A 67,637-nucleotide genomic window follows, 5' to 3' on the forward strand; every position below is an offset into this window, starting at 1 on the left:
AGCCCGCGGCCTCCAGCCGCCGCCGCAGCCCGGGCGCGATCCGCGGGACCCCCGCCCGCCCGCCCGCCGCGCCCCCGCCCCGCGCCCCCAGCCCCCCGCCCCGCGCCCCGCCGCACCCCGCACCCCGCACCCCCGCCGGGCCCGCGCGCCCCGCCCGCGCCGCCGCGGGGGCCGAGCCCGGGTCCTCGGGCGGGGGCGGGGCGGGGCGGGGCGGGGCGGGGCGCGCGGGCCCGGCGGGGGTGCGGGGTGCGGCGGGCGGGCGGGCGGCGGGGCGGGCCGGGGCGCCGCGGCGCGGGCGGCGCGCGGAGGGGGCGGCGGGGGGCGGGCGGGCGGGCGGGCGGGAGGAGGGGCTCCCCGCGCGGGGCAGGGGCGGAGCGAGCGGCCGCGCCGCGGAACCCGGCGAGTTCGCTCCCAGCCCGCCCGCCGCCGGCCCGCGCCTCGCGCCCGCCCCCGCCGCCGCCGCCCGCGCGGGGTGCAGGATGCCGGGGGGCGCCGGGCTCCCGCGGCGGCGGCGGCCCGCGCAGCAGCCCCGGCGGCGGCCTCTCGCCTGGCCGGGGAGCGCGGCGCCGCCGCCCGGGCTCTGGCTGCTGCCCGGCTCGGCCGCGCTGCTCGGGCCGGGCGCGGGGGTCGGGGTCGCGCCCCCGCCGGTGCTGCTCGCCGCGGCGCAGCCCCCCAGCGCCGCGCTGCTCCCCGCGCTGCCCGCGCTGCCCGCCTGCTGGCCGGCCCCGGGCGGGCCCCTCCTGCCGCTGCCGCTGCCGCTGCCGCTGCCGCTGCCCGCCGCGCCGGACCTCGCCGCGGCCGCCGCGCCCCCGCACCCCGCGCCCGGCGCGCAGGTAACGCGCCCCCGCCGCCGGCCCCCCCCCGCCCCCCCCCGCCGGCCGGCTCGCGCCCCCCGCCCGGCCCGCGCCCCCCGCCCGGCCCGCGCCCCCCCCCGCCCGGCCCGCGCGCGCCCTGCGGCGCCGCGAAGTTCACGCTCCGGCGTCCCCGCCGCCCCCCGCCCGGCGCCCCCGGACCCCCGCCGGCGCTCCGGACCCTCGCCCGGCGGCCCCAGCTGCCCAGGACCCCCGCCCGGCATCCCCGGCCCCCGACCCAGCGCCCCCCAGCGCCCCCCAGCCCCGAGTCGCCGGCGCCCGCCCGCCGGCCGGCGCTGTCCAGGGCGCGGTGCTGAAGCGGCCGCGGACCTGCCCCTCCGAGCGCAGCACTTTCCCCGCGCCCCGACTTGACGCGCCAGCCGGGACCCGCGGCCCCCCTGGTTCTCAGCCCGTCGCTTCTCCCGTTTGAAAAGACTCAGGACAAGCTCGGGCGAGTCCAAACCAGGGGCGCCGGCGGGGAAGCCCGGCCTCCCCTCCCCCGGCCCCGCGGGGACTCCCCCCCAGCGGGGACTGCCCCCCGCAGGCCCCCCCCCAGCGGGGACTGCCCCCCGCCGTCCCGGCCTCCCGCTTAGCTAATGCCGCGGTGCTCCAGGGCGAGCTTAGCGTTGAAACCTGGACTTAGCACCAAAAAGTGACCCCGCGTGGCTGACCAGGGCGCCGGGAAGGCGCTGCTGAGGGGGCAGCGGCCCCTGTGTGCTCGCAGCGCCGCGTCTGCGTGGGGCCCGCGGGGCTGCTCCCCAGAATCGTCCCCAGCAGCACGTTCACGTCAAGGGCATGTTCGGTCCCACCTTCAGGTCATGCAAGTCCCGCGTAACCCTGGGGGCTTCTCTGGAGGGGGCTGGCCGCCCTGCCGGGGTCTGGGGGCGCGCGGGCCAGTGGTCCGGGGTGTCGTGTTCAGTACTGCCGGGGCTGGGGCCCGGCGGCCGGTGGAGCTGGCGGGTGGAGCTCCGGGCAGCTGCAGCCCGCGGCCGCCAGAGGGGTCAGCGCGAGGCTCCGCAGAGCTCTGCTTCCTCCCGTGCGGGTTTCAAAGGGAAAAATCTGAAAACTTCGGTGGCTCTTTCAGGCGTGTTGTGCTGCGTCTGTCCTGCGAAATGGCGACAGATCGTGTTCACATGACAGGGAAATTAAAAAAGCTTTTGTGATTTTTTTAAACACACGGTGTCAAGCTTCTCCTGTGTGGAGTCGGGTGGGACCGGCTGTCTGACGGGGTGGGGGGTGCGGCGCCCCGTCCCCTCAGGGCGCGGCCTGGGCCTCGGGGGCCCAGTTGGGTCCCCGCTCGGGTCCCCGCTCACGCGCTTCCCGCGCCTTGGCAACATTCTGCTTTGTGAACCTGGAGAAACTTTGAAGCTTACCCCCTTCACTGGCTTTTATTGCAAATGCTAGCTGTGCTTGTTTCAAAATATTAAGTGTAACACAAGAGGGTCCTCCAGAGGCGCGGCGTCAGCACAGCTGTCTCCGGGGGACCCCAGCGCCCCAGCGCAGGGCTCCCCACGCCCGCCTCGCAGGCGGGGCCCTGGACGTCTCACGGCCAGCCCAGCTCGGCCGCCTTCCCTGGGCTCCACGTTCCCCCTCAGCGTTGCCACGCGGCCCTGGGGGCGCTTCGTGATGAGGTCGGCGGTGCTTCGAGTGTGAAAGTGCTCATGATTTTTAAGCAATTACGAAATTAATGAATATGCATGATCTTGTGACTAGAGAGAGGGGCTTTCTCCCACCCTCGAACGCGCACCATTTTAGCACTCCTCCAGGGAACAGCTGCCCATGCCCCTTGCTGCGGGGCGGGCGTGCTGGCGCCGGCTGGTAAGCGCCCCCTTCTCTCTCTTGGGTCCTAGTGGCTGCTGGGCGGCCATTCTCCGCCCATCGGACTGTCCCCCTCTTCTGCAGTGGAGCTGGTGCCCATTTTCCCACACGTCTGCCCGTCGGCTCTTCCTCCTCCCGCGGGGAAGACTTGGCTGGACAAGAGGATGCCCGGCGGCAAGAGCTTCCGCGGAGAGGTGGGTCTTGGCTCGGGCGGCGCGTGTTCCGCCGGGGCTGCGGGTGCCACGGGCGCTTGTTTCTAAGCACAGGGAGGCTGCCAGGGAGGCAGCCGTTCAGAATACGGTGGGTTCCCCCAGTATCCCGGGGGTCACTTTATTTCAGCTCACAGTGGTTAAGTCCCTTAGAGCAGCGACAGCTTCTGATTCTGCATCAGAACTTTCTTTTTAAGATTTTGATTGTTAAATTTCTAGCCGTCCACCAAAACCAAACACGAGTTTCAAAGTCTGTTTGTCTTGCCTTTCTTGCTTTCGGCATTTTGTGGGTCCGCTAGGGTGAGGGGCTGCTTCAGCCGCCATTCTGGCCATGCAGTTCGGCCCTTGCAGCCCAGAGTCCATCTGGCCCAGTCAGTCATCAATGACCTAAGCTTAGCGCATCAAGCCAGCGGCCCTGCGGAGGCGCCTCTCGGGCCGGGCCACCGCATGGGGCAGCGCTGGGTCCCCTGGGGCGCGGAGTAAGGTGGGGAGGCGGGACTGGGCCGCCGGGGAGCGTTCCGGGACATGGAAGCGCGTGCTGGAGGCTGGTCAGCGGACGCCTTGTTGATAAGATGGGGCCGCGCGGGGTGGGGGGCGGGCGCTCGGTTCCGATCTTCGCACACGGGTCATAAAACTAACCCGGGTCCGCAGCCCCGTCTCCCCCAGCCTGAGAACCTCGGCAGACACTCACCTCCCTCCAGCTTCTCTCCTCTGCCCTCCTGCCTGAGCGGCCGACTCAGCAAAGTCGTCCAATGCCTAAGGCCGGGCGTTGCCCCCTCGGCGGCCTCCCGCCGGGACAGCCTGCCCCTCGGCTCCCGCTCTGGGCCCGCGCGGGTTGCCCGTCACAACAGGATTTGTCTTGCTGATGGGTTGTCTTGGCTTTTGAAACCAGACTCGCGGCTGCGCTGCGTTTGCTGCAGGACGTAAAGACACAGCGCAGGACCCTGCTTGCCAGCAGGCTGCGCAACCCGCCGGGCGCCCTTTAGGGGTACACCGGCTGCGGGGCTGGGGGGCGAGCCAGTGGCACAGCCCGGCCCAGGAGCCCGGCACAGCGCGGCTGGACTCAGCGGGTCTGTAACTTCTAGACAGCTGCCCCGTCGCGCCCCCGGCGGCATCTGACCGCGGGGCCAGGTAAAGGCTCGCGCAACCTTGGGTGTTGCCACGTGCCGCGCCTCCAGTGACGCTTGCTTTTACCCCGAGCAGATCTTTCTCAACAATTCCTTTGCCCTGGACTCGACGTGGATCTATCCCGAGGACTCGAGATTGTTCCATGGACACGACAAGCCTCTCCTGCTGGCGAGTCAGGTGGCTGTGGCGCTGTCCCGGCCGGCGCCCGCCTCCAGGCCTCTGCCCGCAGCGCTGGCCCTGCAGCCCGTCCCAGGTTGGTGCCAGCCGCGCCCCCTCGCGTTGGTGTGGGTGTCTCTCCTCACTGGCAGCTTTAGGGGTGAAGACCATGTTGTCATTTTAAGGAGCTGTCATTCCAGCTTCTTTCAGGAAAGGAGACTTTCTTCTCACAGACATGGCTGCTCCGTGTGGAGGAAGTGTTTGGGGGGCTCGCGCCGTGCCTCAGAGTGGGGGTCTGCTTTTCGACGGCAGGGCCGAGGGGCTGAGAGTCCCTGCCTGGAGCTGCGCCTGAGCCCTTGGGGCGCCCGGGGCCAGCAGCAGCGTGGCTGAGGGGAGGCACCTCTCAGGTCGCGAGCCCCAGGCGCGTGTCTGGCTTCTGGAAACTCTGCTTTCACGTCGGGGGTGCTGCTGGGAACGGGCACAAACCACACCGTTCGGAGCTGGATTTTGCTCTATCTTGGGAGGCTTCGTGGCCTGAAGGCGCCCGAGGCGTGGACCTGGGGTGGAGGATTGTGTAACAAACCACGCAGGAGCAGGAGAATAAAACCTGCTTAGGAATTTTTAAATTGACTTTAAAATCACCTTAACATACGATCGCGTGGTGGAAGCAAGCGGTGCCGCCGCCAGCCCCTCGCCGCACCCGCCGCGGCGCCCCCACCCTGGCATCGTCTGCCTCTGATTTCCCACCTACCCCGCGCGGCCGGCGCGCGGCTCCGCGTGCAGTGATGGGGCGGCCTCCGCGCGGGTAGCCAGCGCTGCTCTCCAGTATGTTCGTTGTCTTCTCCGCCTGCCGGCCTGATGTGTCTGGCTTGTCACGCATCTTGTTTAGTCAGAAATCAGGAAGGAAAATTCAGCTGTTGATGGTTCTCAGGCTTTAGCGATTCCTGAATGACGCGTGTCTGGCCTGGCGCCTGGGCGCTGCCGAGGGCCGGGAGGGGCGCCGCAGGCTCGCCCGCCCACCCACATCTCACGCTCCGATGGCCGTGCCTCCTGATTCATTTCATGATGCTAGAAGGTGATTCACCAGCAAAGAGTGGCGAGGATTCCCTGCCTCTAGACGGCTCTTTTGGTGCGTGAAAATACGTGCGTTTCCTAGTGCACTGGCAGTAACTATCACCAAAATAATCACAAATTTAGCATGAAAAATAGTGGAATCAGTTCAACTGTCCACAAAATCTTTGCATGAACGCCCCGCTCAGCTCATTCTCGGCCAGCGCAGAGATGTTTTGTGACAGAACTTCACCCTCTTGCTCGAAAGCCAGTGATCTGGACGCGCGGGAGGGTTACTGACGAGAGGAAGCCGATGGCGTTTCTCTGCACGCCCGGGCATTGTCACACCGTGTGGCGAACAGATTTGTGTCAGTTTTACCTCCCGACTGTGTGTTTTTGATGAATCTACTTGAAAGGACAAAGTAACACAGTTGATTACAGGTAATGTTAATTCTCACCTGCTTTACCATCTGTCGAATCTCTGCTTTTATTCTTCCCCAGCTTTTTTTTGGACCGTGATAAGACAACACCCACAGCCACGAACCCTGACAACACGGTCTCCACGCCATGAGCCACTGCACCGCAATAGCCACATGACGTGGCTTTGGTGCTGTCCTTCTTCTCCCAGAGGTGATTTAATAGCAGGTGCAGTTGCTTCAAGACGCGAGTTTCTCAAATGCTTCGTGAAAATGTTGCTTTTTTGATAAGTTTAAGAATTCTTAGAAGTTACTATTCTAGAAACCATGAGTGAGCGGCCCCTTCGTCCAAAGAACACATGCAGGGCTCCAAGCGTTGCTAACTGCTCACGGCGCGCAGGGCCTCGAGCAAGGAGCAGGGTGGGGAAAATGCCACGCCGTGGAAGGGAGGTCCGTGGTCCCGAGTTGTATCATTAACGAGGAAATAGAACTTTACAAAACCATTTTACACGCAAATTTTCAGATAGATTGTTAAAGGTTATTGAAGATTGCTTTTCAAATTATATGTCCTATAAATTGATAAACTTAAATAGTCTAATTATATTATGTAAGTTACAAGTTTATAAATAATAGCCGATGAAAAATAATAATGTGTAGATATACAATCGCTATTTTCACTTGGTCACTCTCTTGTTATAAATTGTTGTATCAGAACAAGAGGCCTGAGAGCTCGCAGCTCTGAGGCCCTGACGGGAGGGTGTGGTCAGGCCCCAGCCGGGGCAGCCCCTCATACAGGCCGGCAGCCGGCTCCCTGTGCTCAGCCCGGGCGGCCGCCCTGGTGTGACGTTGTCGTGAAGTGACTTTGCGGGCACTGCTGTTTCTGGAATGTGGCAGTTTGTACCAGAGCTCAGACGTGTGAGGCGGAGCTATTCTGCGTGCACGAGCGTGTGGCTTGTTGAGCTGAGCCACGCTGCAGGGGCGGCGGGCGGCTGCTGAGCCGGGCGGAGGTGCCCGGCCTGGGTGTTGGGTGGGTGATGCACCGTGACGTCATGTGTCCCTGATCTTCTCTTGATTGAGAAGACGCTTCAGCAGCGGGTCTCAGGTGACATGAGCACGGCTTGGCTGTGTCTGCGTGACCCACCGATGGCTGAGAGGTGCTGGCGGGACTGGACTTATTGGATAGACCCACTTGCAGGGATGAGGGGGCTGGCCGGCTGTGGACTCTCACCTGAAATAAGCCTGTTTGGGCCCTCTCTGGGATACCTGTTTCATGTTCTCACCCTGGTCCTCACCCGTGGGGCGGGCCCCCCCCCAAGCACCTCCTCTGAAGGTTCTAGGAGGCCCAGGCTGCGGGGACCACACACGTTCAGAGACGGTCGCATGGCTGCTGCCTCCCTGAGTGCTCTCTGCAGTCACTGAGGCGTGTCCCAGGAAGGTCAGCAGGAAAGGTCCAGGGTGGGCATTACTGCCTGCAACCCGAGCAAGACTGGGCAGAAAGCAGCCAGGGCGGCCAGAGGGGACAGGGTTCTGAGGAAAGGAGGAGACTGTTCAAAGACAAGTCACGTGGGAAGTGTTACTCCTCGGCAGGTTACAGGCAGCCGAGTGGAGGGGAGGGCAGGGGTGTGAGGGCTCGTCAGTGGCCCTGGCTCTGGGCCTCGTCACCAGATAGACTCTGTTATCCCACCTGCATCATGAGCGTGTCTTCTGTAAAGAGAGTGGCTGCATTTCCCATCAGTCCCAGCTCAGAGTCCACAGCCCCTTGAGAAGGTGGGGACCCACTGGGGTGCAGAGCAGAGCCCTCTCCCTGCAGAGTGAACCCAGCACTCTCCAGTGCCAGGTGTAGCTCTGCTAGAGGGCAGGTCCCCAAGGTGCACTTCTGGGACTTCTAAGGTGTGTGAATGGGTTGACATGAGGCTCGATTGTTCCTGGACACTGACTCAGACCTGTCAGCAGGGGAGGTGGCTCTGGGAAAGGCCCTTTCACAGGACCGTGTTGACATTTTGCACAACTCAACCTTAGTAGGAAAGCAAGAGCTTCATAGAAAAGCAGTCACAGACAAGATCCGAAGGGGCCAGGCTGAGACCAAAGTCACACAGAAAGAAGAGTTTGAAGAAATGAGGGGAGAAAGCAAGGCGACTTTGAGCACTGGTGACCCCAGTCACTGGAGGGGACTGACTCTGGCGGGAACCAAGAGGGCTCTGCACAGCCCTCCTTCCACACTCACAGCTGGGGCAGCAACGTGAGAGGGAAAAATTGAGAGGGGAGATGCCTAAAATGGGAAGCAAACAAGTCTCTCGCCACTTCTATTCAACACAATCCTGTAAAGAGAGTGGCTTCTATTCAATAGAGAGCCACTTCTATTCAACACAATCCTGGGAGTCCCAGCAAAAGTAATTTGCAGATTGCTTCTAAATAAAGCTGAATTTGTGGATGATATGATCGTCTGTGCAGAAAATCCTAAAGACTCAACCAAAAAAAGTCCATTGGAACTAATCCATGAGTTCAGTAAATTTACAGGATAAAAGTCAGAAATCAGTTGTGTTTCTATACACTAACAAAGAAATATATGAAAAATAACCAAATAAAATGAACACATTCATATTAGCATCAAAAACAATAAAATACCCAGGAATCCATTTAACCAAGAAGTAAAAAAATCTGTACAATGAAAACTATAGAACTTTGATGACAGAAACTGAAGAAGACTAATAAATTGAAAGATAGTTTATGTTCATGGTTTGGAAGAATTAATATTGTTAAAATGTCCACACTACCAAGTCATTAATGGAGCCAGTGCAATCCCTATCAAAATTTCAATGGCATTTTCTCTTGAAATAGAAAAATAACTTCCTAAAATATTTATGGCACTGCAAAGGACCCCAAGTAGTCAAAGGAATCTAGAGAAAGAAGGACAAAGCCAGAGGCACCAGATGTTCCTATTTCAAACTATACTGCAAAGCTATAGTAATCAAAACAGTATGACAGTGACATAAAAATAGACACACGGCTCAACAAACAGAACAGAGAGCCCCCAAACACTCAGGAATGTACAGTGACCTTGTGTTTGACAAAGGAGCCAAGAAAAGCTAATGGAGAAAGGATAATCTCTTCAATAAGCAGTATTGGGAAAACTGCATACATAGCCACAGGGAGAAAAATGAAATTAGATCTCTTATCTTACAAAATTCACAAAAGTGACTCAAAATTAACATGAGACCTGAAACTACAAAACTCCTAGAAGAAAATATAAAGAAAAAACTCCTTGACATTGGTATTAGAAACAATTTTTTGGGGATATGACACCAAAATTTTGCATGAGAAACAAAAGCAAGAATCAAGAAGTGGGGCTCTAGATAACTGAAAACCTTCTGCAAGCGAAAATAAACAATCAAGAAAATGAAAAGGTGACCTACAGAATCAGAAGATATTTGCAGATCATATCTCTGAGAAGAGGTGACTATCCCAAACCTATCACTACCTCATATACTCAGTAACATAACAAAACAAAACAAAATCCCAGTCTCATTTGGGCAGAGAAACCAAACAGACTTTTTCCACAGAAGACATACAAACGACCGGCGGACCCATGAGAAGAGCTCAGTGCTGCTAATCGTTGGGGAAGCTGAAATCCAAACCACAGTGAGGTATCACCTCACGCCTGCTAGAAAGCTGTCATCAAAGAGATGAGAGACAACCAGCTGGGGTGATGTGGAGGAAGGTGAGCTCTTGTTCACCGGGGGTGATGGTGGGGGGCAGGCGGGCAGCTCAGTCACCATGGAAGCAGCATGGAGGCTCCTCAAAGAACTGAAATGAGAACTTTCTATGGCCCGGCAATGCCACTGCTCGGTACAGATTCAGAGGAAATGAAAATGGGGTGTGTGTGTGTGTGTGTGTGTGTGCTGAGAATGTGCACACACAACCTCCTCTCCCACAGGAGCTGGAGTGAACACCCCCCACCCCCAGTCAGATCATCTCCTCATAAAAGGAGGATTCCCACCCTTCGTGGCAGCTGAGCACAGCCGTGAGCTCAGTCGGAGGAACAAGGCCTCCTGCCCGCAGGCACACGGAGTGGGGCAGTGGAGCGGGGCCCAGGGTGTGGGCGTCGGGGCCGGGGGTGTGGGCGGCGGGGCCTGGGGTCACAGGGGCCACACTTGCTGGTGGACACTGACTGGGCCTGGGGTCACGAGCCACATGGGGCCAGGCTCCGAGATCCTGGGCTACGCGGTCAGCGCGGTGGGACGGGGCTCTCCGTGTCCTCTGCAGGGGCAGGAGGAAGAGAGGCCTCGCTCAGCGACTGGAGCTGCAGAACAGCAGGAGGAAGGACATGGCAACGGCGTGAGAGCAGAGGCCCCGCGCGTCAGGAGGGCCAGCGGAACCCGCCCGTGTCGTGGCTGCTGTGCAACGGCCCGAGGGAGCAGGTGGCTCCTGTGCGGCGAGGACGGGCGTCGCGTGGATCTCGACACTGAGCCCTGGACGGGACACGGCACGATAGCACAGCTCGGCTGCCCGCGCCCTGACGCGCAGGGGCCCGAGCAGCCCTGCCCCAGCCCTGGCCCTGCACTGGCCCGGCCACTCAGGGCTCGATGGTCAGCCCTCCAGGCCCGGCGGCTTCACCGCGGTCAGCGAACATTTAAGGAAGAGCCAACCAAGGGCTCGTAAACTTTTCAGAAAAGAAGCGCAGGAGTCACGCTGCCCCAGTTGTTGCCTCAGACCAGCCCCTGTGATCCAGACGCCGCGGCCCCAGGGAAAGCTCACGCAGACCACGGCGCAGAGTCACGCGGCCACGCAGGGCGGCGACGAGGCCACGCAGCCTTTTCTGGGTGTGCGGCGCTGGCCTGACCTGAGGAGCCACGGCGTTTACTTCATCGAAAGAATCAGGAAGAGAAACAAGGCGAAGTTCCCAGCAGCGGAGGTGGCTCTCGCCGCGTCAGCCTGTCCAGGGTGAGGAAGCAGCACCGAGCCAGCTCCTGCAAGGCGGACCCCTCGCCCGAGAGATGTCGCACGAGGTCGGGGCGCGTGGGGGGCCCGAACCTGTGCTCGCTGGGGAGCAAGGCCAGGACGTGCCTTCAGCCCGGGCAGGGCCCCGCAGGGGTCCCGCCTTGGCCGCTGGGGCATGAAAATGAAAGACCAAAGAGCTCCCGGGGGCATGGAAGGAAGGAAGTTGTCGCTACGGGGACAGCACGATTCACGGCTACACAGGCCATCCCAGAGGGTCTGGGCTCGGGTGACCAGTGCCTGAGCGAGGCTGCACAGGCCAAGGTCCGGGGAAAGTTCCGTTCTGTGCTGCGGGCGACGAGCAGTAGCAGCCGCATCACCGCCCTGGCTGCCGGGCCCGACAGACGCACCCAACAGAGCGTGTCCCGGGGACCGCAAGACGGCGGCCTCCTGGGCCCGCGGAGAGGTCCGTGCGGGGGACCGGCCTCAGGGCTGCCGCGCTGGCCCGCTGGGTCTGTGAGCTCCTTGTTGTTCTAAAGAAAACCCCAGTTTCGCAGAAATTGATGCCCCGTTCTGGGATTCGAGAGCTGAAGGCAGGGGGGTGGTTTTGGAAAAGAGGCGCAGGCGAGGTGGACCCCACATCCGACCTGACGCCTCTGAAGGAGCCGCAGGAGCAGCCCGAGGACTCGCTGGAGCTTCGCAGAGGTCGATCGATCGCGCAGGGCCACGCGCCTTCGGAAAACAGACACGCGGGGCCATTGATTTTCTGCAGAGGTGCCAAGAGAGTCCGATAAAGGCAGGTCTTTCCAGGAAACGGCGCTGGAACGCCTGAACGTGCGTCTTGTAAATGAACAACCAACCCGACGGGTACCTCGTGCCGCGTATAAACGTTTTGCCGGAGGCGGATCACCGGCCGGCGGGGGAGCCCGGGCAGGGACTTCTGGAAGAAAACAGACAGGAACATTCTGTGCCGCTGAGTCGTTCTCAGCTGCGCCCGGGCGCCTCGGGCTCGAACTCGTGTGAATTAAAAGTAAATACTTTGATAAACGGAAATTCATCCAAATTGATCTTTGAAAGGTTGATCCTTGGAAGGACTTTCCGTGAGACGAGACGAGAAGTCACTTATGGGGGACGTAGCGCAAAGCTCGCTCACCCCTCAAGACACGGACCCCGCCCGCCAGGGCTCACCCCCGCCCCCCAACAGAGAGACGCCCGCGGGCCGGCGGCAGGCGTGTGGGGCGTGCGGGGCAGTGGGGGCAGGCGCCTGCTCTGCCAGGGCCTGGGCGCCCATGGGGCAGGGAAGGGCACGGCCTGTCCCACCCCAGGCCTCCCTCATCTCGGCAAAGCCGGGAATTCCGGCTGGTGGCCGCGCTGTCTGGGCGCCGCACGGAGAGACGGCTGAGGCCAAGGTTGGCCCCGCCTTGTCGCCACCCTGGAGGCCTCCCGCAGGGCGAGCCGGGAGTCGCGGTGCGCGGCCGGCGGGGGCGGAGGGGACAGTGTGTCCAAAACACACGCAGGCCCTTTCACAACTGCGGCTGTTGTGCAGACAAGTCAGACTTGTCCTGCTCTCAAGGTCGCCGCAGCCTCGGCTGCGTGTCGGGCAGCTGCCTGCTGAGCTTCAGTGGGATGAACACGTTCAAGGCAAGAGGTGGCCCCGGCCCTCTCCACGGCAGTCCCTGGACAGACCCTCCTTCCGGAACAGCCGCGCGCCCGGGGGCCGCGGGTGGACAGGGGCCGTCAGGCCTGCACGAGCTCCTCTCCGGAGCACTCGCGGGTGCTCCCCTCAGGAGACAAGTGTCCGGGGGGCTCTGGCTGGGTGTGTGTTTCCTAAGCGACGACTGTGTGCAGCCCCAGCCGTGTCCTGAGACGCAGCCAGCCCTGTGGGGAGGGGGTGCTGGGGCCAGGCGGCTGTGTGCTGGGCGTTCGGGCGCCTGAGTCCGGGAGGCTCATCCCCAGGGCCCCACCCGGTTCTTCTCAGGATCCGCTGGGGTCCGCCCCCCGAGCTCCTTCCCGTGCTGGCCCCCACATGGGGTGGGGTGTCTGCGGGTGTGGGGGCTGGGCTGCGGCCCCCCAGAGCTGTCGTGTCTGAAGGGCCGTTCTGCCCCGTCTCGCAGCTCCTCTCACCCAGGACGCTCGGGAGACCGAGTGGGGGCAGCGTGCACCCTGGGCAGGGCCGTTTCATCTCCTGTTTCAGCCAGTGAGTCCCCAAGTCATCGTGCACCGAGTTACATGAAATCACTGGGGGTGTCTGTCCGCCCACCACCAAGTGCCCCCGGGCTGCAGTCGGTGCTGCGTGCTCTGCTCTGCCGCCCTGCCTGGGGGGCGCCCCCGAGAGGCCCAGCTGTGAGGCGAGGGCCCACACCCATGGGACCCCTCAGCCGAGGCCCAGAAGCTTCCTCGTGGCTCAGTGGGCCTGGAATGATGCTCGGGGCTGGCCGGGGGGCATGGGGCTGGGAGGGCACAGGCCCATCCTGGCATCCCCAGGGCCCAGGCGGCGCTCAGGGAGGGGTCTGGGGCGGGGCGGGCGTCCTGCACCCTGACACCTGCAGGTGGGACCTGGGCCCTGCCCTTCCCCTGCAGCCTCGTTCTCGTCACTGGCATTTTAAAAAAGATTTATCTATTTATGCACACAAGAGCTGGGTGCAGGCCAGAGGTGGGGTGAGAGGATTCCCAGAGACAGAGTGGGGAGCAGAACAGGCGGATCCACTGAAACCCACTGCTGAGGGCCCAGCGGGGAGACAGGAGAGGTCTGCTGCGCCCTGTGGGTCAGCCCCTGGCCAGGGATGGACTCAGGCCTTGGGGGTGACGGCCTGAGACTCCCCTAGGCCACAGGGAGGCCCAGGATCACCGGGCATTGCAGAATAATCGCCAGCTGGTATGTAGGTGCCTGAGGGTTTCCATCAGAGTGGAAATCACCTGCCAAGTGGACGTCATAAGCTGGTGACTCTGGGTGTGGAGGGCGCAGCTGCGGTGAGCGCATCTGCCCCTCAGCAGAGGCCCCAGCGCCCTCTGCCCCCAAGGCCCGGGGCTCTGCCGCTCCGCCCTCCAGGCGGCGTCCCTATGGCAGGGCTTCCCGCTCTGGGTGATGCCGCCAGAGGCCTATCCAGCCTGGAGTGGCGGCCAGCTGCTGTCCTCCTCGCTGGCCACACAGCCCGCACGGCCCAGGCGCCTCCTCACTGGCTGACCTCAGTGTCCCTCTTCTGCAGGTGCCTGTCCCGGAGGCCTGAAGCCCGTCGGCGGCAGCCCCAGCATCGCCATCGCCGCGGCTGCCATGGTCTCCATGGACCCGCAGGGCCTCGGGGGCCCCAGTCCCCCCAGTGTGCAGCCCTGCCACTTCCTGACCTTTGCCCCCATCAAGATCCCCCTGCACCCCGGCCCTTTCTCAGGTAAGAGCGCGCTGGGTCAGGACCCCGGGGCCCGCGGCTGGGCTGGCGGCGACGGCTCTCCTCCTCTGCCTCGGGGCCTGGAGCCGCTGTCCAGCCAGCTGGCAGGTCGTGTCTGAGGAGCACGGGCCTCTGGGGTGTGCTGCAGTGGCCAGAGCGTGCTGGCCCACGACGTGGGGCTCCCTCCCGGCCCTGAAGAAAGCCCGGGCCGCACGGAGAGGGGCACGCAGGCTGCGGGCAGCACTGAGGCCACCGGCGTCCTCTCCCGGCCAGGCCGGCCGCTGTGGGCACCGGGAGGCACCGGGTAGTCCCCCTTGGGGGTGTCTGGCCACATGCGGGAGCTGGTCTCCTACAGAGGCCTCCAGATGGCGCAGGGCTGGGAGGCGGCCCCCAGGCTGTGGGTCCTGCTTGCGGTGACGCCCTGGTCACACGTGTCCGCAGCGCCCAGGGCTCAGGGCCGTCCTGCGGTCACCCCCAGCAAGGTCAGCTCTGAGTTTTTGTGACAAGCAGCGAGCGGGGCTGTGGATTTGGGGTGTGAGGCTTGGGCAGAAGCTCCGCACAGGCGCTGTCCACGGGGTTACCTGCTGGCTGATCGGTGAGAGGTCAGCAGCGCACCCGTTGGCTGAGGAAAGACAATGACCAGCTCCCTCCTTTCCTGGCCCCCGTTCCTTGCTGTCCAGTCTCCAGGACGAGCTGCTGGCCTTGTCCCTGGTGAGCCCGGCGTGGCCCTGGACGGCTTCACGCCCTGCAGGGGGCATGAGCCCCTGGGCAGCCCCTGCTGGTGCCTGGACCCGGCTCTCACCTCCGCTCGGCACGTCAGTGGCCGCGCCCTGGGGTGATGGGGCAATAGACACAACGCACAACCTGTCGCGCGGAACCTGAGTGCAGCCGTGCCGAGATCCTGCTTAGGCTCCATCCGTCCGTCGGCGTTCATGGGGGTGACTTGCTGTTCCCTCAGAAAATTGTCTGGAAGGCCCCGGCCCGGGGCAGCTTCTCTCCGGCCTCGCGTGATTCCTCAAGCACCATCATGGCCAGGCGCGTCCTCGCTCGCCCGGGTTCAGACCGGCCTCGGACAAGCTGAGCTTAAGTCGCCCGCGGAGGGGTGGCCGTTTTCCTTTGCTCCCTGCCCGGGATGGCGTGACCGGGGCTCCCCAGCTGGGACGTCCTGGCGCCCGGCGGGTCCCTGCTCAGAATTGAGGCCCCGGGGAGGTGCTGTGCTGCCTCCGGGCAGGGCGCTCTGATGTGGAGGGTCACGTCCCCCCTCAGGCCAGGCCGGGACACTGCCCAGGAGGGACCCCACCCCAGTTCCTGACACCGCCCGGCTGTGCCGCCCCCTGGGGTCGCGCTCCTCTGTCCTCAGGGTTGGTGTACGGAGCCCCCAACCCGACTCGGGGGGCTGCGAGGAGCTCTGGGGGTCTTGGCTCTGACCCCGGTTGCGGGGGTCTCTGCAGGTGGAAAGAGGACGCCCCATGTGTGCACAGAAGCAGGTCAGGGCGCAATCTCCCCCAGGCGTGGGGGTCTCCAAGGCCAGCCCCGCCCGCCCCTGCAGCCCCCGCAGCCCCTGCGGACGTAAGCCCTGTGCGGGGCGGGCAGGCCGGGGGCCCTGGCTTGTTCCCGTGATTTGACCACTTGGCAAGTCTGCGGGAAGCTCCCGCCGCAGCGATAAATCAGCGAGGGACGGCGGGGGCGTCCCCGTCCCGCGCGCCTCAGCCGCGCAGACGAGACGGATGTGACCTTCGTCCTGGGCGCGGCTCCTGCCTCCGCCCCTCCTGCCAGCCTGTCGGGCTCCCACACCGCAGCGATTATGGCCGCTCTGCTTTTATGTCCAATGAAGGGCGGCGTCTGCCGGGCAGGGCTGGCGTCACTAAGCCTGCGGGGTGCTGGGCTGGACAGGCCTGAGCTGCAGGGGAAACACGCAGGCAGGCCTGGGGGTGGGGCCGGCCGAGGGGCTGGCGGGGAGAGGGCCACGGCGCCTTTCCTGTGTGGACATGGGGACCAATGCGGCTGGTCGGCGGCCAGTGCTTAGGGGCCCCGGCTCTGCTCCCCACGACCTGGGCCGGGGCTGATGGCCCGCGGGGCTCTGTGGCCGGGCTGGCTGGCTGGGCAGCCGGTCCCTTGGACGTGATGCGGGGGCCGCCTGTCCCCTCCGAGCCCGAGGGGCAGAGGCCGAGCCTCCGTGGTCCAGGTCAGGTTTGCGGTTGGCGTGGTGGGGGGCCATGCCTCCTTAGCTGTGGCAGCAGGGCGGTCCCGGCCACCAGGAGGGGCAGCTGAGGTCCAGCGTGGGTCCACCTGGACCTGGGAGATGAGAGGCAGGGCGGGCTCTTGGGGCTGCAGGGGTGGCCGTGCAAGGAGCACTCCCTCCTGGGCTGTGTCCACGGAAGGCTCCAGGGCAGGCCTCTGAGTGGGCTCTGTCCTCTTCCAGGCCCAGAGGGGACAGAAGGCCCAGCGTTGCAAGGAAGAGGTGGGTGGCCAGGACACCTGGAGGAGGGCGCCTCTCCACCCAGAGCCCGCCTGGCCAGGCGACCCCTCCCCCTGGCCGCAGGGGCCAGCAGGTGCAGGAAGGTCCCTCACCCCGACTCCTGTCTCGTCCGTTTCCACTCTGATGCAGGAGACCTCAGCCTCCCCAGGCTTTACGCAGACAGACGGCGTGTCCTGTCCACCGCTGGCCAGGCCCGCGAAGGGGCCCAGTCGTCCTGGGCGGTCCCACATACAAGCTGCAGTGACCCGGGCATTTACCGTGTGGCTGCTCTACCCGAGTGCCTTGAAATTGGATTGCGGGGCACTTTCCCGTCACGCCAGCTGTTCCGCAGCGGCTGTGCTAATAAGGCCGCTCGCTCCTCGCTGCCGAGCAGACAGCTGGCCGCTGCTGGAGGCGCGTCCAGGGCTGGGCCCTCGTCTGCAGGTTCTGGAGGGAAGCCCAGCCCTTCATGGCCCGCCGTGTTCCAGACAGAATTAGGCGGAATGCAGACACACGGAGCCCCAGATCATGGCCCAAGCGGACACTGGCACAAAGGCCCGGCCCTCCCTCCCCCTGGCCGGGTCCTCTCTCCCCTCCCTCCCCGTGGCCGGGCGGGGGCAGGGCGCCCTCATGGCCAGCTGGTGCTGGGCAGCCACCCTGGCCAGGATGAGGTTGTTGTCGCGTACAGATTCCGGGGCACAGAGCAGCGGCGGGTGAGCCGCCCCAGGCTCCCCGCCCCATCGGGCTCTGGGCCATGTGTGGGGGAGGCAGGGGGGGTGCAGGGAAGGGGCCTGGCCACGAGGCAGGAGGGCGGCCCTCCCAGAGGCCAGGCGCTCCTCCACTGGTGCGCAAGCCCCTGCAGGCCCGGAGCTGAGTGTCCCCGGGGGCCCTAGGGCTCTCCCCGGCCTCCGCGCTGGGCTGCCCGGGGTGGGAGTCCCTGGCGGGCTGCCTGTGTATAGTGGATTCGGCTGCTTCCTCAGGCCGCGGGGCTTTGCTGGAGGGGTCAGCGCAGCCCCCGGCCACCACTGTCCGGCGGCGCCGCCCTGCTGATCTTCAGCGCCGGTCAGAACCGGGCCCGGGGTGCCTGGCGCCCTGAGCCTTGCCCGGTGGGTCATGGTCTCTGCCTCCCGCACGGCTCTGGTGGGCCGCAGTGTGGTGGAGCCACACGCTGGACTGGAGACGAGGAAGGCGTCCCGCCCGGTGTGGGAGTGGGGTGCGCCCCAGGACTGGAAAGACATGGGGTGCCCGTGCTCTACGGGATCAGGACCCCAGAGCACGGCAGGCTGCAGGGGGCGGGCACGGAGGTGGCTGGCGCGGGAGCCACGCTGCAGTGTTGTGCCTGCCCGGGTGCCCGTGGGCCTGCCCTGCCTGGAGGCGGGTTTCAGCGCGCGACCCGGTGTGTGGCCGGTGAGTGCGGGGATCTGACACCACAGCCCCCGACCCGCCCCGGAGTCCCGCCCGGGCTGTGGCGCGGTGAGTCCACCTACACAGCCGTGTCCTAACCGGGGGAGCAGGGTCTTGGGGTCCAGCGCCCGCCAGGGCTTCCCCTGCCCTCCGGCGTCCCTGGCGAGTGCCCGGAGGATGGGCTGTCCTGCTGGCGCCCAGCCCCGCCCCAGCCCTGCTGCGGCTCCGCCCGCCTGCCCGTGTGGGGCCACCTCGGGGCACTTCATCCCGGAGACGAGGTGGCGGCGTTTCTTCAATGAACAAGAGGTGTCCGCGGGGAATTCTTGGAAATTAAATGCATAGAAATGTGCAGTCAGCATTGCCAATGAAATTTGTCTCGAGAAGGAGATTTCCTTGATAAAACTTTATGATGCTCTGGTCAGATTGTCTGTGAACTCCAGGCCTGACCCCCTGGCCTGTGCGCCTCTAAATTGGGCGACCCGGGGAGGGCCACCTTCCTGGACAGTAGACCTCCTGGACAGTCGCCTCAGACACCCGGGTCCTGGCCCTGAGCTCAGCCCCTGGCCAGTGTTGTTCCCTGGCAACCGCGTCGAGGATGGAGTGGGACTCGGGACGGGGGGCAGGGCAGGGAGTGGGGTCAGACCTGTCCAGCTGGCTCCCTGGACGTGCTCTCTCCTCCAGAGAGGCCAGTCACCGTCCAGTGGACTGTGAGTGCTCAGGCCTGGCCCCAGGATGCAGCGATGCAGATGGGAGTTGAGCGCTGCCAGGGCCAGAGCCTAGAGGTTGTCCAGGCCGCAGGCGAAGGGACCCTCACCTCCCCTGGCAGCCACAGCCGGCCCTGGAAACCAGATATGGCAGGGGCCAGGGGCCAGGGGCTGGGGCTGTTGGCACTGGGCATGGCGGGTCCCAACACGGGGCTTGGGCCCGGAGGGCCTGGGCGGGGAACGTCTGGGCCTCACAGTGGAGCTTTACTGTGGAGACTGAGCTCTCAGGACAGCCCTTAACCGCCGGGAGCCTCGGTCTCTCTCCACCGTAAAGCCTGGGTCAGACAGAGACGGAGGCGGAAGGAAACGCTGTGTGCACGGATGCCCGGCCCTGTGCAGGGCGGGGCCCCGGGTGTCAGTGGTTGCAACAGGGATGGAGGTGGTGCCGCGGCGGCGGGGGTGGGCTGGGGGTGCAGGTGGGGGGTGGCGCTGTGGTGCGGGCGTCTGGGATGGCGCTGGTGGTGCGGGCAGCGGCTGCGGCGGCAGAGGAGGGCGGCGTGTGGGTGCCGAGGCGAGCGTGTGAAGAGCAGGCCCCGGCGGGCACGGCCCCGAGCACCGGAGAGCGGGACGCTGTCCCCTCCCGGGGCAGGAGGAGGAGTCGGTGGAATCCGCGTGCCCCAGGCCCCCCAGCTCGCTCCGTGCCGTCGACCAGGGTGTCGAGTCCGTCACGCAGCTGCCGGCCCGGTGCAGCCGCCCTCACCTCAGACCGGCCTCGTCCCTGCACTTGCAGGCGGAGGCTGTGGCGCCTCGGCAGGGTCCGGGCTGCCCCGCCGCCCCGCTCCCCCAGTGCCCCGCGGGCGCCCAGAGGCAGGTGCCGTGCGGCCAGGCCGGGACCCGCTGCCACAGGCCCCAAGCGCCCGGGTCTGAAGGGAGATTGAACAAAACGTCTCTCGACATTTTATTTTGATTAAAACATTAAAGTGCATGTCAGCTCCTCGTGGAAACAGTAAATCTTTACGGAGGAAAATGAGAACACGGGGCGGCGGGAGTAATGACTCGGGTTTCGGGCCCCGCGTGCCTGCTTGGCTGACACGGGCCGTGTGCATCGTGGGCCCAGATTAATATTTGGAAAATGAGTTATTGACTGGAGACATAATTTATTACTAATAAGCAAAATGTTTGTGGCCTGGGCCTGCCGGGGCGGTTGGGGGTGTGGGGGAGGGCAGAGCCGGGCGGGGCCGGGCCTCGCGCCTGTGGGAGCTGAGCTGCAGGCGTCCGGACAGGGCAGAGCCGCTCTGCTGCGGGCGACCCTGTGCCCCGCCCCGCCCCTCGGGCGCTTTCCCTCCTGACTGCCCATGGCCCTCGGCTTCCAAGGCCTGGCCGGCCCGGGCTGCTCTGGCGGCAGCGGGCAGTGGCAGGTGCTGAGCGCTGCGGGCGGGGGTGGAGGATGGTGAGGGGCGGGCGTCGCCCTTGGTCTCTGCTGACACCCCCTGAACACACAGACCTCAGGGTACCCCCGCGCCTGGCACCAGCAGCTCTTGGGGCCTTGAAATCACAGCCGGTGAGCGAGGCTGGTCAGAAGCCCACGGACTCCAGGGCCTGCGCCTCGGTCAGGCCTCTGCTTACCCCCGTGTTTGCCCCCGGGTGCCCCTCGCTTAGCCCGAAACACGTTTTGGAAGCTGGAGAAAGAACAGTCCTCTAGACGCCTGACGCTCCGGCCGGGTGGCAGCCTAGGGGCCTGGGGCAGTGACCGGGCCCGGAGCCGTCAGCGCCCGAGCGCACCGTCCTCGGAGAGCAGCACCGAGCCGGCCCCGCGCGCCTCAGCCTGGGATACTCCCATGTGCAAGCGTGTGTCCGCGGCGTGTCTGCAGCTTCGGGGAGTATTCAGCCCGAAACGCTCGCGGCTGCCCGGCCGCCTGGCGGCCAGAGCCTGCCCCGCGGAGCAGCAGGGAGGCAGGCGGCAGCCCCGCGGCCCCCGCGCTTCACTAGCGCGCTTCTCCCAGCAGCCACGCTGGGACGGCGGGTATTTACTGTCAGGCCTTGTTAACGTAAAAATGCCCGCTCTCCGGTGCTGCCACGTCCCCCTGGCGCTCCCGAGCAAACTCCCGCCCTCCACTGTGGTCACAGCCGGCGCAGGCCCGGCCCCCACGCGGGACGCAGGCTCCGGTGCGCAGGCCGCGCTGAGGCCACTGGGGGCTTCTCTCCTGTCCCGGCCCCCGCCGCCCCCCGCTCTGACGCAAGCCCACCCACTGCCCGCTGCCGCCTGCTGCCCTGCCTGCCTCCCGCACTCCTGGTCACCAGCCGGGTCCCGCTGGGCCGTTCTGCCCCCTCTGCTGGCCGCAGGGTCAGCAGCGGCGGCGGAGGAGGGGCTGTCACTTTGCTCTTCCCAAGGACGGCTCAGGCCGCGGCGGGGAGTCCGTGCCGGCCGCGGGCCGGGGTGTCGGGGGGCAGCCCGCCGCTCCCTGGCTCCACGGAGGAAGCCGCTTGGAGTCTGACTCCTCGATTTTTTCTCTCGCCTTTTGATTTTATTGCCATTTTTGACATTGGGAGAAATTGAAAACCTGCTTAGGTTTCACGGCTGCACTTTTGGAAGCGAGTGTCGTGGCCGGCAGCCAGGATGCGCCGGCTGGGCCCCGCCCCAGTACCAGCCTTCCTCGGAGGGGCTGCTGGGAGGAGGGAGAAGGCGCCGAGGCGGACGGTCCCTCCCTCCCTGAGGGAGCCACTGGCCGGGCACAAAGGCCTGGTGCGGGGAGAGCGGATGGCGAGCGGGGACGCTGGCTGCAGGCTGAGCCCCGGGTGGGTGCCCGGCGGGGCGGGCAGGGCGGGACGGGCCCATTCCCGGCACAGACCGTGGACGCGGGGGAGGCCGGGCCTGGCTGGCGAGCCCTCCGCACCTGTTGCTGAGCGGGGGCGGGGTGTCCCTCCGGCCGCCTGGGGAGCTGAGAGGACTCGGTGCAAAGGCAGGACGCTGGGCCCGTGCTCAGTGCGTCCGCCTGAGCGTCCTGGGGTGAGGCCCTCACCGGGCTGGGCCTGGCTCCCGCCGCCAGTTCTGGAGTTTCCTTGCACCCCGGGTGGCGCTGCGCTCCGCGTGAACGCTGTGCCGCGTGCCGGGAAGAGCAGAGGGCAGTCCTGGCGGGGCTCAGAGTGGGGTCTGACCTGGAGTTGGGGGCCTCGGGCCGGAGTGTGGCCCGGCGTGGGGTCCCGGGAGGCGGTGGGCGGCCTGGGACAGGGTCTGCGCCACCCCCAAGCCTCCCTGCTCACCGCCCAGCGAGCCCCTCCCGCGCCTGCTCTGACCGGGGCTGCCTGGCGTTGCCGTCCCGGCCCAAGGCCACCGGAGTTTGCCCAGCTCTGTCCTGCAGGCGCGCTGTGCCCGTGGACCGAAGCCGCCAGGGAACGTCAGGGAACCTCCAAGGCACCTCCCGTGCCTCAGGACCGAGAGCGCCCCAGCCGGCTGCCTCGGCTTCCGCTCAGCGGGGCTCCGTCGGCCTCCTGCCGCCTCCAGCCCTCGCCCCCTCTTGGGAGGCGTCAGGGCGCCCCGGAGCCCTTGTTCTCGGAAAGTCCTTCCTCCTCTCTCAGGCACTTGTCTCGGCAGCCACGGGGCCAGCTCACCGGGGCGAGGGCTGCTGGCCCCGGGATGTTTGCCCTTTGACGACTACCAGGTGGAGCCGTCCCAGCCAGTCAGACGGGGAGCAGCGGGGCTGAGGCTCTGCTGGAGGTGGCGGCCTGCACGCCCTCCCGCCCCCCGAGGGCGCCCGCCACAGTGGCCGTCCAGCGGCAGAGCAGGGCCGGGCCCGCTGAGCGTTCTCCCCTTTCCCCGACAACGGTGTGCGCACGTCCTGCCAGCCTGGGCAGACTCCGGCCCCGCCTGGCGGCCACCTCGGCACTAGCCATGGGCTTGTTCCTGCTGCGCTGCTGGGCAGCGGGAGGCCGGAGGAGAGGAAGAAACCATGCGACAGGGGCCGAGGACAGAGCCGGGGGCCCTGCAGTGTCCCTGTCTCGGGCCCTGTGCCTGGCGCCGGGACGTCTGGCCCCGGCCGTCCCCACCCCGTGCTCCGGGGGCTGGGAAGGAGGCCCAGGAGAGCCGGTTCCGGACCAGCCCCGTCAGCCTGACATGGCTGGAGTCCGGGCTGCGGGGAGGGCAGCACGTTCCGTGTCCACGCAGGCAGCCAGCGAGGCGGCCCTGAGCAACACCTGTCCGAGAGCGAGCTGAGCCCCTGCCAGAGGCGCCCCTGCGCCTGCCAGCCCCAAACAAACAGGCTCGGCCTGCTCGTGCCCTGCATCCGGTGTGCCTGCCAGGCGACCGACGGATTCCCTCCCCGCGCTGCCCTCCCGCTGCCCCTCAGGCTTGCTGAGCGCGCTGGGGAGAAGGCCGCGTCTGCAGCCCAGGGCCCTGCACGTCGTCGGCCAGACTCAGCAAGCCCCGTGGCCTGTGGTCTCAGCGTGTGTGCACACATGTGCACCATGGACGCAGGCGAGTGGCCGGTGTGTGCGTCTATGCACGTGTGTGCACGTGTGTGTGCGTGTGTGGGCATGTGCATGTGTGCGTGGCCAGTCTGCACAGGTGAGCTGGAAGGCCTGTGTCCCGGGCCGCATCAGGCCCCAAGGACAGCAACGGCAGGGGGACTCGCTGATGCACGGGGGAGGGGGTGGCTGGTTCCGGGGGATCCAAGCTGCGCTCGGTGGGGTGACCCTCCAGTGAGTGACTGCACCGTCTGTTAGACTTTAGCTCGACTTTAGGACGCACGGAACCACCGGGCACACGCGGGGGCCCTCCTCATGCTGCCCCCCGGGGCCGGCTGCCTGCCTGGCGTGGCTGTGTGTCACCCGTGTCCGCCGTCCTTCTGTCTGTCCCCCGCGGGCAAAGCAGTCGCACAGGCGAGGGGACTCTTGGCTTCCCTGTGAAAACTTCCGCAGCCGATTTCTCGGTGTTTCTGCGGGAGCCGGCGGCCCCTTCGCGCATTGTGTCCTGGCGCATGGTGGGGGCTCTAATCCCCACTAGTGCAGCTCCTAACCTCGCCCTCAACGACACTAATTGCGTCAGGAACAGCCAGGGACCTTCACAAGCCTTCACTACACATAAATAACGCCCCCAATTAGCCGCCACCGCGCGGCAGCCTCTGTCTTCCTGTCAGGAGCCGCGCCCGGGGTGCTAATTGCAGGAGCGGGAACGGGGGAGCGGCTCATCCAGGCCAGCGCGTCCTGGGCCTTGGGTCCGGCGGCCACTGCAGGGGGCTGGGAGCTCACTGTCCCCAGGAGAGGGGGATGGGTCTGCACAGAGCTGGGGAGAAGGGGAGCTGCCAAGGAGGGGGCGGAGGGGCAGGCCAGTCCACTGGCACCGCCTGGACCGGGCAGGAGGTCTGGTCCCGCAGTGCTGCCCTACAGCTGGTTGCACGGCCTCCAAGGCAAGAGACCATGTCAGCTCTGAAGGAGCAGGGCTGAGCTGAGCTGCCGGGCGCTGGGCAGGGATCAGCGCCGATGCTCTGGCATGCGGAGCACAGCCAGGGAGGACAGCTGGGGACAGCCAGGGAGCACAGGTGCAGGGCATAGCTGGGGAGCACGCCCAGGCATCACAGCCGTGGAGCACAGCCAGGGAGGACATCCACGGAGCACAGCCAGGGAGCATGACCAGGGAGCACAGCTGGGGAGCACCTCCAGGGAGGACGGCTGCGGAGGACAGCCGGACCTCACTCCCCGCGCAGGGCTCTGCTGCCGAGAGGCCCCGTGGGACCAGGCCCGAGAGGGGCAGGTGGAGGGAGAAACGCCCGGTGCCGGGTGCCAGGCCCAGAGGGGTGGCCTGGGGCAGCCGACCGCAGCCACCGCAGGGAGGCAAGATCCCCGGGGCCCGTGACCGGAGCCTGAGGGCCCTGGCCACCGCGCGCAGGTCCACGCGGGTGGCAACCCTGAAAACAGGGTCCCGCCTCTCCCGGGAGAGACCAGCGGACAGTGGTCAGCGTAGGATGTGTGAGGAGGGAGGGGTGGACGCAGGGGCATGGGGAGGGGGTGTCTCAGCGCTGGCGGGCACCCTGGGGGTCAGGGCGGGTGCCTCGGCTGGGGTGGGGTGTTTTGGGGGGACGGCGGCCCAGAATCCCCCAGAACGGGGCTGTTTCTGGGCGGGGTGGCTCCTCTAGGCCCACCGGCCATGTGACGTCACAGCCCCCGTGGGCCCCCTCCCAGCCGGCGCCGCGAGGGCTGGTGTTGGCCGTCGGCCAGGCACAGCCGTGTGGGCCGAGCGACCGGAGTCACCGTCCTCTTGAAAGTAAAGAAAATATCTGAAAGAAGTTTGAAAAAAGGTGTCAGAGCTAGTTTTGTCGCCGGGACGCGACAGGTGTCGTTCCGTGCCCCCGCGTGCGGACGGGGCGGGGGCGGGCGGCGTCCTCACGCTCAGAGGGCCTGGGGGCCGCGCCCGCTCCACGGCCGTGGGGTCCCGGGCCCGCCGGCTGCCGAGCCGCCTGCCTCTGCTGCAGCCCCCGGGCGCCTGTCCAGACGAGGGGCCGGTCCCCCGCCCGTGCCCGGGTCTGTCCCTCCGCGTCACGGAAGGGCCGGGCGGATGACCTCGTCACCGTCAGGAGCCGCGGCTCAGAGAAGCTTTAAATCGACGCTTGTTCCTCTCAACTGCGACCGCGCGGGCCCGGCCCACGGGGTGTGTGGGGAGCGAGGCCGGTGCCCCACGGGGCTCCCCCTCTGGTCTCCCTCGTGTCCAGCTGAGCTGAGGGCTGGGGGAGGGGGGCTGGGGGAGGGCAGGGGAAGGGGCTGGGGGAGGGCGGGGGAGGGGGCTGGGGGGAGAGCTGGGGGAGGGCCAGGGGGATGTGGGAGGAGGGCGGGGGAGGGGGGCTGGGGGAGGCAGGGGAGGGGGCTGGGGGAGGGGCTGGGGGGTGGGGGAGGGGGCTGGGGGAGGGCGGGGGAGGGGGCCTTAGGGGATGGAGCCGGGTTTGGGGACTGCCCTTTCCTGCGGAGGGCGTCCCCCCTGGGCCTGGTGATTGAGGGGTGTCTGCAGGGGAACCCACCATGTGACAGAGAGGCGGGAGATGAATCCCCCTCAGCTGCCAACTCCGTGAAGCGCCAATTTGAGCGATTTCACAGAGCTCAGAAGGGATTTGCGGTTTAGGGGAAAGTGTCTGGGGGGGAGGAGCTGGGGGGTGCCGTGGGGAGCAGAGGGGCGAGGGGACCTGGTCCTGACGCCTGTGGCTGGAGTCCTGCTTGGGGCGCCAGTCCCGGCGGGCGCTGGGGAGGCCGGCCCAGGTGGCGCTGCCAGGATCGTCGTGCTGAGGCCTCGAGGGGCTGCTGGGAAATCTGCCCGGCACAGCGGCCGCCGGGGCCTGCCTGGGTTCCCGAGATCACTTGCCCTGTTGACTTTTCCCAACGGTGAGCACCAGGTGCTGACGATGCCTTTGCCCAGCAGGTAGGAGCCGGGAGCGCGGCCGAGCGCCCTGCCCGCCGGCCCTGCTGCTGCACGCGGAGCGCCGGAGCCCGGCCGGGGACCCGGGACACCAGGTGGGTCGGCTGCACCTGTGCTGGCAGGCGGGGCGGGCGGGAGCAGGTGCCCTGCGACCCCGGGGCGTGCCGGGACAGGGCCGGCGCTGGGAGCCGGCCACGCCGGGGCGGCAGGAGTCCGAGGGCAGCGCAGCGGGGCCAGTGGGCAGCTCCTAGCCTGCTCCCCGGCCAGGGCCACGGGCCTCAGGAAGGAGCCCGGCGAGCGGTCTCGCAGGCCCTGCCGGCGGCTCGGGTTAACCCAAGTTAGCTTTCTCCTAAACACGCGCATCTTCGGCCCTCGTTTGCCCAGTTGCCAAATGGTATTTTCAGGACGGACCCAATCACTGGGGGCCTCGTGCCCGGGAACTGGCCGGCTCTGCCCGGCTCCCTGGAGAGGAGGCCAGACGTGGCCCTGACCCGTCCGGCTTGGCTGACCCCGCCTCGGCGCCTGGTCTCCCCCATGGCCCACGAGGCCCCCCACGTCCTTCCTGCCCGGCCCGCAAGGCCCCGCATTCCGGCTCGCGTCTCCCTGCGCCGTGCCCAGGGAGAGGCCCAGATCGCTCACGCCGGGGGTGCCCATGAGCCCGGGGCCCCTGTGCGGGTGAGCCGGGACGTCCCTGGCGGCGACTCATTAAACGGGCAGTTTACCACTGGGTCCTGCACGTCTGACTCACTTTTATTTCCTGAGCAGGGAGGGAGTTTTATGCGACGATCAGCTGTTTTTATCACCAACAGGAAATCATAACCAGCGGAGCCACGGCGGCCCGAGCCGGCCCCTCGGAGCCTGGCCCTGCCCTGTCCCTCGTGTCTTGCCAGTAATTAGCGGGTGATCTGCGGCCCAGGGGCTGCTGGTTGGGGTTCTGTGGGTCAATTGGCCTCCTAATGAGATCGCCTGGTTTTTCTAATTGGATCAGTGGCGTAAACTCTGCCCTTAACACATACACTGTTTTAAGACAACTGTTCTCAACACTCCCCGGTAAGGCTGATTATTTATCCTGACCTTGTTCCCCCACGAAACAAAGTCTTTCCATCCCCAGGAAATGCTGGGAGCGGCCGGGCTTAGGGACACCCACGCGCACCCGGGCCGCCTGCCCGGGGCCTGTCCCACGAGTGATGGCACAGGGCACCCTCATAATGCCGGGGCGCGGAGGCCCGTCCAGGGTGCTCTCCCCTCGCCCCAGCAGACACCCGGCCCCGGAGCGATGTTGGTTGGCGTCGGGGCCCTCATCCTCCCTCGGTGCCCCCCTCCCCCCGCCTTCCTGGCCGTTCCCCTGGTGAGTGGGCGTCACGCCACTCCCGGCCCCTCGGGGCTCCTGTCCCCGGCGCTGCGGACAATGGGTTATCCATGTCCTGGGCGTTAGGGTGCCCGTGACCAGCGCTTCCTTCCCACCACCTGCAAGGGGGGTGCAGGCCACACGTGGGCTGGGCCCTCCCCGCGCCTCCCTCAGGGGACCCCTCCCCAGGGGCACATGGGGTCCTGCTGAACCTGACGGGCGCCGGCGTGAGGCCCTCGGCGTGAGGTGAGCTGTAGCGGCCCCACAGCCAGCTCAGGACAGGGCTGCTCTCTGGACAAGCGTATCTTGCCCTCGCCCGGCTTTCAGGGGAGAGGACACGCTCTTCCTGAGGTCTCCGAGCTTGGGTTAGTGCCAGAGAGCCAGCAGGGACCACCCCACGTCCGGCGGCCGCGGGCTGTGTGGGCCCCCATGCGGCGGCCGCTCCCTGCAGGGAGTCAGCCCTGCTCCCCCGGGTCCGCTGGACACCGTGGTGGTGCGTGGACCCCGTCCGTCTGGACGGGCCTGGCTCGCACTGACCTACCCCGCCTCACCTCGGACACGCTGGTCCCCTCCAAGCTGCGTGCGCCGCGGCCAGACCCAGTGTGCTGCCCGACCGCCCGTCCCTAACACCCAGCAGTCGCCGCCATGTCCTCCGGGCTGTGCTGCACGCTCTGGGACCGAGACAGACGCAGGAGGCCCCCGCCCCTGCTGGCGGCCACTCCAGAGCTGCAGAGATCGGGTCCTCGATTCCCTCCGGCCTCCTGCCTCCCAGGGGTCCTCCTGCTTCTGGGGGCTCCAGCCGCGGGGTCCACGCACTGGGAGACAAATCCAGCGACGTCCTGCCCCGCGGCGGGAGGAGCCTGAACGCCTCTTGCGGCCACACCGTACCCCCTGTTGGTGGCGGCTGGGTGGCTGGGTGGCCGCTGGGCGGCGGGGCTGGCGAGGCCGGGCTGCTCTGCAGAGTCGGCCATGCCCTCAAGCCCACTTTGTCGGCATGACTGTCCTCGCGCTGGGCAGTGCTGAGCGGCCCCAGCCGGTGACCGCCCTCGCGGCTCTGATGGGAGACTTGCTGGCTGCTGCTGGGTGCGGACGAGCGTCCGGCTGAGAAAGTGCCCCCTCTCTTTCTGCTAAAGGAGCCTCCGCCCCTCCTGGTGACCAGAGAGGACGGCGCAGCCAAAGGCACGCGACCCGTGGCGTCCACCCCGGTGCCCGGATCCCCCTGGTAAGGTGCCTGAGCAGCGGGCGAGGGCCCGGCGCGGCCGTCACCCTGGAGCCCCGAGCCGCTGCCGCGCGCTAGGGCTGGGTTTGCGGCCCCGGGGCTCAGTGTCCTCAGCGGGCCAGCGCCACAGGCCCGCGCCGCCGGAGCCCAGAGGGCGGTTCCCTGCCCTGGAGTGGGTGGTGGTGGGCAGCGGGCAGCCTCTCCCCGTGCCCCTGGGATCCAGGCCCCGAGACCCACACTCCAAACACCCCTGCCGGGAGCTGCGGCTTTGGTATTTACAAAGGCCCCTTTACAGTGGGGTGATTTGGGGGCAGCAGAGAGGGGCGGTTAAAGTAAAATTCAGCTTAAAGCCTGAAGGTCGGGGCGCAGGGCGCGTGGGGAGAAGCCTCGGGGCGAGGGCCGGGGTCGGTCCCCGGGGCCCTGCAGGCCTTGGCTTCTGTGACGAGGCTCTGGGCTCCCGGGTCAGGCTCTGATGCTGGAACGCGCCTCCGGAGGGCTGCGTGTCCCTCTGCCCGGCCCGGCCCTCCCCTCTGGTCACCGAACAGCGGGGAAAGGTCCGGCAGCAGTGACGGCCACAGGCAAAGTCCTGACGAGCCCGCGGAGGACTTGAAGGCAGAGGGTCCGTGGTGGGCAGCGCCGGGGAGCCCGGCCGGCTGCTCCTGCGTGTCCGTCTCTCGGGGACCCCACGGGCGGGTGGAGAACCGGGCACTGTCCCTGCGGCGAGGCCTGTCCTGGTGGGTGCAGGCCGCGCCGGTTGGGCCCACGGAGACAGACAGGGCTGGAGGACCAGGGGCCTGCATGTGGGGGGCTCACGGGGGTGATGACGGAAGCTGGGACGAGGCGCCCCCAGAGCTTGTGAGGGTCGGGGTTCACTGGCTGCAGGGCGCTGGGAGCCCGGGTCTCATCGGCTGAAACACACTTTCGTCCGTGGGCTGCTCGGCGCCCGGCTGCTCCCCACGCTGGAATCCGTCGGGCGCTGACCCAGCCTGCGGACCGGGCAGCTGAGGAGAGGGACGGCGGCAGCGCCCAGGAGTCACAGGCGCGGCTGGAGGCGGGGCGTGCACTTGTCCCTTCAAGTGTGCACAAGATGATGCATGAGTTAAGACCGCGTGGCGCGGCTGGTCGGTCGGCTTGGAACCAACCGTGGGCGTGGACGGGCAGCTTCTGCCCGAGCCTCCTTCGTTCACCCGCCTCAGCTCTTTGGCTCAACTCCGCGCGTGTCCCTGGCGGGCACCGGCTCTGCCTGGACATGCATGTGCAGCCGCAGGCCGCTGTCCCTCTGCCCGCCCCGGCACCAGCCTAGCAGGCCCCTCTGCAGCGCTGTCCCTGGCGGGGAAGCTCGCGGCAGGACGTCGGGGCTGTAACTGCTCCCGCTCCTCCCAGACCCACCTGCAGTCCCGGCTGCCCAGACCCGGCGGCCCCGTCTTGCCTGCCAGACCCTTCTCAGGCCCAGCCCCGTGTCTGGTGGACAGGACACCTGTGAGCTGCCGTCTGTGGCCGAAGTTGAAACCCGGCCCCTAAACCCCACGGCCCAGTGTGTGGCTTGGGGGGTCCTCGCCAGACGGTCTGCATCTCAGGACCCAACACTGAGTGCCCGGGAGCCTTCGCGTCCCCAGGCAGCTGGGCGCAGCCCAAGGCAGGCCTCGGAAGGAGGTGGGGGCCGGGCGGGAAGTGCCTGCTGGGGAGGGCGAGGCTGGGCACGGCGGCGGCAGGCGGGACGGGGAGCAGGGGTTCCAGAGTCACCCGCAGCCTCTAGAAGGGGGCGCCGGTGATGTCACGCGTGGGTGCAGCGGGGAGGCAGGGCGGCGGGTCCTGTCCCAGGCTCCTGCCCACGCACAGTGCCGTTACCTTCCCTTCGCGCTCAGAGAAAGCTCCTCACGTCACCGCGTCCACAGCAGAAAGGCCGGCAGCCCCCTCCCAGGGGTCCCCCCTCAACGCCGGCCCCAGGGCTCCCCGCAGCCTCCCAGCCCACGAGACTCTCTGCCCACAGAAAGCGGGGGGGTCCCTCCTTTGCTGCTTGGGTTCCGTGGGGGATGTCGGAGCCACAGCCCCTTTCCCACGTCCCAGCCCGGTGGCGAGCGGCCAGGGCGGGGCGAGGGGCCCCCGAGGCAGGCGGGTCCAGAGCTGGAGGCCGCGGCCCCACCTGCAATGACCACCGCTGCAGCCGGCTCTCGGCGGGGCCCACCCTGAGTGGGGTGCTGACGCCGCCAGGACACGCAGGCCGGGGGAGCCCTGACGCCCCCCAGTGGAGGCCTGGCCCCCACCAGCTCATCCTGTCCCACGGGGTCAGGAGCCCCGGCTCTGCCCCAGGCCTTCCCTCAGCCGCCAGATCCCACGGTGACTTCCAGGGCGGGGTGGTGGCCCCTCCGGGTGTCCCCGCAACCCGGGCCTTCTCGGCACCTCAGGGTCATCTCCAGGAAGGGCCTGTCCGCCTGGCGCCCAGGACGTGGGGTTCTGCCCCAGCCTCGAGCTCAGCCCCCGAACAGCAAGAGCCACGTCCCTGCGGAGCCGCGCCTGGGGGCCGGAACTGCCCGCGCCTGGCCGCGCGAGGTGGGCGCCCCCGGCCCCCCGGCACTCCTCCCCCGAGAGGCCAGCGGCCAGGAGCTTTGGCGCCTCCCGGCCAGGCCTGCAGCAGCGGGGGACGAGGAGAACCCCGTGCAGGCGGGGGGCTCCTGGCCCTGCAAGCCGGGGACCAGGAGGGGGAGGCCGGGCCAGCGCCTCCTGTGCCCATCCTGGCCTGTCCCAGGTGGAGCCAGAGGTGGGGGCAGCCCTGGCCTCGACCCCCTGGATGCTTTGAGGTGGGATGGAGTCCCCAGGGCCTGGGCTGCCGGCACCCCTCCCTGCTCCCTCCCGCCTGGGATGCTTTCCCTCCTTACTCTTCCCTCCTCTCTGCTGAGCTTCCACGTCCGCCCTGGGCACTTCGGGCAGCTCCACGCAGGACCCCGCGGCCCAAGTGCGGAACGCCGGGGCTGGGGCTCGGGAGGCCACGCGCCCTTGCTGCTGGCGCCTGCAGGCCGTGCTCGGGCCAGGACCCGTCCCAAGGGCTCGCCCTGGGTTCCCCCAGAGGCCGGGTTCCCCTAGGCTGGGTCCGTGGGGGACGACTGGACGCGGGGGGCGGGGGGCTGGTGAGTGAGATGGGGTGAAGGGCTGGGAGCCCCAGACCCGCCTCTGCTGCCGCCCTGCCCCGTGCCCAGAGGCTGCCCGGCGTGGGCTGGGTCCGAGGGCGGGTGCCCGGGCCGGGCCGGATTTCCGGGGGGAAGCCTGGCGGCTGAGCGTGCTCCCTCCGCAGGTGCGTGGTCTGGACCGGCGACGACCGGGTTTTCTTCTTCAACCCCACGATGCAGCTGTCGGTGTGGGAGAAGCCGGGGGACCTGCGGAACCGCGGGGACCTCAACCGCATCCTGGAGGACCCCCCGCACAAGCGCAAGCTGGAGGCGGCAGCAAGTAACTGGGCGGGCGGCCCCGTCTATGAGGGGGGGCGGGGGGGCGCCGGCCTGCGGGGCGGGGGCAGGGCTTCAGAGCGCGCCTGGGGGGCTGCGGTGGCCGAGGCTTTAGGGTGCGCCCTGGCCCTGGAGGGCTCCTCCCGACCTGCTTCCCCGGGGGTGCGGCTCCGCCCCCCGCAGCGCAGCCTCAAGGGCAGCAGATGGAGCCGACTCCTCGCGGGAGGGTCTCCGTTTGGCTTCTGTGGGGTGTCTGGTGGGGCCCCGGGACACTCGCCTCGGGGGGCTCGAGATGGCACAGCTGCGTTTCTACTCAAATGCAGGGGTGCGTGGCTGGGGGTGTAGAGGACGGTGGAATCGGGGTTTGGGCTTTGATTCGGAGCATTGTTAGCAGTGCTGAGGGTGGGACCGGACGGTTCTTGCAAAGCGGCCGCGGACTCTTGGGATGGGCGCCGGGGGCCATGGTCGCTCAGCCCGCGACAGCGGGTCCTCGGCAGAGCCCGCGATGCCGCTGGGTGCGGGCGTGGCCAGCGCGGGGCTGGCTCGGCCTCGGTCTCCGGCCCCTCCTCTGGCGAAATGGATGCTGCAGGCGGGGGAGGCCGGGCCAGAGTCCCGGCAGAGCCTCAGCCCCGCCCGCAAGTGGCGCCAGGAGGGCTGGGCTGTGGCCCCGGGCCAGGGGACGCTCCTCGCCTCAGCTCGACTCTTGCAGGAGACTGGGCGGCCCCCCACCCCGCCTCCCCCGTTCTGCAGCGCGGCAGGGCCGGCTCGGGCAGGGCCCACGAGGCCAGGTGCAGCTGGCGTCCGCTTCTCTCGCCTGGACCAGGATAGGCCTGAGGGACATGGGCGCCCGCAGAGCTGCCCCTTCGCCACCTGCGTCCCGGGCTCTGAGGCCCGCAGGAGGGGACGGTGCGGGAGACACCTGAGCCCCGACGCGGTTGAAGGGTTTGTCTGAACGGAGTTGCTCCCGTCGGCAGCGTCAAGCGGACGGGGTGGGCCACGCGGGGGCCGGGGCTTCCGCAGAGGAGGTGGCGGGGACGGGTCGCTGGCCGTCCTCCTGGGGTCCCAGCCGGACCTCACGCTGGCCCGTCCACGCTGGCTGTGCTCACGGCCCGCTGGGCGCTGGGGCCTGGGTGGTCCCGGGTGGTCGGTGTGAGGACAGGCGCCCGGAGACTGGCCCTTCCTGGGCCCGGCTGCGGGTTCTGGACGGAGCCGCCTCCCGGGGCGCCCGGGGGGACCCAGCTGGACCACGCCAGCCCCGCGGCCCTGTGGGGTCGGCCGCGTTTCCCAGCAGCGAGTCTCGCGCCTTGAGCGTCCTGGCGCCTGCGTCTGGCCTGCGATGGGGCGGCTGAGCGTTCCCGTTGGCGGCGGGGTTTTCAGGAGACAAACGGAATAAATGGATTTTATAAAATGGCTGCCTCGTCTAAGTGCTGGTCGGCTTGGGGTGTGTCCCTGCGTGTGAGCCTGGGCACCCGCGGGGGGCGGGTGGGGGCAGGCCCTGAAGGCGCCCCAGTCCCCGGGGCGGCCGAGCGCGGAGCCCCGCCCCCCTCCCCGCAGCCGAGGCGCCTCCTCGCTGACATTGCGGGGCGTCAGGCGAGCTGAGTTATTTCCAGTCACCTTGCGGCGCGCCCAGGGTTTTTATGGCCGCGGCTGAGCCGTTAGTGGAGAGGAACAGCCGCGGAAGGGGGGGCGAGGGGCCGCGCCCGGCCGTGCTCCCCGTGGGGCTGCCTGGTCTCCACCCAGCCCTGCCCCGCCGGTCCCCAGGGTTCCCCAGGACCCGGTGGACACGGGGAGGGCCCTGCAGCTCCTGAGTGGCACAGGGTGGACGGTGTCGGATACTAGCTGGCCGGGGTTGGGGGGGGAGGTGAGGTGGGGGGCTGGGGAGGTGAGGGTGGGGGTGTTGGGGTGGGGGGTGTTGGGCGTCTGCAGGGGGTGTTGGGCGTCTGCAGTCTCACAGGCTGGGGGGCCCTGGGCAGAGCGGCCCCTGCCCGGCCCACGGGCCTGGAGGACAAACCCCGCGAGCAGGGCCTCACAGCTGCGCTCCCGGGAGCGTTGGTCGCCTGCCAGGCTGGAGAGGCCATCGGGGCCCCCTTGTTGGTGTCTCCTGCTCCCTTTGGGGCTCGTGGAGGGCGCCTCACTGGAAAGCCCATGGGCTCTTCCCAGAGGGCGGAGGCCCGGTCTCTGCAGCCTTTGAAGCTCGTGGTCAGTGGTGCGAGGCCCACTGTGAGGGACCCGGCCTGGGGCTGGGCCCGGAGCTGGGCCGAGTGAGCGGGCTGGCCATCGAGCTCGTCCTGCGGCCTGGCCAGCACCTGTGCAGGGGCTTAGCCCGTGGAGGCGGCTCCTTTGTGCAAAAGAGCGGCCAGATTCCCCCCGGACAGCCCAGAGGCGCCGGTGGGCCAGCGCCAGCTGCAGGGAGAGTCTGTTTCCTTCCAGCCGAGTCTGCTTACAAGTGGGGCTTCCCGGGGCTTCCCCAGGGCTCCCCAACCCGGCTGCCTGGCTTTCTTTCAGCCGACCCCGGCGACGGATCCAGCTCGGAGGACGGCAGCGACGACCAGAACGTGAAAAGCAAGAGGAACCGGTAGGTGTGGCTCCCCGACCCGAGCGGCCGCCCTTACGGGGTCAGGGTCTGTGGCCTCGTCCAGGCTCTGAAGCCTCCTCTCTCAGAGGCCCTTCTGGGCTCCTGCGGGCGCCGCCCCAGTGGCCGCAGCCCGTCCAGGCCCCCAGGGCCCCGCAGCCCACGCCCCCGGCGGCCGCCGGCTCCCAGGACTGAACCAGCTGCCTAAGCACACGCGGGTGCCGTCCGGCCCTCGGCTCGCGGCGGGCACCCCGGAGGCAGCCCCCGCTCAGAGGCAGGTGGCGTCTCCCCTGCAGGGCACTGCTCTGGGGTCCCTGGGGCCTCTGCGCGGCGGGGGCTCGGCCACGGCTCTGCCCTCCTCGTTCCGTGCGCCTCCTGGGCCTTTTGCCGCGTCCCGGTGCCCCTGAGCCACGCTGGGCCTGGCTCCCGTCCCGCTGGTCTCTGCACTGCTGGGGAGCGGCGTTTTCCGGACCCACCTCTTGCGCGGGCGCTGCCCTCTGCCCGCAGTCCCCCCGGAGCCGCCCGCTGCCACCCGAGCTTGTGACAGCGGCTTTTTCTGGAGGTGTGGCTCGCTTTCCCACGGCGGGCGCTTTCTTGGCCAGATTCTCGGCCTCTCGCCCTGCATCCTCTGCCTGTGGGACACAGGGCCTGTCCCCTGCTGTCCCTTCGCTGATGCTGCTGGGTTGACTGTCCGTTCTCTGGAGTTGGCCCCGCTGGGGTCCTGGCTCCGCGGCCCCTTGTCCCTGCGCACGCCAGGGCCCCGCTGTCCATTCTTGGGGTCCCCTGTTTCCCCAGGGCTGCCGCCCACCGCTCCCACTCACGGAGCCAGCCTCGCCTCGTGCAGGCCTGTCCCCTGCTGTCTGAGCCCGGGCCGCTCTGCCCCGTGGGAGGACCGGGCGGCTCGGTGCCTGCGCTGCGGGAGCCGTGAGGTTGCTCCCCTCTGCAGCGTCTCGGTGCTGTTAGGGGCCCGGTCCCGAGGCGCAGCTGGGCCATGTCTCCTCCTGCCCCGCTAAGGGCTATCGGGGCAGCAAGTCCAGGCGGGAGAGGACCTTAGGTTTTGTTGTTCCTCTACAAGCCACCGTCAGCCTCTCCGCTGCACCCAAATCCTCCGTCTCGAGGGCACAGCCCAGGCCCGCGCATCCACGCACATCAGGATCGAGCTCCCGGTGACCTGAGAACCGACGGGGATCACCCCCGGGGGAGAGCACCTGGGGCTGACCTGCCCTTGGGGGATCACAGTGTGGGCGCCTGGGCCGGGCAGGGGTCCCAGAACAGGACACGCTGGGCCCAGTGGGCGCCGCACCCCGGGAGCATATGGGCTCTCCTCACTGCTGGGGTCCTGCCCACTGGCCAGGCCAGCTCTGCCTGCAGGGGGGACGGACGGTGGACACAGCTGGTCATGGCCTACGATCTGTAGCCTTTAGCAGCACCTCCCAGGGGGTGCGGGACGGAGGGCCAGGGCCCCTCCTTGGCCAGGACACCCAGGGCCGCCCAGGAGGACCACATCTTGCTGTCGGACAGACCCGAGCCACGGGAGAGCGGCGTGCAGTCGGGCAGCCGGTGGATGCGGGAGGGGAGCGTCGGCCCCCAGCCCAGAGCCCGGGCCCTCCTCCTGTGGGCTGCGTGTGCCCAGCCACCTGCTGCGCCTGTCCCTCACGGGCGGCCTGGCCTCGCGGCGAGGCCAGATGATCTCTAGCTTCGTGCTCCGACCCAGCCAGGGCCTCTCGGCGGCGGCTCCACGGGCCGGCGACGTCCTCCCGCCCAGTGGCTTTGTTCGCAGCTACCCCTGGAAAGGGGTGGAGGCCCCCGCATCGCCCCCACGAGCCCCGAGACCCCGATTGACTCGCCGTTCTCCTGACTGCCAGAGCCTGCGCTGCGCTGCGCGGAGGCCGGGGCCAGAGAACACGGCTCTCGAGTGCCTCTGCCAAGGCCGTTTGTCACGCGCACACAATCCAGCGTCGGAGGCCCCACAAGGCAGAGAGACTTTGATTCCCGCAGAATCTCACGCTCGCCTGCGCCGGAGTTATAGGCTCGTGGCGTTTTGATGATAAATTTCCAGCCTCTTTGCCAGAAGAAAGAAGAGGTTCTCCCGCCTACTGAAGCAAATAAAAGGTGAGATGCCCCCCGGCTGAGCAGACAGAGGGCTGGCCCCGAGGCTAGTGGACGCCCGCGCCAGGAGACCAGGCCGGCGAAGCAGCCGCGTCCACCACTGCCCGAGCCGGGGCCACCCCCACCCCGTCCGACCTGTGGAGCGTCCCCTGCGCTGCACCCGCTGTGCCCTGTGGGCGGCCCCGCTGCATCTGTTTGGACCGAGTGTTCAGTTCCCACCCCCGACGCTGCCTCTTGCGCTGTGCCCCCCCACGGGCCCTGGCTGTGGAGACAGAGTGGGGCTCGAGGGGCTGATGGACATTCAGATGGGCAGCAGCCCCAAGACCCTAAAGCGCCCCATCTTGGGGGGTCTTGAGAGGGGCAGCGCCACCCCCTGCACCCCCACTCCCTGTACCCCCCTGTATCCCCACTCCCAGTACCCCATCTCCCTGCACGCCCTCCCTGCCCTTCCTGGAGCAGGATGCCAGACTGGCCACTCACCCAGCTGCCCGGTGTCAGCCCGCGTGAGCAGGGCGGTCACGTTCAGACTCATGGGCAGCAACATCCGGGCCAGCTCTGAAGCTCCCCATGGCCGGGCAGAGACTGGGACGGGCGTCCCGCCAGCGCATGCCACAGGGACGGCTGAAGACCCTGCAAGGCCCAGCCGTGGGGCCACTCGTGCTGGGAGCCAGGGCCACCCAGGCGTCCTGTGCTGACTGTGCCCTGCCACTGCTTACAGCGCTGGGCGCTGGCCAGGTGAAGCAGGACCCCGGGCACCCCACCCTGACCCAGGGCCCGCAGGGAGGGCAGCTCTCACCCAGCGGAGCTCCTGCAGGGCCGCTCGCCCAGTGCCTGCAGCCTCAGTGCCCCCAGCGGACGCTGCGGGCAGGCCGGCATCCAGCCCCAGTGCACAGTCGGGGTGCAGGCGCCTGGGGGCGGGCTGGTGGCCCCTGCCAGAGCCGCCCTCCGTTGGCGTTTCCTGCTCACTGGGCTTAGAGCCGCGGATGCAGACGCAGGAGCCTGTTGTGCGTTTAGGAGCCGCAGCGCCGGGAGGCACAGGGACACGGTGACGGCGGAATCAGGCGTTGAATATTTCAGCAGGATCAGAAATGAGCAGGTCATGTTCCCGCCGCCCGCCCGCGCCGGCGTGCTCAAGGCCGCCTCGTCTGCAGCAGAGACCATAGCAGAAAGGAGGCGCGGGGCGGGCTGGACAGCCACTTGCCCGAGGCCGCTCACCCGGCCACACCCCTTGCCCGGCGCCTCTCGGACCCTCTCTGCGTGGGGTCGGCCGCCTGGACACCGCCTCATCCGCATCTCCTCGGCCTGCTCTGCAGTCGGGCCAAGGTCAAAGCCGGCAGCTGCTGATTCTCTCAAGTGGGGGGCAGGGAGGGCCTGGGGAGGGGGCGCCGGGGCCACTCTGGGAGGGCCTGAGCCCACACTCCCTGGTGCCGACACGTGGCCTCGGCCAGCTCCGAGCCCCCACCTTCCGAGTGGCCAGGGCCCCTGCACACGGACGCCGGGTGTGTGGGGTGCGTGGGGGGTACGTGGGGGTGCGGGTTGTGCTGAGAAGGGCTTCAGCGCAGCTGCGGGGAACCCTGCCCCCCAGCCCCTCCCTCCCCCTTTCTCCCCCCACCCCATCTGCTCCCATCGTGGGGACAGTGAAAAGCCACTTTCCTTGACCCATAACCTGCAGCTGGTGGACTGAGCGTCCTTTGCCGGGTGGCCTCAGGTGGCCGCCCGAAAGACCTGGGGTGGTGAGGTCATGTCTGTGGTCTAGGGTGTTCTGGGCAGTGGCAGGCGAGGTCCCCTCTTTGCTCTTCAGTAGCACTGGCCCCTGAGAGGCAGAGTGACCGGCTTGCTGAGCCTGGACCCGTCCGGCCAGACATATGTGCCCGTGGGGCAGCGGGACACGCCCAGACCTCCAGACCCAGGGCAGGGTGCCCCTCACGTCCCAAAGGGTGGGGACGGCAGGCCCTGGGCCTGGGGACCCTGACCTGGGATCGGCTGGACAAGGCCAAACCCCTCTCCTGCCACACCTGGCCCGGACGCTTCCCAGCGCCCTGCCAGCCTCCGGGGCATGGCCAGCGGCTCGGGCGCCCTGGGACCCCATCGGCTGGCAGCAACGCCAGGCCGCCCCCACGCTGCTGTTGTCAGCTGAGAATTCCTCACAGAGCAGTCCCGGCCCACCCTTGGAACGGGACACACGCAGCCCATGGTGACCTTCTGTTCCCAAAATCCCACATGATCACATGAAGGGCAGAGACTGTGCGTCCGGAGGTAGCTGGTCTGTGAACGGCCCCTGCCGGGCGGCACCCATGTCGTGGGTTAGTCCGGGGCTGCCCTGAACAGCAAAGACGCCGTGAGGGAGGGCCCAGGCCTGCCAGGCGGGCCCGTGGCGTGAGTGACCGCGTGTGCTGGTGACCGCGGCGTGAGTGTCCGGGAGCGGGCGCTGTGAGCGTGGCTGTGCGCAGAGGCTGAGCCTGAGTGGGCCCCTGGCCTGGGCCTCGGGGCGCTGGGTTGGGCCTGGACGCCCTCCCGCCCTGCGAGTTGGTGGGCTCGGCCTCCACGGAGCGGGCGCTTTGGTCCAGGCTGAAGCTGCTCTGGAGGGCCTGGGGCGGGAGCCGGGCCGAGGGCAAGCCGGCTGGCTCCGTGGCCTCCAGGAGGGAGGCCTCCTTCCCTTGGGCACCCGGCGTGGCACAGCCCCCCTCGGCCCCCCCCACCTGCGATGCCTGTGTCGTCCCAGAGCCGGACCCTCCTGGCCACCTGCGCGGCTTTGCTGCCTAGAGGGACCGAGCCCGCCGTCCCAGGTGCGGGGAGGTGCAGGGCCGGGCGCAGCGGGGCCAGGGCTGTTTACCGTGTCCTCTGCCCGAAGGACGGAAGGCCGCGAGAGCCCCGGGCTGGCTGAGACGGACAGCGGCGACCCAGGCCCCAGGACGCCGCCCCCGATCCTGCTGCCCCTGGAGGAGCGGGTGGCCCACTTCCGAGACATGCTCCTGGAGCGTGGGGTAAGGGCGGGGCCCCCCTGGAGCTCGGTGAGGGGGAGCCTCCCTGGAGGGGCCCTGGAGGGGCCGCCCTGGGGCCCCAAAAGGAAGCACCGTGTCTCTTGTTGGGGTCGGTCTCGGGTGTCCACCCCCAGAGGGCCGCCCAGAGCAGCGAGTGCAGCAGGGACCCCTCTCCCTGGAGCCCCCAAGCGTCCTCAGCAAAATCTGAAGTCCAGACAGCCCGACTCTGAGCCGCGGCAGAATCGGGGAGCCGAGGAGCCGTGTCCGGGGCTCCTTCCAGGGGACTCCTGCCCGCTCTGCTCAGGGGTGCATAGGCAGGTGCGAGGGACCAGGAGGAGGGAGCAGCGCCCGAGGCCACCGGGGGCTGAGCCCCGAACCCCGGTCAGCAACCCCAGGCTGCCCCGCGGCAGGAACAGCTGCGACAGGACCCTCCGAGGGGGCCCGGGCAGGGCTGGGCTGCCCGGTGGGCAGGACTCTGGGCTTGGGCGCAGCCGGGCATCCTCTCCTTGTTCTGTCAGTGGGGAAACAGCCTTGGCCGCGTCGAGCGGAAGGAGAAGCAGCCTAGGCCAGCCCACCATGCCGGGCCACCTGACAGGTGCACCGTCCACGCGGTGCCAAGGGCAGCTGGCCCCACGCCGGACCACAGAGGACGTGCTTGTTGGCAAAAGTCAGGGTTTTAAAAACTGCCTTCATCAGGCTGATTTAATTCCAAAAGGCTGCAGCCCCTCCCGCCCCTCGGGTTATTGTTTGGCGCTGCTTCGACCACGGACTCCTGGCCACCGGGGCGGCTGGGAGGTTCGCCCTGGCCCGGCCGGGTGCTGCCTGACCACTATCCCCACCTCCGGCCAGGTCCACCCAGGGGGGAGTTCCTGAGAGGGAGGCGGGAGGCGGGGCCCCCCCTTCCCGCGCTGGGACACGCTGCGCCCGGACCCCCTGCTCGCTCTCCAGACACCCCAGCCGGGCGGGTCAGTAGGGACCAGGCTCAGGGAGCCCCCGTGGAAACAAAAGCCCCACGCCAGCATCTGCGCTTCCCGGGACAGGCCAAGCCCCTCGCGAGGACCCCAGGAAGTCGCCTGCGGCTCCCACCCTGACTCCCGCCCTGGGGACCCTGCCAGCTCATTTTATAAGTGCGGGGTCACGGGGTGAGCTGAGCCCCTGCGATTTCTAGTTGCTAAAAAAGGAGCCTCGGGAAGGTCGCGTTTCCAGGGACGCAGGTGAGCGAGGCCCGCGCTGCGCTGGCTCTGAAGCGAGTCCCCGTGGCGGGACGGGCTGGGCCGGGGCGCCTGGGAGTTGGCCGAGGGCCGGGCCGGGCAGGGTTTCCCGGCTTGTGGTAAGTGCATGGGCTTGAAGGGAGGTTTTCCTTTTCGTTTTCCCAGCACGCGCCACCGAGACCTGTCTTAGACTTCGCTCCTAAGGAGGCAGGTTTCACCGAACAGCAGATTATTATGTAACCCTCACTGCTTCCGTGAGCGCATCAGGGACAGTTCATGGAGTTTTTCCTTCTGCGCAGTCAGTCCCTGGGACCTCGCTTGACGCCCGGGAGCCACAACGTGGGGGCTCGGGGGCTCCGCAGCCCTCTGGCGGGGCCGGGTGCCCGTGGCCTGGCGCGGCGCCCGCTTCTGTGTGGGGTGGAGATGCCCCTCTGCTTCCTGGGCTCCCCGGAGCCCAGCGGTGCCCCCCAGGCGCCCCGAAGTGAGAAAAGAGAAAAGACCCCGAGGCGCTACCCAGGAGGCTCCGCCACCCGCGGGGCGCGTTCCCTCCGGTCTTTTTCTCTAAAGTTAATTTTTTTTTAAATCTCAAGAAATTTGTATCCTGGACTACAACCAGCTCTGGCGCAGCTGAAGAAATCATCGTTTCAGTGTAATTGCGTTTCATCCCCTTCAGCCTACATCGTGCCCCCCGCTGTCCTCGGCGAGGCTTGGGTGCAGCCCCGAGCCCGGAGGCCACGCCAGGCGGGCAGGCCCATCCCCGCGGCCGCTCCTCCCCCTCGGCCCCCCGCTCCCCTCTGCTCTGGGAAGGGCCTGGCGCCCCTGCCTGTCCCGGAGCCTCGTCCCCCTCACCCCTTGCCTGCTCCTGGAGAGCACAGAACCCCAATGGGGGAGCCCGAGGGAGGGAGCCTGGCTCGGGTGCCTGGCCAGTCCTGGAACCTGCCGGCGGGATGGGGGGGGGTGTGAGGCAGGGGTGTCGTGAGGGGACCTGGGGCAAAGAAAGAAGGAGGCAGAGGCCAGGGAGTGGGCTCTGCCACAGGCCAGCGGCCACCGGCGTGGCCACCCTGTGCTGGGGTGACGGGCTCCTCGTGCCGGGTCCCCGTGAGCCTCAGCCTGCTGGGAAGTGGGTCCGTCACCGAGGACGGATGTCGACAAGGGTCTCCTGGCGCTGAGCTCGGGAGTGCGGGAGACGCGCCCTCCCCGAGCCGGGCTCTGAGCTCTCAGAGGCCTCCTTCCTGCCCTCGAGACGGGCTGTCCCCGGGCGCGGGCAGCGGGCGTCCCCTGTGGCCCGGCCTGGCGTGTCTGCGGGTCCCGAGCCCACGCCCTCCTCCGCCGCCCCCGCGCCTCGAGGCTAAGCGCACTGTCCACTCCCCCTCAGGTGTCCGCGTTCTCCACCTGGGAGAAAGAGCTGCATAAAATCGTGTTTGACCCCCGCTACCTCCTGCTGAACTCCGAGGAGCGGAAACAGGTAACGCTGGTTCACCCCGGGGACAGCCCGGGAGACGCAGGCTGGGGGGATGCTGCTGCCCCTTTGGGGGTGGGGTCTGCACCCGCCGTGAGAGCGGGGTGAGCGCGGGTGCAGGGACGGTCCTGGAGCTGCCCCCAGCACAGCCGTCAAGGCCCAGAAGGCAAACGCTCACACTCACAGGTTTGGGGACCCTGACACACCCCAGGGGCCGTGCTGGAAAGACAGGTCGTGGTGACAGTCGTGCAAGGGCAGAGGCCCAGGGGACAGCAGCAGCAGGAGCAGAGGATGGAAGTTTCTAGAGCAGGTCCCTGGAAAGCAAGACATGGCTCAGAGGGACCAGGCCCGGAGGTCATGGTTGTTGGCACAGTGGGCCACGGAGCCAACACTGCTTCCCAGATTGGACAGACGGACAGACGGACAGGCGGCCAGACTGCAAACACGGATGGTCCCCGCCCAGCCGGGTCTGGAGACGAATCCCGGAGGATCCACAGCCCTGTCTGGCCCCCCAGCGGCGGCGACCCCTCTGCTCTTGGGGCAGACGTGACGGGCGTGGGTGTGTCGTGAGGGGCAGACAGAAAGCAGGAGGGCAGGGGTGGGGGAGCGGCCACACGTGCCCCAGGCCTCACACCAGAGCAGAGCCAGCGGCCACCATCCCCAGCCACGGGGTCAGGAGCTGCCTGGGCCGCGTGGGGCGCCTGCTGTGTGGCCATCTGCTCCTGCCGCTGGCCGGCCCCTACGGGCTCTGGGGCAGGCCAGGTCCCCCAGACACAGGACTGCGTCTCCTGGCCCTGTTGCCAGCCAGTTGAGTCACATTTTCTGGAAAGAAACCTTCGAGCGCGTGAGAAGTGCTTAGAGGTGCCTCAGAAAACGCTGCGTTGAGCCGCGCGGACGCCCACGTCCCCGGGGTGAGGAGAACCAGGACCTCGTCATGGCCAGGCATCACCTCTGCCTTTTGTGATACGAAAAGCCAGAAAGTCCGACTATTCAACCAAAACAGTCAGAGCCTGTCATGTGTGTCCGACACGCCGCTGAGCCCGCCCTCAGGACGCGCCTGCCACGCTGGGGGCCTGCGTGCTCCCCCCACGCCCTTCCCGCTGGCGCAGGGCCCGGAGCGGCCGCAGCAAGCCCTTCTGCTGAGCAGGGAGCACCGCTCGCGATTCAGAGGCGCCGGCCGCCCTCCGCGTCCCTGGCTAAAGCTGTTTTTCGAGCCCGGAGCCAATGATGTGGTGGCGGGAAGAGACGCAGTGCCCTGGGGTGCCGAGAGCGCCAGAGCCCATCGGCACAGCCGGCTGGGCCAGCTGCCCCGGGTCCGGCCATCCCGGCCCCGCCACCCGGGGGGCGCCCTGGTGGAGAAGCACGTGGCCTCTGGGAACCCAAGTCTCACCCCAGCCGGCAGCGGGGACGGAGGCTGGCCGCTGACCACACTGTCCTGTCTGGTCTGCCGCCCGCGACAGCTCTGTCTTGTGTGTTTTCAGATATTTGAGCAGTTTGTCAAGGCCAGAATCAAAGAAGAATACAAGGAAAAGAAAAGCAAACTGCTGCTCGCCAAAGAAGAGTTCAGGAAGCTTCTGGAGGAATCTAAGGTGTCGCCCAGGTAGGGGGGTGTCGCCAGAGTTGCAGCTGAACCTCCCCAGGTATCCTCAGAGCAGCTCTGGAGCCCGGGCGGGGTCACGCGCAGGGCTGAGCCCCACCGTCTGGGACCACAGGGAGGAGGACTCTGCCGGCCGCCGCCCTCTCTCCTAACAGCCCTGGCAGTGCCCCTCACTGCTCATGGGAAACCCACTAGGTCGTAATAATTTAACACAAAATGAAGCGTCTGCAGGGGCAGGGGCCGCAGGCCTGGGCCAGGGCCCAGCTCCTCTCCTGGGCCCCGGGAGCCTCCTGCAGGCCAGGTCGGCCTGAGCCGCACTGGCCCTGGCTTCAAGGTCAGCCCTTGAAGCCAGCCCTTGGGCAAGCCGGAGCCTGCACCTGCGAGATGTGTCCACTCCTGTGTCCCTGAGCTGTCCAGCCCGCGGGGCCTCGCCTGTGTCCTTGTCAGAGGCTCCCTGACCCAGCACAGACCCACCTCTCGGTGTTGGGGCCCGACAACATGTCAGTCCCTGGGGCAGACGTTGGCGTCAGCACGGAGCGAAGCCCATGCCGGCATCCCCTGGTGGGGGACAGACAGGGTTCCGGGAGCAGGGTGGGCGGGGCCACGGCCAGGCTGCTCGCCCCTAACCGCTAAAGGGACACGTTTCTGGAACAGACCTGCGGGAGCTGTGAACAAGGCGTGGGGGGTGGCGCAGGAGGGGGCAGTGGCCGGTCGGGCCAGGGTGAGAGCCGCGGTGCTGCTCACGCAGGGGCTGGCGAGGGTCCACCGTCCCAGTGGCGCGGGCCTGCGAGCGGGAAGCCGGGAGGCTCTCAGCTGGCAGCTCAGGAACCTGCTTGCTTTCCAGGACCACCTTCAAGGAGTTTGCCGAGAAATATGGCCGGGATCAGAGGTTTCGACTTGTGCAGAAACGAAAGGACCAGGAGCACTTCTTCAACCAGTTCATGCTTGTTCTGAAGAAACGGGACAAGGAAAACAGACTGAGACTCCGGAAGATGAGATGAGTGTGGGAAATGCAACAAGACTGAGAGTTCCGGGCAAGGGGCGAACAGAGGAGGAAGCACAGGCAGCGGGGCGTGTGCACAGGGGGCGTGTGCACAGGGGGTGTGTGCACAGAGGGGTGTGTGCACAGGGGGAATGTGCACAGGGGGCATGTGCACTGAGGGCTGTGTGCACAGAGGGGCGTGTGCACAGGGGGTGTGTCCACAGGGAGCTGTGTGCACAGAGGGTGTGTCCGTAGAGAGCTGTGTGCACAGAGGGGTGTGTGCACAGGGGTGTGTCCACAGAGAGCTGTGTGCACAGAGGGGCGTGTGCACAGGGGTGTGTCCACAGGGAGCTGTGTGCACAGGGGTGTGTCCGCAGAGAGCTGTGTGCACAGAGGGGCGTGTGCATGGGTGTGCTCTGCAGGTGCCGTGGGCTTCCTTCTCAGAGGATTACTGTTTCATATTGAAGCTCTCTCTTTTGTACGATGTTCAGACTTTGATGCATTTCTAATGGCCATGATATGTCGATCTCTTAATTGTTTTAATTATGCAAATGACTGGTAATATATACAAATTAGAAATCCACTGCAGGTTCGTCACAAAGCAGCAGCGTCCCCACGGTGGAGTCCATTAGCTGAACCTTCTCTGAAGCCCCCGGGGCCCCGGGGCCGCGGGCGTGGGGCGCCGCGGCGGCCCGTCCAACTCCGGAGAGCAGCAATAGGCCATCGTCGCCACGCGCGGCGCCGGACGCCTGGCCCGGACCTGGGCCGCCGCGGTGGGCCCGGGAGGGCGGTGCGGCCGCCACAGTTCCTACTGACAGAAGAATTATTTTGTACAAATTCATCATATGAATATTTGAGTTATTTTTATCGTACGGCCAGAGTTTGCATGAGATTTTTCTCATCATCTTTGTATAAAAAATTTTTAATTTTTTTTAAGTAATAAATATTTTAAACCAGCGTGCTTCGGCGGCTGAGCCTTCCCGGAGCCCCTCAGCGCGTGTCTCGGCGCTGGTGGGGCCACTCGGATCGCACCGCTGGGTCTGGAGAGCCCAGCACGCCCGTCGCCGAGGGGGCACAGCGCCCACAGGCAGCTCCTCCTGCCGGGCGTCCGCGGAGCCCCTGAGCCGCCTCCTCTGAGCAGGATTCGCAGGTCAGCTACAGGGCCCCTGTCCTCGCTGGTCAGCTACCGCGCCAGCCTGTCCTCGTCACCCCAACTCAGGGCCTGTGCTCCATGGGGGACACCCATGACCCCAATTCGGGGCCCATGCTCTGTGGGGACCCCCGTCACCCCATCTCCAGACCAGATACCCAGGCCGCCAGCCGTGGCCAGTCCTGCTAGGCCGGCTCAGTGCAGTGTCCGCTCTGCCCCTGCGCTGCGGCCTCCCGGCCGGCCGAGCCATTGGGATGACAAATCGCTCCAGCCAGCTGCCTGCCTACGGGCGCCGACCTGTCCCGACCTCGGTTTGCAAACCACAGATGAGCAGCTGCCCTCCGGGGCGGGTTCCCCCCAGCACAGAAAGCCTCGCAGCAGAATGGCCACCCGCGCACCCTCCTGCCCGCGCACCCTCCTGCCCGCGCACCCTCCGCGCCGGGGCACCCTCCGCCTCACAGGCTGCCGGGGCCTGCCGGAACACTGGCAGGTGTGGAAACCGCTCCAATCCCCCCCACTCCTCCGGGCAAGTGCCCTCATGGGGGGAGCCCCTGGCCTCCCCCGCCCTCCCCCACCCGGGGCTCCGAAACCAGAACCGGCCTTTCCCCAAGGCAGGGATGATGCGAGGGAGGGAGGGGGCGAGCGGGGCTGGGGGGCACGCGCCCTGCTGTGGGCCGGGCCAGGCCCGGCGGTTCCTCCCGCTCTGCACCCTCGCGCCAGCCCGCCTGTACTCCAGCCACCAGCTCTGGGAGCCCACGCCCTGGGGGATGGCAGAGGCCGCGGGGGACCGACCAGTTCCCGGGTGCCGGTCTTCCCTGGCACCCCTTCTCCTGGCTAGGTCCGGCCACAGCGGGCGTCGTTGGGGGCCACTGGCCCTTGTCCCGATGAGCCCAGGACGGTGCCGGCGGGGGGGGCGCTTTCAAACCTCCCCACCGGCCCGCAGGCTCAGCCTGGCTCCAGGAGGGTGGGCAGGGCTGCCCCGGGGGCCCGGCAGGTGGTGCCCGTGGAGGGCTCCGTCACATCCTGAGAGAGACACCTGCCCCCCAGGCCGTGGGCTGCAGGCCAGCTGCCCTCTCCCTACCTGCCTGCTCACGCGCCCCCGGGACTTCCCAGGTGTGGGGGGCAGGGCCTGGCTCCGGCCCATGGGGCAGAGTTCGGGGGACCCAGGGCCAGCCCAAGGAGCCTCCTCTGGGTGCCCACGCCTGCCGGACTGTTGTTTCAGGGGCGCTGAGGAGCGTCACTGAGATGCTGGACGCATAGAGGCCTCAGAACAGGGGTCACAGCAGGCTGAGGGGCCAGGACCCCCAGGCGGGAAGACTGAACGGAGCTTTCCTTCCCGTGGGCTCTCCTGGGCAGTGCCCCTTGCCTGGAGCCCGCTGGCCGCCAACTCTGTGCCAGACTGGCACTGGTCCGAGCTGAGCAAATGCCCAGTCTGAGAAGCTGCCCGGCCCCGGCTCCCCCAGGCCCTCCTCGCCCACACTCCCCTCTTCCCCGCCCGCCTCGCCCGCTGCGTCTGTGGGGCCCGGGGCGGTGCGGGTGCCCCGCAGTGTGTGCCGCGCTGGCGGGGGTGGGAGCGCGCTGGGGCCCACGCTGGCTGTACCCCCGGCGCGGAACGGGCGACAGAAACGAGGCCACAAACACGCAGGAGTTTAGGTTTTATTTAGGATATAAAAGAAACGCTCGCTGCGCCCTGCACGTCATAAACATCTCTTGCCACCACACGCCACTTGGCAGCTCACCCCAGATTCCAGACAGGGGGACCCCGCGGGTCTGCCTGCCACAAAGGCGGCGGCTCAGGACAGGGCGCCCCGGCAGGCAGCAGGGCCAACGCCGTCCCCCACAACCAGACCCCACCCCATGTCCCATGGCTGTGGGGCCCACGTGCCCCGAGTCAGGGCACAGGTCCTGGGTTACAGACTTGGGGGTCCTTTGTGTGGGGGTGCTGCAGCTGAGCCCCTGCCGCCGCCCTGTCTCCCGTGGGCAGCCAACGGCCAGGCCCCCCTCGGCGACACCCTGGGACTGTCACAGCCGACCATGGACGTGGCCGCGCTGGACCCGGCTGTGCTGGGGGTGGGAGCAGACGCGCCACCCCTGCTCGCGAGGCCGGCACCCCCGTGTCTCCCGCATTGACACCCAGTGTAGCCCCTCCCTGCCTCACTCGGGGTGACACCCAGCCTCCACCCGGCGATGCCAGCGGCGGTGTGGGGAGAGTCGGGGCGCGCCCACCCCTGCACCCAGGCCCCTTCCCTCCCAGGGCCCGCGCCCGCGTCCAGCTCTTACGCTTTCTTGAGGCTCAAGCTGCCTGACCCCAGGGTGCCCCAGCCTGAGGGCGGTCAGGGGTGCGAGGAGTCGGCCTGGGTGAGGGAGCCCCTTCACGCGCGACCGGATCCCTCCGTGGGCTCGGCCAGTGGGGCTGTGGCACCTGGGGTGGGGCGCCCTGGAGCCAGCGACGGGGACCGGAGGGGCTGTGGGGGGGACGTGACCCCGCAGCGCCCAGCCCCGAGGTGATGGCTGGGCTAACGGCCTGCGGAGCTGTTATTATAATCCCATTTTCTTATTATGCAGACTGAGCTAGGGTGGAGAATATATAACCTGATTATGCGCATATAATGTATTAAGCCAGGAAGGTCTTAAAATTAAAACATTTAAAAAGAACTATCTGGGGAGGTAGTTAAAATCCATTTAAATCCTTATCAAATAATGAAAATACTTCAGAAAAAAAAATCAGCCTCTTAGCTATGTGCTCCCTTCCGCAGTCATTTGTGTTTTTAGCAAAAAACGAAAGACAAATTCTCATGAAAATATTTAGGATTGAAGGTGCCTTGGAGCTGCGCTGAGTCAGCGGATGGGCTGGGGCACGGGGAGCGCGCGGAGCCGGGGTTCGGGCCTCGGAGCCCAGCGCCCGCCCGTCCCAGGCCTCTCCCTCTGGGGGCCAGAGGCCGCCCGGCTCAAGGTCAGCCGCCTGCCCGTTCTTTTCCTGATTTTAGAATCAGCTTAAAATATAAGTTTCTGATGAAGGGCCGATAATGAGATTAGAGCAAAATCTGCAGCTCTAGAAATTTATTGGAAGTCTCAGCAGAGTTGTGGTATAAAATATTGATTAATTGAAAGATCTTTTCTCCTGCAAGAGAGAGACAAGAGGCTAAAGTTAGAAGGTGGGAGGGCCGGTGCCCCGAGGCCGGGCCTGGGGGCTGCCGCGCCCTCAGGGGACGCCCCCTCGGTGCGCCTGGGGCTGCGCCGAGTCCCCTGCTGGGTTTGGGGGAGCTCAGCGGTTTGTGCTAATGCAGGGACCCCTCTCCCAGGACCGTGAGGGCACCTTGGGGCAGTGGATTTGGAGGAAAGAGCTGGGGACCAGCCTGGAGGGGTGGCCTGAAGTCGGGGTCACACATGAACGCCCGCCGCCTCCAGGCCCTCCCTCCCCGGGGCTCAGCGGGACGGGCGGGGGCGCCCTGGGCTCGGAGGCCTCCTGGCTGGGCTCCCTGCTCCCGGGTGCTGGCTGGAATCGAAAGTGTCAGACCACCGGGTTCAGAAATTATTAAATGCATCATCTCCTCCTGAAATATTCATTTTATTTTGCTATAAAATGTTCGTGATGAGCACATAAACAGGGAGCCTCACGCAGCTGCTGCAAACAGCGCGAGGCTCTGCCCCATCCCCGTGGCGGCGGCGCTGGCCATGGGCGCCCAAGCCTGCGGGAGGCACCGGTCACGGCCGCGGTCAGCAGCTTCCCCGGGCGGCCCCCCGGCGCCACAGCCGTCGAGCCCCTGCAACGCGGCCCCGCCCGCTCGCAGCCACCTTCCTCGCCCGCTCGCCGCGGGAATGAAGGAAAAAGTAGAATTATAAAACATGCGGCCGTGACCTTCCACATTCATGGTTTTTCAACCCCTCGCCCTATTTGTGCCTCTTTCTCACACGCGCACACACGCGCACACACGCGCACACGTGCGCACACAAGCCGACAGCGCCAGGCGCGCACTTCTCTTGCTGGTTTGAGAGGCAGGTTTGAGAGCACGATCTTGGCGCCTGCACACACCCCGCCCGCCCGCAGGCCACGGACCAGTCCTGCTGACCAGCCCCGCTTCCAGGCTGGGCGCACAGCCGTCTTCATGCTGGACCGATCGCTGCAGCACCTTCCGGCTTCTTCCCCCGTCATGTGCCCTCACCGAGGGCCAGTCGGCGCTGCAGGAAGGTGGCGGCCAGCTCCCCGCTGCCCACCCCTCCCCCCAGGCTCTCCGAGCCCTGGCTTCAGGCCAACCAGCATCCCTCGTGGATGTGGCTCTTGTCCCCAGCAGCCAGGAGCCGTGTCCCCTCGGGAGCGTCCTGGCCTTGCCTTGGTGGCATGCTCTGGACGGGCAGCCCTGAGGCCCCGGGGCTGCTTGCAGGGGCGGGATGCTGGCAAGTTTGCTCCAGCAACCAAGGGGGTGCTCCCTCCTGCCTCCTCGCTTGAACAGCCCTCAGGGCGGCCCAACCCGGCTGCACCTGGGGCCAATTTGAGTTTTGGTAAATTACAGTCTTTCCAGAAAGAACAATTCTCTTCTGAAAGGATCTTTACTCTGCGGGTATTTTGCGGAGGCGCAGGCGCGGAATTGAACCACCGCTCCGCTCAGCTCGGGGGCTGCAGCCTGGCGCTGTGGCCGCCTCCGCGCTCGGGAGCCCACCTGTGCCACGTCCTGCGCCCTCGCGTGCTCCGGGAGCTGGGGGCTGAGGCCAGACGGCCTTGCAGCCGCCTCCAGCTCCCACCGGGTGGGACGGGGATGGGGGTTCAGGCGAGGCCAAGGAGTCGCCCCCAACAGCGGCCTCCCCGCTTGGAAGTCCAACCCAACTGCCTGACACCTCTCGGTTTGTGGGGTGCGGCCTCCAGGCAGGGCGTGTGACGGCGGTCTGGGGCCGGGGGGGTGGAAAGGTCTAGACACACCGAGGAAGGCTTCCCTGAAGTGCGGTCTCGCCAGCCGGAACCTCGGGAAACGACCTTATTCTCCCTCAAAGGCAGGAGCTGTGACGAGTGGGAGGGGCTGAGAGCTCTGGAGGAAAACGCTGAAGCCAGAGGACAAGCCAGACACGGATGGGGCTTTGCGGGGCACCCCCGGGCCCACTGTCGGCCTCGGGTCCCGGAGCCCGGCCCTTCAGAGCTTGCCAGGAAGCCTCGCGTTGCAGAGAATTCTTGACTCAACTCTGCATCACAGAAAAATTAAGTTTTAAATGGCAGTAAGTCCGGGGGACCCCCCGCCCCCGCAGTCTCCCCTAGGCACTCTCAGTGGCGCGGATGCTGCGGCCACTGCGGGCCAGGGACATGCACTGACCTTCCTTGGCTGGGATGTCCCTCGCCAGATGCCAGCTGAGGCAATTTAGGAGAAATATCTTTAGGTTGAAAAACGCGCCCCTGGGCGGGGCCTCCTGCGTCAGGTGGGTTTGCCCCACCCTGAGAGCCCGGCCTCCTGCCTGCCCCGCCTCCTGCCTGCCCGGCCTCCTGCCTGCCTGGCCTCTTTATCAAATCCCGGCGCCATGAGCGCCTAATCGCTCCTGATTTACTAGAAATGACAGGGAACAAAAGCTCAAGTCCCAGGGCCTTTGGCACAAACTACGCGAGGAGAACACCCGGTGTCTCCTTGGCCATGGGAGGAGCTTCCAGAGTCCCCGGCCCGGGCTCAGCTCCCAGGAGACGCTGGCCGGGCGGGAGCTCAGCCAGGCTGTGGGGTCAACCCTTGGCGGGCGGGCCGGAGCCAGCGGAGCAGGCAGGGCGGCCCGGCAGGCCCCTCAGGGATCCAGGTCTGCAGTGGGGCGGCCGCAGCTGTGGGGCACCGGCCCTTCACCCCACTGCACCCCAGAGCCCGTGGGGGAGGCGGCGGGCACCGGCCTGGGCACGTCTGCGGCCCCTGAGCTCAGCCACCCCTGCAGGGAGGCAGCCACGCCAGCCGGCCCTCTGCCTGCACGGGTCCAGCGAGTCGGGTGCAGGGAAGCCCAGCCCACCGGTGAGCGCCCGTCTGGAGGGATTCCGCCTTCCAAGTGACGTCAGCAGGGGGATCGTCAAGGCCCCCCACCCCCCGCGCACGCTTGCCGAGGACACGCGGCCGTGGACCATCAGCGTGGGCCATGGACGACCTGCATGGCCGTGGACCATCAGCGTGGGCCATGCAGCCGCAGACACATCGGGCGGCCGCGGGGTGGGGGGTCCACGCAGGCCGCGGCGGTCCTCCTGGGGGCAGTGGGGAGAGCCTCGGAGAGGCCTGTTCACTGACAAAGCCGCCGCCTGAGCCCCTTGAGATGCGGCGAGCAGACCTGCCCGCTGAGACCTTCCTCGAGTCCAGCGACCGCGACCGGGCGGGCAGGAGCCATGGGCGGGGGACGGGACAGAGGGGCAGGTCAGGAAGCGGGTGTCTCCCGCGAGCGGGGCTTTGGGGCAGCGGCCGCCGCATGTGGGTGTGGGCGTCGGGAGGTCAGGCAGTCTGAGGGGGAGAAGCTTTGGCCCGGGGGGCTCCCCCGACACAGGTAGCCAGTTTGTCTCTCCCCGTTTCTCGCAGTTCCCCTTCACCAGCACAGCAGGGTTCACAGCTCGGCTTCCCCTTTGTTGCAGCCCCCCCGCCCCGGAAGAGAAACAAGCTGCCCCCCCTTTCCGTGCAGACCCTCCCCCCCCCCATGAAAACAGGCTGGCGACCACCTCTGCTGGCACCGTCCCCTCCCTCAGGATGGAGGAGCTGACGCCCCGGCCTCTGGAGACCCCTCCCCTGCTCTGCCCTCCCCTTCCCTGCCCTGCCCTCCCCTCCCCTGCCCTGCCCTCCCCTCCCCGGTCTCCGTGCTGACACCGGCCCCTCCCCGTGATGAAAACCAGCCGGTGCCCGTCCAGCTCCGGTTGAGCTGGCGCCCACTTGGCTCCCTGCGGGCCCCTCCCCTCCCCTTGGCGAGCCCCTACCCCTCTCCCCGGCACAAACGCCCTGCCCGCGGCCAGAGAGCAGGACGGGGTGAGGCTGCCGCCCTCCTCGTGTGTCGACAAATAAAACCGCTTTCCTGCTCCTCAAACTCGGTTTCCTTTCACCGGCTGAGGGAGGCGGAGGCCGCGTCCGGTAACACCCCCCTGCAGATTCCTGGGTGACGCTCTGCCCAGCCCCTGCGGTTGGGGCGCGGGTGCCCCCGAGGGGCCGCACCGATGTGTATGTTGCCCTCGAGTCTCCTGTCGTCACAGCCGCATCTTCGGGCCTGTCACCGGCAGACACGGCCCTCGACCCCGGGGGGCACTTGTTGGCGCCTCCGAGGCTGGGCCCGCGCTGATCGCAGCGCCAGTGGGGCTCAAACAAGCCAAGTCTACAGCCGGTACCGACGCACGGGCCCCTCAGACGCTCACCGGCTCGCGGGCTCGCGGCCCTGCCCGCAGCTGCGCTGGGTTTCGAGGGCCTCCCGGGGGGCCGGCCGGGGCTGCCTGCGCGGGGCCATCGCCCGGGGTCTCCGCCGCAGGGAGGGGCAGACACGAAACACACACCGCGATGGCGGCGCCCGTCCTCCCGGGTGAGGCCCACCTGCCTCCCGCCCGCTGGCGGCGTCTCGGTCCTGCCCAGCCCCGGCCCCCACGCAGGGCGGGCCGAGAGCGCCCGGAAGCCGGGACTGGGCCGACCAAGCCCCTTCCCATGTGCCAGGCATCTGGACCAGGCGCTGGGGCCCTCGGACGCCCGGGCCCGGAGCCCCCACATCAGACATCAGGACTGGGAGTGCCTCTTGCTGTGGACCCACAGACGTCGCCGCGGCTCTCAGGGGCTGGGCAGACTGTGGCTCCCTCCTCCCAGCCCCGCTGTCCGGGTGTGAGGAGCCGTGAAGAAGTTCAGGTGCCCGCAGGCAGCACCCGGGATCAGCTGCTCTTGTTGCCATGGTGACTGCGCCCTGCGGAGAGATTGCTGAGGGGGAGGGGGAGAGAGGGGCAGGGCGGGCACCTCGGCCCCCCCTTAAGAGGGAAGACCCGCCAGGGCATCCTGAGGGCGTGCGGGATGAGCCATAGGCGGGCACCGCCCCAGGTCACCAGTGCCCAGCCGCCGGCCGGCAGCCTTCTGCGGAGGTGGACCCGGGCACCCGCTCCTGGAAGGACCCGGGAGACCCCTGCTTTGTCTCCTGCTGACGCCGCGAGTCCCCTGGACACCAGGGCTGGGCAGTGCGCGAGGGGCCTCCCTCTGCCTGCAGAGGCCTGGCTGGCCACGCTGCTGCGGGGGGCGGGGGGTCCTGCCCTGCCCCGGGAGAGGGCACGGCTCAGCCCCCCTTTCCAAACCCCACGTTAACAATAGTTCGCAGCCTCTGTCTCCCTGTCATTCCCAAGGCCGGGCCAGCCAGTCCCAACCGCCCCTGGAGGGCAGCGGCCACGCCGGGCTCTTCCCTCCTGTCACAACCCGCCCTCTCGCTGCGCCTGCCGCGGGAGACCCGCCGTGTGCCGGGAGGGCGCCCCTCGGCTCTGGGTTTCAGTGAATCCGCCTGCTCTGCTCCCCGCTTTCTCTGGGGAGTCCTCTCTCCCCTGCACCTCTAGCCTGCACCCCTGCTCTGGTAGCATAAATAAATAAATCTTTAAAATAAAAACAAAACAGAAGGGCGGGCGCAGACCCAGCGGGCAGGAGGGCAGGAGGGCAGGAGGACCGCCCCAAGGACGGGCTTGCGAAACAGCCACAGGGAGCTGGCTCTGCTGGCCTTTGGAGGGGGGTCTGCGACCAGGAGCCCCTGGGGGCACGGGCGGGCTGCGCTGATGGCTCTCCTCTTGAGGGGCTCCTTCCTTTGTGGGGTTCATTGTTTCCAGGGTGGCCTCGGGCCCTCCCTGCCTGGCTCGAGTGGGAGGCGGGAGGGACTCGTTTCTCCAGACAGGACGGCCTTGGTGGCGCCGCCACAGCTGCTCTCAGCCCCGCAGCCCTCGCGCCCGCTGCGGCTCCTGGTCCTGCGCCACCTCCCGCCCCAATCTGCCGCCTCAGCCCCGCGCCCAGCACCTCACGCCCCTCCTCGCCCGCGAGGGCCCGCCCAGCCGCCACGCCGGCGCCATATTCGTCTTGCCGAAGACCCTGCTGGGGAATCTCCGAGGGCCTGAGGGCGGCTGACTGCAGGGGTGGGGACAGCACAGGACACCCCGGAGCGCCGGGCACAGAGGTCTACCCCGTGTCGCCCCTCGGTCTCCCCGAGCCAGGACGCCGTGAGTCCTGCACCCTCCAAATCACGGCCGGGGACAGCTTGATAGATGAAGAAAGAAAGAATCCTTCTGGAGAGAAAATTAATTTTGACAATAATTAAAGGTGATTAGCTCCTGGTTGAATACAAAAGAGGCTAATTTTCCCCAACACCATCCTGGGGGGCCACCCCACTGGGGCCTGGAACCTGAGGAAGGTGAGTTCCGCTCACGGCAGCCGCACGAAGGGCCGGGCTGACGGCCCCTGCGGGTCGGCTCTGCCCCTCGCACGCACGGCTGGCCGTTGGCACAGAGGGGGGAAGAGAAAGGCCTTGAGATCAAACTCGGAACAGAAAACACCCCGTTTCTGAAACATGAACGGCCACGCGCACTGGCGGACGGCTGGGGGCCTGGGGGGGTGCATGAACCGCGGTGCCCACTACCGGGGAGAGGTCCCCACCACCCAGCTGCTTTGTGGGCGGAGCCCGGCCGTGGGGGAGGGGGGCTGCCTGGGGGCTGCCAGCTTCTGTGCCCCAGGGCGCCACCTCCAGAGCCCCACGGGTGACCTTCCTGGGAGCGCCCTGCCTCGCCTGGGGTGGAGGGAGACCCCTGACGGTTTGGGGCGTTGGCCTACAGACCTGGCCACTCTGCCAGGGCCAGCCCCCCACTTTACCAGCACCCCCGGCACCTCACGTCGCCCTGTCCATGCTTCTCCTGGGACTCCTAACTTGCAGCCTGATGACAAGTTGATCAACACGGGTCTCTTCTGCCCGAACAGCACAGAGGCCCCAAACCCTGGCACCCACCCACCCACCCACCGCCTGCCCCGCCCCGCCCGCTTCTGTTCTCCGCGCAAACCAAGCCGGCGTGGCGCCAGCACCGCCCGGCTCTCCAGGCTCCAGGCACTGACCGTGCAGGTGCCGCCACGGTGACCTCGCGCCCTTCGTCCTCCCGAGCCTGGCCCTTCCCTCTGCACACGTCCCGGGGCTCCGTGGAGGGGGCGCCTGCTCCTGCTCCATCCTTCCGGAAACGCGCTTGCAGTCACTGTGGTTCTCCGCGCGAATGTGCTGTGTCTGCGGATTCAAATTGATGGTTGTGCATCCTTAACCCTCTGAGACGCGCTCCTGTCTCCCCCCGTCTCCCCCCTGTGCGGCGCGAAGGCCTCGGTCTCCCTGCGGTTGAGGTTTCATCCTGAGTGACGTGCCCGGGTCTCCCGAGGCTGCGACTTGGGGAGCCGGAGCCGGGGTGCCGGGGCCTGTGCTCTGTCCCCTGCCCGCGCATCTGCACCCCCGGGTCGCTGCACACGGCACATCTGCGCTGCTGTTTCTCATTACCTACTTAAGAGTACCCGCAAGCCCCACGATTTATTTCTTAATAATTTGAAAATAAAAAAAACCATTATCTGCCTCTTACCACTGCCTCTCCCCACCCCCTCGGTCACCGGCTGGATCTGCTTCTCCGCCTGCGCCGAAGCTGCCCTCGCCCGCCGCCCTCCCTCGGGGCTGGCAGCCTCGTCTCCCGGCCCCTCGAGCCGGCCCCAGCCGCCCCCCGCACGTGAGCTCCCCCGTTTCTATGTTATTCTTTGTGGTTTGCCGAGTTTGCAAGACTCAGGACTGTGAAAACCACATGGCGTTCTACGTAGCGGTGTTTGTCTCGCCAGTTTTAATTTTTAGGAATTTTTGCATTTTCGCTACTTCCTCCTGTAGTTTTGCTCTTTCAACACGACAACGTCCCGCTGCGCGCTGTGCTGTTGACAATCCCAGCGGCGCGGGGGTCGGAACCCGGCTCTTCCCCGTGCCAGGCGCCCGCGGGCGCTTTGCAGTTTTTATCTGTGGAGTTTTTTCTTTCAAGCGCTCATCAGGCGGCGGCCGGCGGGCGGCTCTCTGGGGCCGGACAGGCACGTCTCCAGACGCTCGGGCACAGCAGGAGCCGACAAACAGGTGAAAGACACTGAACCCCAGAATTTCTGTCCCGTCACACACACTCGGCAATAACGGTGCCGGGGACACAGCTCTAACCTTCAAGAGACCCCCCCATGCCAGGCGGCCGTGCTCCTGCCCGGGGGGTGAGTGATTTTTTCTGATGAATTTTCACGGAGACTCCAGCCCGTCCAGGCTGTGGCTTCCAGGAGGTGCTATGGAGTTTGTCCCCTGGGCCAGTCCCGTGTCCTGTGTGTCCCCCGCTCAAGGTCACCGGGGCCGGTCCTGTGTGCCCTCTGCTCAAGGTCACCGGGCGGGCCCCGGCAGGGCAGCTGGGCCTCAGAGCAGATGATTTCTCTGATGTCCCATGTCCTGGTTTTGCTCGGCGGCGTCTCCCCTCCGCCGGGCCGCGCGGCCTGTCTTGCGTCCACCGTGCCGTGGCACTGATGGGGAGAGTCGCCGTCTCCCGGCTGCCCTCCGCAGGCACAGGTGCCGCAGGGCTCCCCGTCTAATGGACACTGCAGGGCTGGGAAGCCTCCTGGTGCGCTGGGCAGCTCCCCGCTGGACCCCCCAACCCACCCGCGACTCCCTACCCGGGAGCCACCCTCTGCTCACTTCCCGCCGCTGCAGAGGGCGCCGGTCTCCCCAGCACAGCCGTGCTCCCCCCCTCACCCTCCCGCGGGCGGCCTGTGGTGCCCCCGACGGGGCAGGTTGCTGCAGCACTGGGTGACAGGCAAACCCCAAACCCATCTGCTCACACGTGGGCGCCCTGGAGCAGGTGCCAGTGATCAGAAACCAAAGAGCCGCCACGGAGCACAAGCTCTGGCCGTGCCCATGCCCGGGCCTGGGGGACGGGGCGGGGGCTGGGGGGGCTCTCTGCCCCGGGGCTGTCCTCCCGGGGCCTCTGCCGCGCCCCCCACCCCCGGCCCGCACCAGAGCGCCCTCACCAGAGTGGCCGCCACCCCCGGCGCACAGCTGGACCCTAACCAGGAAACAAACCAACGTCGCCTCAAACAAACCAACGTCGCCTCAAACAAACCAACGTCGCCTCTTGGGGGGCCCACCCACCCCTCTGCGGAGCAATGCCTCAGCCCGCACCCACGGTCAGCAGGGCCCCCCCAGGAGGCGGCGTGTCCTGTCCCGAGGGCCGCTCTGCGCCTCTCTGGAGGCAGCTGGGAGACTGGACGCCCTGGGGGATGTGGGGAGCGAGGCCGGGGCGGGGGCTCTGAGGGCAGGCGGGACGGGAGCCCCAGCCGAGGGTGAGCCTCAGGGCGGCCCTGGCCCTCGGGGCAGAGCTGGGCCAGTGAGCACAGGGGTGTGAGCCCTGGCCCTTCCTGCGGGGCCGGCAGCTGAGCGCCCCGCCCTCCCCTGAGCGCCGAGCGGGGCTCTGGAGACCTGCCTCAGTTTCCCTGCAGCTCCACGGCCAGGAGACCAGGTGGGGTCCCAGGAGCCCCGACTCCCACCTCGGACACCGCTGCTCCCGGGAGGCCGACGGGGCGAGTTCCCGGCACTGACCCAGCTCCGCCCTTCGGGATAAACGCGGGGTGCGGGGCACGGCCGCGGGTCCCTGGGCCTGGGTCTCCGGGCTCGGGCCCCAGCCCCCGGCCCCGCGGGCTCAGCCCGGTCCCCGCAGCGTAAATCCCAGCCCAGCCCCGTAATAAGCAAACGTATCGAATTAATTCATCACAATAACTTTTGGTTTAGGCGTGATACTGGGCGACCCCCTCTTGCACTCCCAGCACATGCAAACCATCCACGATTCAGAAGCTCAAGGTCACTGCACGGGTAATTCAACTTCGCAACTGAGCAACGTACTGACGGGCGCGGGGAGGCCATCTCCCCCCCGGGGAGCGGCTCCGGCTTCCTCCCGCGGCCGGCCAGCGGGCGGGTGACCCCGCTCTCCGGGACAGCTCTCCAGGCGACGGAGGACACGGGCGGCCTCGGCCTCTGGGCGTGGACCCCACGGCCCGCGCTCATCCCGGGTCTCGCCAGAGACCCCGCGTTCCGGGGGCCGAGCCTGGCCGGGGCGCCCTGCAGCCACCGCCGCTGTGCCCGGGAGCGCCGGGTGCCAGCGCCTGCCAAAATCACACGAAGTGACTGCGTTTGAAGATGGAAAGTATTCGTTTTTGTCAGGAATAAGATAAGCGAGGCTCTGAAGCCTGTCACTGCTCCCACGCCGCGCGCCTTTCTGGAGAGGAAAGGAAATAGGAGAAATAAATTGCGAGGCGTGAAAGGACGGCGCGCGCTTGCCAGCACATCAGCCGCGAGGCTCGGGGGCGGCTTCCGGAGGGGTGGGTCGCGGGGCTGCGGCGGGGAGATGAAGCCCGAGATAGGGCCCCGCGCGGCGGCATCCGTCAGGGAGCAGGCGGGACGCAGGCCTTGCCCGCACGGCGCGGCAAATAACGCGGCTCAGAATAAACCTGAAAAAGAGCAGCGTGTGGGGAATAAGGTTCTCTCACGCCACGGAAGGCAGACTCAGTCCCCCCAGGTACAGAGCGAGACAAACGGGCCCCAAGACCCAGGTGCCCCACGGAGGGAGGAGCACTGCAGCCTCGGGGGGCCAGGGCGTCCCTCGGGCCGACGGTGGGTCTCGGCGCAAAGTCGGGACAATTCAGTCTCGCTGCCCCAGGCAGTGGACAGAGGGCCCCGGGCGGTGGACACAGGGCCCCGGGCGGCAGACAGAGGCCCCCGGGCGGCAGACAGAGGCCCCCGGGCGGTGGACAGAGGGCCCGGGCGGTGGACAGAGGGCCCCGGGTGGTGGACAGAGGGCCCTGGGCGGTGGACAGAGGGCCCCGGGGCCCTCTGCGGCCCAAGTGCAGGCTCTTGGCGGCTGGCTCAGAGGGACTGAAATTACTGGGGGGGAAATGTGGCCCAGCTCAGGCGCAGAGCCGGCTGGTGTGAGCTGCAGGTGAAATCCGGACGGGAAGCTTGAAGGCTGGCTGGGAAATGTGGAATCCGATTCGATCTGGGAACGGGAAACTCTTTAACGAGGCATGAAGAGCAAAAACCCTTTAAAATGATTCATTTAACTCCATGAAGTCTTCAAACGTGGACGCGCTGGAAGTGACTTCAGCGACAGCCTCCCGCGTCAGCCACACTCGCCAGCCCGGGCGGGCTCTGCAGACGCCGGGCAGCTTGGCCTGGGACGTGAGCGGGGACCACCTCGGGGCGGCGGTGGGGAGCCCGGCGGGCGCCATCTCGGGGCGGGGGCGGGGAGCTCGGTGGGCGCCCAGTGCCCCGTGGCATCAGCCCAGCTGGCGCGGGAGGGGAGCGGCGTCCCTCTGGACGGTCAGGGCTCCGGTGGGTCACGCATGTCGGCTGCTTGACAACCGGGCTGGAAATGTGCCAATGTCGCCGCGAGCACGCGGGCGGGGGAGAAGGCCAGCTGGGCCTGATGGTCCGGAGGACACCTCGCCGCGGGCCGGAGCGGCCTCGGGCCCCCGAGCGGGCCAGGGAGGGTCGGGCCCAGGCGGCGGCGGCCCGGCCCCCGAGGCTGGAGGCAGGTGTCTTGCGCACGTCACCTCAGGCGGCGTTTCATCCTGGGGGACGCGGCAGGAGACGGAAGACACTGCAGCCGCCCTCCTCCCTGCCAGGCGCTTCTGCTGCCTCCCACCCCTGCCTCCGCAGGGCCTGCGGGTCGGGGGCCCGCGGTGGGTGGGGGCAGAGGCGGGCGGGGGCGGGCGGCTCCCCGAGTCCTGGCTGCGTGGCCGCGGGTCCTGACGGGCTCCTGCGCTGACAGACGCCGGCTGGAAGATGAGGGATTCGTTTTCGCCCAGCTCCGCCATGAGGAGCGCTGCTTGGCGTTGTAGAAAATTCGTAATTTCCCGCTGGCTTGTTTCTGTCTCCTGGTCTGGCCAGCGTGTGGGGGGGACAGCACCGCCTCCTCAAGCGACAAGCGGCACTGACGCCCCCGCCGGCATCACCAGCCCCCGCGCTGCGTTTCTGGGGGGAACCCTGCCCGGGGTCAGCTCCCGGCTCCCCAGAAGGGCCTGCTTTCGTCGTGCACCTCCCTGGGGTGCCCTTGGGAGCGGCAGCCAGAGGAGGACCCCCCGAGTGGGTGCGCCTGCGGCCCCAGCGCCCCTCTGTACATCCATACCCCCCAGGACCACGCCACCAGCCCCCGCTGGCCCTCCGAGGACCCCCCACCCCCTGCTCTCTGACCTGGGCCCTCGCTGCTCGGGTGCTGGCAGGGAGGCGGCCCATCCCCTGGGAAGCACCGCTCCTGGCCGGCAGGCGTCTCCCTGCTTCTTTGGGGGCTGAGCAGGTGGGGGAGCCTCTGCCCAGGGTGGGGTTCCCTTCTTTCATCCCCGCCTATAGCCCCAAATTTCCCACCGCGGGGATGCCAGGTCCACCCGCAGAAGGCCAGCCCCAGACTCGGCCTTGGGGCCCTCTGTTGTCCCGAGGCGCGGGGCGGCGCCTGAGGCCCAGGGAGAGGAGCCCACTCCAGGGCGCTGACCACTCTGGCCAGGACACCGCCCGGCGGAGAGACGACCGAGGCCAGGAGGCGCGCGTCGCCGTGAGTCGGAAAGCCAAGCAGGGCCGGCTCCGCGCTGGGGCCGCCTCCCGCTCAAGGCCGGCTGCGCGTCCACCTGCAGCGGGGAGGGCCGCGGGGCCCTGCAGATGCAAGTGCTCCCCTGCGCCCCGACCCCCCGCCACAGCCCCCTCAGCTTCAGGGACTTTGCTTCCCCCACACATGGGAGTCCCGCACCCGCCCCGTCCCGTTCGCCCGTCCTCAGGGCTCAAGTGTCTGGTTGGCCGAGCCCAGGGCGGCCCTCCACGATGGCCACCCCCACCCCCGCCCAGGGACAGGCCCCGCTCCCGCCCCAGCCCTGAGGGGCAGCCGCAGCACCCGCTGAATCGCCGGTGGAGAAACGGGGTAGAAGGTAAATGCGAAATCCCTGGGGTCACATGGCAGGAAGCCGCGGAGACAAGCCCCGTCCACGGGACAGGCACAGGGTGGCGCTGGGCAGGATGCCCACGTCCCCTGCTCCCTGCGGAGCCGCGCATCCGTGGGGAGAGGAGCAGGTCCGCTCGGGACACTGACCGCGCCTGGCTTTCCTGCTCTCGGTGACGCGCGCGCCTCCTGGCCTCTGTCCACGCGGAGGGGCAGCTTTGGCCGTTTCTCCGCCGGGGCGGTGTCCTGGCCAGAGTGGTCTGTGCCCTGGAGTGGGCTCCTGGCCCGGTGACCGCCGGCCGGGTCTCCCGGCTCTGGGCCCAGCTGTCACCCCAGGATGCGCCAGGACAGAGAGGAGCCCGGGCCGCTGCCCTTCACCAGGCTCTGGCCTCCCGACGGCGCTGTGGGGCGGCAGTCGGGGCTGCTGGGTGCGTGAAGGCCCTGGTTTGCCGCCAGCGGGGCCTGGGGCCGGGGCCGGGGTCAGGGGGCCTGGGGCGGCCGGGGGCGGGGCCCGGGTTTACCGGCCGAGGTTGCTGACCTCGGGCCCTCCCGCCCCACCTCCCGGGCCCCGTCTGTGAAAGCTGCACGAGGGGCTTTGAGCACAAAACGCCGTTGCGTTTCCTTTGCCTGGGTTATTCATAAGGGACGCTTTCTCCTTCCGCTGCTCTTGACAGGAGCTGCTGAAGCGGCGGTGTGCCCGGGGCCGAGCGGGAGCCCCGCACCACTTGAATTCAAGGCTCGCCGGAGACCCGCGGGCATCGAGACACTGGCGGTGGCAGGAGGACAGAAAAGTAGGCCAGTGGACAGAACAGAGCCCCAGGACAGTCACTGACCCTGGACAGAGCAGCAAAGGCGACTCGGTGGCGCCCACAGCCCCTTCGACAAGGCCCCAGGGCTGGAGGCCGCCCAGGGCCACAGATGGCTCTGGGAGCAGCTGCCCGCTGCGGCCGGCTGCCCGCGCCGCCTGCCCTGGGAACGGCGGCTCCAGCACTCAGGAAGCAGGTCCGCGGCTGTGCGGGGCCGGGATGCGACTGGGGTGGGCCCCGGAGAGCAGGAGAAGGCACGTGGGCACCCAGACTGTGCAGGGGGAAGGCGGACCTCAGGTCTCCTGGTGGATGATGGTCGCTGCAGAGATAGAGGACAGACGGACGGACGGACAGACCGGCCCCGCATTCCAGCAAGGGTGGCGGGCGTTACTCGTGCCCTGCCGGCAGCTGGCGTCTCTTATAGAAACTGGACACGCACTGCCGAGTGCCCCCAGCCTGGGCGTGTTCCGGGGAAAGCCCTGCGCACGGGAGCCTGCAGCAGCCTGGTGCCCGGTGCCCGAGCCCGCACGGCCCCGTCGCACTCAGAGTGTCAGGGGACGTGCCACAGCCACCCTGGAGGCGCTGGGCAGCGAGGGGCAGTGCGGTCGACACGCCCCAGCCCTCCCCCAGGCCCTGGCCCTCTCCCCACACCCTGGTGCTTGCGTCGCGATCGCGGCAGAGCAGACGTTCGGGCCCTGGCGGGGGAGACGCTCTGGCACCTCCCGTTCTGGGGCCTGGGGCCGGGTGAGTGGCCGCGCCCTGCAGTGGGCGAGCAGGGCCTCCCGCAGGTCCCACGCCAGGACGGGCCCCGGCGCCGGGGGGCCTCTGCGCAGCAGGTGACGCCAGGGCAAGCCGCCCTTTCCCCGAGCCCGCACACCTCCTGGCACGGGGCGGCCACGCTCCGCGGAGGGGCAGGACGCGCCACGCGCCCCCGGCCTGGCCACACGGAGCAGGGCTGACCCGGAGGGGGCGAGGACCCGGCTGCAAACGCTGGCCGGAAGCGCGGCCTGTGCCTGCGGCTCCGCTGTGACGGGGCTCAGGGCTCGAGGCCTGTTCCCCCTGCGATTTCCTCTCACTCGTGACCCCTTCGTAGCCCCCGGGCGCCTTCACGGGGTGACTCTCAAGCGTCGCACTCACAGCTCGCGGGTGGAGCTGCTCTGGAGACGCGCAGCGCTGGGGCCAGCTAGGACTTCCCTTCAGGAAAGAGCCGCTCATGCGCTCGCGTGACCCAGCAGCCAGGGGGCTGGGGGCCGCCATGCGCCCCGGGGTGGGGGCAGAAGGGGCACTCGCCCGCCCCGTCCCCGCGTCTCCTGCCCAGATGCCCCTGGCAGCAGGGCGCCGGCTCTGGGCTGACGCTCTGGGCGTCTGGGGCGAGTGTGGACCAGCCCCGCTCCGAGGACCCGCAGCCGCTGCCCCGGAGCGCTGAGGCCGGCCGGGGAAGGTTCACTTCCCTCAGCGATGCGGCAGCCGCCAGCCGGCTGGTCTTTCTAGGGAGGGTGAAGTCCAGCAATTACGGCTGCCTAATGTGGCGACAGCTTGGACAACGAGGAGACTTAGATCAGCCAGAAGTGAAACCCTCCGCACACCGAGGCCTTGTCTAGTTTATCTGCTTCCAATACAAACGTAGCGCCGGGCAGCTCCTCACCCAGGCCGCCCTCCTGGGCCTGCCCAGTGGCCGCCAGCCCCGGGGACAGGCAGGCGCTTCTACTTGGTTCCCAACAACGGCCCCTCCGCGGCCAGCTGAGAGGGGCCGAGAGAGGCCGCCACCCGCAGGAGCAGCCGGCTGCCACGCAGCTCGACAGTGTCCCCTGACCCAGCCGCCCGGAGGCGCCCACTGAGGCTGCAGGAGGGGAGTGCTGAGCGCTCAAGGGCATGGGGTGCATGCGTGTGAGTGCACACCCACGGGCAGCATGCACGCCTGCCCACACAGGCATGGAGACATGCACACAGGCGTGCACATGTGTGCACAGGTACAAGCACAGACACATGTACAAGCGTGACAGGCCAGGAAGGCAGACGAGAGCCCGCCCAGGACACGCGGGGCCAGCAGGCAGCCAGACCGGCCTCGTGCTCTCACCACTGGGCTGCTCAGAGGCTGCTTCTGGCGAGCCACACGTGAAGGGGTCACCTGCTGCCGTGACAGCACTGGGGACACCAAGCCAGAACCCCGGGAGGGACGGATGGTCCAGGCACATCGTGGGATTTGGGGCGCCTGTTCCTGAGAACCTTCACCTCGGATCTCCAAGCCCCGCAGCTGCAGAGCGGCGTGGGGAGCAGCCATCACCCCGGGCGTGCGGCGTCAGGCAGGCACCTCCGTGGGCACCGCTCATGCCCACACCCGACCGGACGCCACTTTCTCGGTGACCGTCCCCTGGAAGAGCGGCGCAGCCAGGGCACGGCCTGGGTCCTGAGGACACTCCCAGAGCCGGAGCTTGCGCATCGACCGAGATGCCGAGGAAATGCTTCCCCAAGGACTTCACCAACTCTCCTGACGTGCTCCTCCCTCCCGCCAGCAGCCTCACCCAGTTCCCAACACACGGCGGAGCTGGGCGTGAGAGCCACGTCGTCTGGAGCTGGGAGTCGATACAGCGGGCGAGGCCGAGGCGTCTCCTCCTCCGCGCCCAGCTGCTGCTCTCCGGGGGGCGGGAGAGCCGCGGGGTCTGCTGAGGGATGTGGCGCGGGATGGAGCGCGTCGGGAGCGGGGCGTCCCCTCACGGCCGCACATCTGGTTCGTGACCTCGATGGAGATGCACTCGGCGTGCGGCACGACATGCGCCCCGGACGGGTCACCCGCGCCACTGCTCCTGCCGGCGGGAGGGGGAGAAAGCGCCAGGCATCGGCTAAAGGAGCTGTCCAGGCGCCTGCTTTCAGGCCTGCGCCGTCCGGGGGTGCGGCCTGCCTTCCGCGCCGTCCTGCAGGACAAAGTCAGCCGTGCGGAAGGTCAGCAGAAGTGGGGGCAGGCGGAAGCCCCTGCCCAGGGCGCGAGGCGCAGCTCCCGACAGAGCTTGTTCTGAGGAAGCTCGGCTGCGGCCCTGGCTGTGGGCTTGGGAGTCACGCAGGGGCGCGCCTGGTCGAGGGGCCACCCCGGCCCGAGCGGCTCTCCCCACGAACGGTCTGTCTCTGGGAGGGCGAGGACCCGCCGCAGGCCTGGAGAGCTGGGGTGAGGCCAGGCGAGGCCCTCAGTGCTGGGGACATGCACTCGGCGGAGCGGAGCGCCCCAGGGCCCACAGACACCAGTGCTGGCCTGGGTGCCGCTGGGTTGGCCCTCGGGCGCAGGGCCGAGGCCCTCAGGCGCAGCCCGCTCTGTGCTGGGGCCAGCGGGGACAAAGGCCACCTTGATGTCTCCAGGGACGCAGGGCCCGGCACAAGGGTCCAGCCCACGTCGCCCCAGAGCAGGGCCAGGCGTGCACCCAATGCACTGGGCCCCACGCTCTCCACCCTGCCGGCATCCGCTGCCCAGTAACCATGGCCCGAGCCCAGTGCCCACTGCCCTCTGGGGAGGCTGCCAGGCGGAGCGGCCAGAGCTTCGGGGTCAGCACAGCCGGGCTCGCCCTCCTACTGCCCTGCGGAGCTGCGCCCACTGGGCCGCTGTTCCCAGGCCGTTCCCGGAGCTGGAGGCCCCTCGGCGGGGAGCGGGCGGCTCTGCAACTGTGCGTCTGTGCACCGGGCTGGTCCTGAACCCACCAGCCCCTTTAGTCCTGGCGGCCTCGGCGCCGCAGGGCCAGCTTGTGGGGTGGTGAGACCTCGGGGCCTCCTCCAGCCGCTCTGTGCTCGGGGCTGGAGCTTTTCTTCCTCTCATCACTCGGTGATGGGAAGCGGGTCCAGCAGGAGGCTGTGGGCCGGCCGGCCGCTGTGCGCAGGCAGGACACGGTGCGCGGGGTTTGGGGTAGGGGTGCGGGGTGCAGGGCCGGCTTCTCGCCGCTTAATCCAGCCACTTTCTCCAGCAAGTTGTTTCTGGGCGTGACGCTGCCGACCGCCCGGTCCCATCCCCTGCTGCTGTCCACTCCCCGGCGGCCTCGTGAGTGACCTCAATTTCCTGGCGCCCCAAGACGGCCCTCCCGGATGCCACATGCAAATGCCCGAGCCCAGCAGCCACGGCTGGGCGGCCTTGAAGCCCACCGGGCCGTGCAGTCTTGGAAAGAGCTTCTCTCTCCCCTCTAAGGCCTCGTATTTCCGGCCCTGCCAGGCAGGTGTCTCGGGCGATCCTGATCTTTGGGGAAATAGAAGGCGACATTTTGCTTTGCTTATGCGCACCCGGCATAAAGAAGAAAATTCATGGCTGGCAGGCGGGCCTCTGTGGGCTGCCTCCTGGCACGGGGGTCGGGATGGGCGGGGGCGCTGGGGCAGGGCGGGAGGGAGGGCGTCGGCAGGGCCCCCCCGCATCTGGCAGCACCTCAGTCAGACGCACCGCGAGTCTGAGGAGAGACGCATGAAGGTTCTCCCAGACGAATGAATAAAGATTACGAACGGCTCCACATCCGCTCAGATCAGGTTTTGCTGCCAAATGAGTGTTGGCCACAACGAAGGGGAGAATATTGGTGCTGTGATTTAGGAACCACAGAAGGAGGCTGTGGGCCCCCCGCCGCGCCAGCCACAGCCAGAGACACCGGGAAGACGATCAAGATTTATCGCCAGCGATTGCGGGTGGAAACGGCCCCAAGTAGCCCCCAAGGTCTGTCTCTTGACCCCAGAGTGGCCTGGAGGACTGGACGCCGAGCCCCTGGGCAGGTCGCCAGCCCAGGAACTGTCTTTGTCCGCTGTGGTTCCCTCGGGATCCCCGTGCTGAGAGCCGCGGGCCGCCCCGCCGAGCCTGCTTCCCCCACAGCCTGCCCAGCCCCAGCCCTGTGACCCGGGGGGAGGCTCAGGGCAGGCGCCCATAAGCTCTCCTCCCTTGAGCCCATTTGTTGGCGATGGGGGCCGCACC

The 67,637-nt window shown here is 67.6% G+C and overlaps 1 protein-coding gene across 1 annotated transcript; it reads left to right on the top strand.

Annotated features, from left to right (window-relative positions):
• The first annotated feature begins 479 nt into the window (after nucleotides 1-479).
• Nucleotides 480-44,909, top strand: TCERG1L (transcription elongation regulator 1 like). The gene is made up of 12 exons (XM_037496463.1): nucleotides 480-833; nucleotides 2,702-2,863; nucleotides 4,082-4,259; nucleotides 13,770-13,949; nucleotides 25,912-26,003; nucleotides 28,390-28,478; nucleotides 31,765-31,919; nucleotides 34,421-34,490; nucleotides 39,448-39,580; nucleotides 42,164-42,253; nucleotides 43,729-43,847; nucleotides 44,689-44,909. Exons 1-12 carry the CDS (start codon nucleotides 480-482, stop codon nucleotides 44,843-44,845), a joined length of 1,779 nt encoding a protein of 592 aa, XP_037352360.1. The 3' UTR covers nucleotides 44,846-44,909.
• The last annotated feature ends 22,728 nt before the right edge of the window (nucleotides 44,910-67,637 follow it).

The sequence above is a fragment of the Talpa occidentalis genome, unplaced genomic scaffold (genome assembly GCF_014898055.3).
Source record: "Talpa occidentalis isolate TD23 unplaced genomic scaffold, MPIMG_talOcc4v2.1 talOcc4.8, whole genome shotgun sequence".
Taxonomy (NCBI): domain Eukaryota; kingdom Metazoa; phylum Chordata; class Mammalia; order Eulipotyphla; family Talpidae; genus Talpa; species Talpa occidentalis.

What these genes read in the sequence shown, in the direction of transcription:
- TCERG1L (XM_037496463.1), top strand. Translation starts at nt 480, where the DNA reads ATGCCGGGGGGCGCCGGGCTCCCGCGGCGGCGGCGGCCCGCGCAGCAG. An exon ending in GCAAGAGCTTCCGCGGAGAG is followed by an intron (nt 2,864 to 4,081) that starts GTGGGTCTTGGC and finishes TACCCCGAGCAG; the next exon opens with ATCTTTCTCAACAATTCCTT. An exon ending in GTGAAAAGCAAGAGGAACCG is followed by an intron (nt 34,491 to 39,447) that starts GTAGGTGTGGCT and finishes CTCTGCCCGAAG; the next exon opens with GACGGAAGGCCGCGAGAGCC.